Source organism: Pseudochaenichthys georgianus, chromosome 15 (genome assembly GCF_902827115.2).
Source record: "Pseudochaenichthys georgianus chromosome 15, fPseGeo1.2, whole genome shotgun sequence".
In the NCBI taxonomy this organism is placed as follows: Eukaryota; Metazoa; Chordata; class Actinopteri; order Perciformes; family Channichthyidae; genus Pseudochaenichthys; species Pseudochaenichthys georgianus.
Genome location: NC_047517.1, coordinates 30,322,796 through 30,377,047, shown reverse-complemented (window position 1 = coordinate 30,377,047; position 54,252 = coordinate 30,322,796). Strand labels below are relative to the sequence as shown.

Genomic DNA, 54,252 nt, shown 5'->3' with positions numbered 1-54,252 from the left:
TAATCGACTGACAGCCCTAATATATATATATCGCTGTTTTTGCGTTACAAACTGTACACATTGCATTCTTGCTAATTAGCCAAAATATGAACGGAATAAGGAGCAAGCATCGTAACAGAGTAAAATAAATAGGGACAACAGCTTGTCAGCTAACCATTCAGAAACGTCCTGCTGCAACCGAGATTTTTGCACCTCCACCAAAACCTCCGCTGCTTCAGGGTCAGTTTCTGGATCAAATTGATAGTATGCTTGAACACATGCATTGCTCTGAGATGACATGTTTATTCGACACTCGTAATCACAGCAAGCATGGTAACGTGACTCTCGCCGGCTCATGCCTGCTCTTCTGCAGGGGGGCGTGGTCAGCTGCTGCTCAGAATTTTCAAAGACGGGCTTGGAATAAAGCGAAAATGAGCGAAACGAGGCATGTCTAAAAAATGATCTGTTTGGTATTTTGAAAAATAAAATGTATAAATATACCTTATATAGGTATGGTCATACACTATATCATTTAAATATAGCATGATAGGTCTCCTTTAAGGTAAAGTTTGAAGATGGGTGTGGTCCAGAAAGAACCTCTTCTACACCGCACCCCGATACCGGGAGGAAAACGCGTCATCTGCAGGAAACAGCATCTTAATATTCAATAAACTATGAATGTTTTATATCCATGTAAACGGGAAGAAACTCAGCAAACTTTTTTTTAAACCCACAAAGCTAGCGCCGAGCCTCTGAATTAGCTACGAGCGAAACAATCTTAAGGCCGTTAGCACAGAACTCTAGCTACACTGATCAATATACTTATTGGATCTGCACAAACAAGCTTAGATAACATCCTGAGAGTCCACAGATTATAGAAATATAAGGATCATCACTGAGAGATCAGAACTCGTGACAGGGGAAGCAAATACAGACAACACACGAGTAGCTTTAGGTAGCAAAACACGGAGATATGCTCACCTTAGCTGTTATTCTGATCAAAAGTCGTGTTCAATGGCATAAAAACGAGAAAAAACGCGGCTGAAGGTTAATCCATAGGTTATAGCAATGTGTCTGTCACTTTGAAAATATTATTGATAGTCCATAATTCAATTTTGTATGCAAAAATCGGAGAAGAAAAATGTGCCTCTAATGGTAGCCACCAGAGGTTAGCGCAGCTTCCTGTTTTTCTACGCGTCTCTCTCACTCCTTATTTGGTAAGCTATGTGTGTATGGGTAACTTTCCCTCGATTCCGTTGGCTCTGACGGTTAGAAAGAGATGTCAATCATCAAAATCGACCAAGGGGGTCCAGAGATATGGAAAATCCACCCAAATGACCCCAGAAGTGTTTTTTTTTTGCTAAACCTCTCTTTGCACTAAACAAATTAAGTGATAAATATAAGAATTAAATACATTACTTTTTTAAAACATTTTTATATAAAACTTGAAAAAAATATTGAATATAAATAAATGTGCAACACATTTTTTATTAATACACATTTACAATTCTGTTCAGTAAATGCGGACAAAGATTTATGTTTGCTGCTTTAAGAAAGAAACATTCACAAAGGTACAGGACTTTTTTTATATAGCGTCCTTGCCAGCCTAAAGGGGACACTCCCACCGAGGGAGGAAGAAAAAAAAGTAATGTGAAGTGTCAAGTCATTTCAAATCAATCCTGCCAGCTCAAGCCGCTGTAGAGCTCAGTGGTTAATGCAGGCAGTCCATATCTGGATCTCTGTGGGACGTGGGTTGTCTGAATAAATATATGTATAATAAATACTTAATAAGGACCTGTGCTTTCTATCTGAAGGAGGAACAAATGGGCAGGTATATTTTTGTACACACTATAATTAAATGTGTTTGTTATATGAAGACAGCCACGTGGTGACAGCGAGGGCCGCTGTGACGGTGATCCACTCTGTGCTCGGCTGTCTCATCAGCTGTATCGAGCTGCAGAAGTATTCTGTAAACCTGCTGTATGCAGAGGATGGGTGCAGCAGGTTAATTTACCATTCAATGTTTCCAATGCTTTCTTTCATTCCAAATAACTGTAAAACTATTATTATTCTTGTCAGCTTTGCCCTAATGAGCTAATGTTACTATGATAACATCATTAATCGTACATGGGGATCATAATGAACATTGTTTCTGCTAAATGTTAGCATTGCCATTTGCAAGAGACTCTTCAAGCCTGGATAGGAGTATTTCCCATAGACTGTATTTCCCCCACAAGTTTAAAAATAATCTTGCTTCTCCATCAAACTCCCACGCTGTGCTATGCTTCGAATACAACAATAATAACATGTTTCATTTGATGACCTATGTATGACTCATTCTAATATATTTCCTGTTATGACATTTTGCTTTGATAGAATGTTCAATAAAATGTATTTTTAGCATTTAACATAAGAAAGGTTTCTTCAATTTTATTCCAGGTTTCCTTATTTAAATTGAAAAGTTCTGATATTCTGAGGAATGCAGTCTGTTCAACAGTATGCACGTGGAAAGGTTGCCAAAAATAAATGGACATCCTAATGGATACACAAAAAAAACATAATGTTGAGTCTGTTTGTCATTTTGTTGGTCTTTATTTCACAGTGCGGGGTAAATTCTAGGGAGGGAGAGCAGCAGTTTAGCAGGAGAATTGAGTGTATAATATACAGTTAAAGTTGTTATTTGTTCCATTTTAACATAACTGCTTGGTTTAAAAGCCCCTTTGCAATGTCATTGAGATTTAGCTTGCTGAGATGTTGTTCTCTCTCTCTCACTCTCTCTCCCTCCCACACACACACACACACACACACACACACACACACACACACACACACACACACACACACACACACACACACACACACACACACACACACACACACACACACACACAGCTCCTCCCTGTTGAACTGGTTCAACTCAGTTGCATAGGCCACAGCAGGAATTCTCTCCCTCCAGTCATACTTTTTTTTTTTTGGTCGGTCGGAAGACATATTCTGGAATGTGGAGAAAGAGGCAGAGACTGCAGGTGAAAATGCTGAAAAGGAGCTTTAGCCAAGTACAAAAATGCCAAATTAAATATAACATCAGTTTGAATGGGGTACTGAATATATATGTCAATCAAACTACAATTGCACATTCTTGATTGGAGACAATATAGCATGGACCACACAACAACATCACATATCATTGTTGCGGCACAATTTCAACATCTGGCAGAGGTATGATATTTGCGAGTACACATTCTCGCTTCTTTTTTTACATTTATACCCCAAATACTCATCCATGACTATCTCACCACGGGCTAAGACACCTCCCATAGCAACGCCAGCCCCCAAAGTCTGGTCGTAGGAGACTTTATGCATGTGAGAATCTGCACGTAGCATTCAGACTTCTATGAATCCCGTCCTTACACACCAGCAGATGTTCATTTTGTCCCCGTTACCTGCACGGTGACCGGTTGGAGTCGAGACTTCATACGACACAAGAGCCGGGATTACACATATTTCTGCTACAGGATGCTCTCGTTTAGGTAAATATTGACTTCTGAATCAGATAAGATAGCAAGAGCAATTCACATCCAGAGCGTTTTTAGGTAACGTTAGCTGTCATATCACCCTGCAGATTTGAACTGTCCGTTTTCTATTGTTTTTCACTTGGGACCGTTGAACATTCTAGAACGTTAAAGTTAGGTTAGCTTGCCGAGCTAGCTAAAAAACTAGCTAACCTGGACGAAACTTTAATATGTGTAATGGTTCTCGACAGCAGTGGATAATATACAAAAACTGCATTGGGTTGAAGGGAGTCATATTTGCAAAATTCAGTTGAAAAGGTTAATGTTAACAAATAGCCAGTTAAGTAAACGCTGCCTGCATTTTCCTATGAAACTCAGTCAATGTTATGGCATTCCAGTGAAATGCAGCGTGGGATGCTGCTTCCTAGGCTCTGCTCTATATTATCATATAATAATAAATACTTATTTCGATACATTAGCAGCATATTATACAATGATTTATTTGTTTATGCATTCTACATGGTCTGCCATATTGCACACTTCAGTGAGCCAATGGTATTAGGCTATTTGGGGACACGAACGAACGTTCACTGCAAACTGTTTTTACGTCACATTCGTGTGGGAACCGTTAACGTTAACTATCTTAATTAGTTTAGGAGTCAACAAATGGCATCTGCGGTCCTTAAGAAATGAAAAGACCCCCTGCTGTCAGCAACTTTATAGGGGTGACTGAGGGGTTATTCCTGGTGAAACCAGCCAGACTCCATTGAGAAGTGTTGGGTCCACTCATGAGTTTCCCTCGGCGGGGAGGGGCGAAGACGTGGCAGTCCTCTTGCATCCACATCCTGTGTTATCTGACTCCCCTGCCTCACTCCCTGCTAAACTTCGAAAATATACTTCAGCTAAAGGAAATGTAACTGTGAGAAAGATATTAAAATACAGTGCAGACCAAGAGAACAAGGTTAATTTAGTTAACAAATGTAGTGACTGCACTGAGGCACAATTATAACAATGTGGGGATTAACACTTTTTCTGTGATTTATTATTACTTTATTGTAAAATATTGTCTTGATACATTAAACATTTTATTGAAATGGGTATTTTTGGGGTATTTACTTTGTTAAAAGTGATTCTTAGCAAAGTTGGAAGTTACTAAAGAGACAGGAAAATTAGTCAATTGAAAACTCCACGAATGCAATAAAGCTAATCATTTATCTGTGTTTTCTGAGGGTAGATGCTTCCTTGCAAGTGAGAGCACTGGTAAACATCCACCTTCCCCAAAATTAGCACACGGTTGGTAAAGAAAAGCATCTTCTAACAAACATGTCTGAACAGAATGCAGCTCAATTTACAGGTCAGAAGTCAGAAAACTAAAACTTTAAAGCAAATGTCATGCAAAGTAGTTTTTTCAAACAGGTTTGAAGAAATGGCCTCACATGTGTCTGGCAGGTTAAATGTTAAATTGCCATCAGGAATGTTTTGGTTTTCTGGCATTTCACGTACAAGCATGTTTGCATACAACAACTCTCACTACCACTTACTCTGGTGTGTGGCATGCTGCGTGGATCTAAATGATAACTGTTATACTTGCAGCTTTAATCTTGACTTTTCACTTCTACAATATTATAACAGTGGAGACACAAGAGCTGTGAGCCTGTCATTACAATAATTATATTCTTTAGAGTTTGTATCCTGTCAGAGGCACACTAATGGTATCTTGGACTGAGTGGGGCCAAATATTCTTGAATTACAGTAGGAGCATTTAGAGATAAAGATAACTTTCATTTTACCTTGAAGTTTCTAAATATTCTTTGGTTTAAACAAATGTAACTCTGCTTGAATATATTGAATATGCAGAGCTCTGTCACTTATATGTCTGCCTCTCTGCTGCCTGCTGCTGACCTTAATTTAAATCTCATATGAAGTAATAATTTTATTTCCACTGAAGTCTTGTCCATGTGGCAAAGTCAGAACCTGCCTGAGCCTGTTGTCTGCCTCCAGCAAAGGGCTTTAGAAATCAGCATTGATGCACGACTGATTGCATGCATGACCTTTACTTTGCCACCAGGTGAACAGTTTTTTAATGTGTGGGCATGAAGATACATGTGAGGGTTTGTTTTTGAGCAAGTGTGTTTGTAAAGAATATTGACAGGTGGGTGCTATTATTTTACCTTTTTATATTTCAGCTTTTTTGTTTATCCTTTCTTTAAAACATCTATTTCATCATGCTATTATTAGTCAAGAAATATTGTGGAAATTAAACTAGTGTAAATGTCCTGTAATACTTTTTACCTATCAAAGTTTCATAGACTTATTTAACATGAGCAACTGACTAAACAATGTACCAACAACATTATGTTTTAGGATGAGTAAGTTAATTGGCTAAGAATCAAGGATATGTTCAAAGTGAAATTCTCATACATGTACATGTAAATCCAGATGGAAGTTTAAAGAAAGTAAATAATGTATTTTAGTACAGTAAATAAAGATGACATTGTCCAAGCAGCTCCTCTGCTGCTGCCAAGTTTTCACTTCATCATGTAAACAATTGCATACTGAGAATGCAGTGTGTACACATTGACACCTGCCTGCTAATTTATTCCTTTCAGTCAGCCTGTGTTCTCTTCTCATTTCTGTCTGTATGGATAGAGATATCCCAGTACCACTCTTCAAAGGCCAGCATCCCAGTTAGTTATGGCTATGTCATCACCACAGACAAACCGGACACAGTGACACCAACCACAGACTTATATTTGGCTTTGTGTGGTGGTTGCGAGGCTGCACTTCTAAACAGATTTCATTCTTTAATTCAGGAGATTCTTCAAGTTTTCATCACTCGTTTTCTCTCTTAACATATATACATTTTTTCTCTGTAAGCTAAATGGACAGTACACCCAATTCACAAGTAACATTTCAAATACTCTCCCAACTTACCCACTAATACTTGCACATAGTTTTTCCCAGGTTTTGAGATGGCTGCTGCTGCTGAGACTTCTACTCGCTCAACAGCTTGCCAGAAATAATACCCAGTTACTATGGACAATCCCCAGACCTTGATGTCATCAGTTTTCCTTTGGGAACATTTATGAAAAGTGTCTGTGTGGATTGTCCGCTCTTAAATGGTGCCAACAACAAGGTTTTCAATTCAGTAGGAGCAGCACTGGTGAGAGTGAAGGGAAGCATCAATATGATACATCGTGGAGGTTGAAAATAGTTTCTCTGGTATTGATAGTGACTAATTTATTTCTTGTATTGTGACATCCCTAGTATGTGGTACTTGGGGAATTTGGTATGGTATGTAAATAATGCAATCCATTCTGCCATTCTCCTTTTTGATATTATTGTTTTAATATGCATGATTCAATGTTCAAGTTAATCTATTTAACAATGTATCTCATTCTCTCATTGCTTCTCCAGGATGGAGCTGCCATGTTTGTGTCTATTGTTGCTAAACTGTCTGCAGTCGCTCTCAGCCGGCAATGACTTCTACACCTCAATAGGTAAAAACATCAAGCAATATATGTTCCTTGTTTAAGAAAAAATCTCCCTTTGCTGACTTTAGTTGCATCTCACTTATGGACGCAAGAGATGTTACGACATTGGGATGAGATGAGTGATGACCTTTGTTATGAATCATTGCAGTAATGATGGTGAAGTATCTCTCATTTGTTTTCTTCAGGCCAGATGACAGATCTGTTATACACAGAAAAAGACCTCGTCACCTCCCTAAAGGACTACATCAGAGCAGAGGAGACCAAGCTTGAGAAGATTAAAGTGTTAGTTTTTGGAAACTTGTCTCAGTGTTTCTGAATATTAAGATAGTATTGCTTCTGGATTCATATGTAAGGAATGCACCTAACTGTGTATTACCATCCTTGTGATAGGTGGGCTGAGAAGATGGAATCAATGTCAGCCACAGCCACACTGGACCCCGAGGGCTACCTGGGAAACCCGGTCAATGCCTTCAAACTGATGAAGAGGCTGAACACAGAGTGGGCGATGCTGGAGAGCCTGGTGCTCAGTGACACCACTGACGGTATGGATAAAGCAGACCTGTTTCAAATAGTGATAAGTGCCAAAAGTTTAGAAAACCAAGAAAAGGTAACCAACAGAAAAGACGATTTTCCAATACTTTTTGATGTTGATTTGATTCAGGGATTTCTATACATTTGTAGAGATTGGGTAATCTTGGAACTCCCTAATTAGTGCAGCAACATTTATAGAATGTGCAAAGGTTTTTTTTTATTCCAAAGCAACTATATGCTTGCTCAGATTCATACGTATATTCATACTTGTTATATTGAAGGAGAAATCGGATGCCTTGCTCAGTCACCCTAACATGAGTTATTGAGGTAGAATATAACTCATACATGTTGGTCACATGTCTTGATCGAACTTTAATCCTCCCACTCAAGATCAAAGTCACTCTGATTGAAGAGAGAGTATTAATGGTCCACTTGACTGATTGTAAGTTATCCTATAAATAATCCTACTATTAATTTCTCTGGGTTTCTCTCATATCTTTCTCTCTCAGGATTTGTTTCCAACCTGACCATCCAGAGACAGTACTTCCCCACAGATGAGGACCAGACTGGGGCAGCTAAAGCTCTCCTCAGGTTACAGGACACTTACAGACTTACTGCCAACACCATGGCTACAGGAGACCTACCTGGTAAGGGCTCTGAATCTGCATACCACACCTACCTGATAAAAGCTCCAAAGCAGGAAGCATACAATTAACTGACTAAGTGCGATGAAAATCACAGTAAACACCTTCTTGTTGTTTCCTTGTGTCCTCTGCATGCTAGGAGCGAAGCACAAGACTTTTATGACAGTGGAGGACTGTTATGAGCTGGGGAAGATCGCCTACTCCGATGTGGATTACTACCACACCGAGCTGTGGATGTCCCAGGCTCTGAAACAGCTTGAACAGGGAGAGGAGTCCAATATAGATAAGGTGACAGTGCTCGACTACCTCAGCTACTCCATCTACCAGCAGGGGGAGATAGATCGAGCCCTGGATTACACCAAGCAGCTCCTAAAACTGGGTGAGTCCCTCCACCACTCTATGAAGTATTTTTCCAACTTTCAAAAGTATTCTGGGAGGCATGTTTTGCAATGTGTTAGTGTATGGATTCTAAAATGTCTGCTCAAGATATGTTGTGTTTATAGGATCAAACAGGAAATAATGCACTTTTTTTCACAAACATGCACAGACACCAGACTTTATTTTGGTTTGGATAAGATTGTAAGGATGGGGAAATAGCCTTAATTTTACCGAGCACACAACATCATATTATGAACAAAGGAAAGCACGTATTGTTTGTATCCAAATAGCTAGAATGAAATCATTATGGTACATTTTGAAAATTACATTGAAAGCGACAGCATAAGAGTCTTGAACTTATTTACATACGAAGCAGAAGAACATTTCTAAACCACATGCATATCAGTCTAAGCCAGGGGTCTCAAACTCAAGGCCCGGGTGCCAAATCCGGCCCGCGTCTTCATTTTATGTGGCCCCGCAAAAAGGCGCCTATAAACTACATGTCCCACAATGCATCTCGTTTTGTGACATGTGCACTGAAGAGACTTGCAATTATTATTACTAAGTTATTATCCTATCCGATAATAATCCAATTCAGAGGCAATAATGTAATATAATACATTATTTTGTATATATATTATATATTTATATAGTTACAACCGGCCCTTTGAGTGCAACCTTTATGCTAATGTGGCCCGCGATGAAATTGAGTTTGACACCCCTGGTCTAAGCCATACTATCCATATTATCCATGTGACATTTCCCCCCCGATATAATATATATTTTATAATCACCTACAGTCAGATATTGGTCTCATTTTGGTTGCTTGTAGATTTGTCATGAAACAAAATGGTCTTCTGTCCAGGGAATTCAGAGATCTAGATAACAATTCTTCTTAGAAATGAACTGTTCCATTTGTTTAATTGTATGTATTTATAATAGGGCTGTGCGATTATGGCAAAAATCATAATCACGACTATATTTTTGGTCAATAATTGATATCACGATTATTAAAAACAGTTGATTACCCTGAACTTTAAGTATAATTCAACTGGAAAACCAAAAAAAATAAAAGATAATAATAATAAATAAAAAAATTACGTTGTTTTCGTAATAGTTGCAAGCCAAAATCTTAATCGAGATTAAAATACGAGCAATGCACAACCCTAATTTATAGTAATGACGCTGAATAATACTTTATTATAGAATTGTATATACTATTGAACTCTCTAACCATCTTGTTTCTGAGTGGATAAGGTCAGACTGAATAAATAATAAAAATGTAATTATGACGTGTTAGAAACTCAGTTATTTTGATTGCAGGGCTGTTATATTCTCAGGTGACAGGTGCTGCAGTCCTCACTATTTGTACACACCACCATTATTTCTGTTGGTCTGTCATTTTTAGACTCAGAGCATCAGCGCGCCAATGGCAACCTGAAGTACTTTGAGTTCCAGTTGGAGAAGCAGAGAAAGGCTGATGAGGCTGAAGGGAAGGAACCAGGTAAAAAGGAAACAACCGAAAAGAAAGAGAAGAGCAAGAAGGTCTCGAATCATCAGATCCCAGAGAGGAAGAAGTACGAGATGCTTTGTCGTGGGGAGGGCATCAAAATGGTGAGGGAAACAAAAAGATACACAAAAACATAATTTCTAAGTAAATAAATTCACATCACTTAAATGTCCTTTTCTTCTGTTAACCAGACCCCCCGCAGGCAGAGCCGGCTGTTCTGTCGTTACTATGACAACAATCACAACCCCAAATATGTGCTGGCTCCTGTCAAACAGCAAGATGAGTGGGACCGCCCCTACATTGTCCGCTACCTCGACATCCTCTCCGAAGCAGAAATCGAGAAGGTCAAGCAACTGGCGAAGCCAAGAGTAAGCATTTTTCTGTAGATCAAGTGCTCCAATCATGCCATATGATGTATGTATAAAAACGTAACTTAACAGTTCCACGTGACATAATAGGATCATTCATTTAGGGCTGGGTGGTGTGAAGAAAATCACATCATGATGTTTTTGACCAAATACCTTAATATCGATATTGTAGGGTTGACCATTGAAGCTTTCACAAAATATTTACACAATGTCAATTTTGATAGAAAAATCATCGGTTAAAGGCATACATTAGAAAGGCTTTTCAAACAGTCTGATAAGTTAAGAACATTCATCACTTTACTATATTGCTGCCTTTAAAACCAGGAAAAGACAACACTTACAATATCATGATATCTTAAATCTACGACAATATCTAGTCTTATATCACAATATCGATATTATGTCAATATATTGCCCAGCCCTACTTTCATTAGTGTGTTGTCATGATATTCGAGTTTCTAACTTTTTCACCATACCTTTAAAAATAATTGATATTCAATACATTCTTTTTGATATTACATGGAGAAATTGACATAATATTAAGGGAAATACATTGAGTTTTTTAATAAAAGATAAATATAACAAGTTTGAAAAAACGATAATTCTGACAATATTAGTTGAGCGTGTTTAGGAGTGGGATATCAAGGCTGTGAGGCTCGTTAGGCAAGCACACAGGCACACATCTTTGCATGTGTGTCTGTGTGTGGGTAAATCATGTCCCTGGCTTCACAGCTGCGCAGGGCCACCATCTCCAACCCCATCACAGGCGTGCTGGAGACAGCGCCATACCGGATCAGCAAAAGGTAAGGAGGAGCCGCCAACAGCAGAGGATATAGGAGAGAGCTGAGAGGGAGAAAGAGAGGTTTCCTCCTCCTTCTCCTTCAAAAACTCACCCCATTTCTCCTCTGTACCGTCCGTCTGCACCCCTCCATTTCTCCGCCCTTCCAAATCTTGAAGGCTCTTGAGCTGAATCAAACAATCCAGCTGATAATGATCAAAGCTTTACAACAAAAATAACCATTGGTGGACTTTTATTGGTCAATAAATATAAATATATTATTTGTTGCTGCTTTAACCAGTGAAACAGACATTAAAGAACTATTAAAAAGTGTTTTCTTTCGTAGCTAATGGATTTATATTTTTTGAGGGAGAATGAAAGTGTTTGAGTCTTCCACAGAAAGGGGAACATTATTTTTATTTTTCTGCTAGCTGATATTAACATAGTGGCTTTTTTTGAGCCAGGACGTGTATTGAGGCACTCATTGATAACCTACTGATACACTTTCTTACTTTGCAATTTAATTTGGTTTTGAACATTGCCTCATGGATCACTCTCTTGGCTCTTCTAAAGAATAACATTAACAAGTAGTGACCACATCTGCCTTTTATTTTCTCTCTCTCTCTATCTCTCTTTCCTCCTTTTACTTCTCTTGTGGGTATCACATTCCATCATCCTCTTTTCTTTCCTTTATTTATCTACCTTACCTCGACCTCCGTGTCCTTGTGCGGCTGTAACTACTGTATTGAGGCGAGCCACGGTGCATGACCCCCTTACCGGGACACTAACCACGGCCCAGTACAGAGTCTCCAAGAGGTAAGAGGTAACAGGTGACCAGGAGAGCTCGAGGACATACTTCGTCATCCTCCGTTCTTTTCTTTGTCTTAATCTCTGAAATGGAAGAAAATGTTAAGCTCCAAAAGCTTAAAAATACGCAAAAGCTTAAAAATACAGATAAATGTATGCTGCATAATGTACAAAGAGAGATTGTTATATATGTTAGAAAAGTGCCGCCCTGTGTATGAATGACTGTTCCACTTCAATAGATACATTGCCTGTTGGACCCACCCTTAAAAATACCAGGCCAGCAATAAACCCACATTTATTTGGTTTTACAGTTCTTGATAATTAAAGTATCGGTGCCGTGTCTACGTGGGTTTAAGGGTGTGTTGTCCCTTTGATGTTTTTGTATGTGTACATGTTAGTCAGCATGCATTTCCAAATTCAGTGAGGAATCATTCAACTGGTTTCCGAGTGTTCACCTCGCTTCATTATATGGATACATGCGTCTAGGATTGCTCTCCAGTTCAGTTTGTTAAAGTGATACAGAGAACAGAAAAACAGGCGAAAGAACTCGGAAGACTTTGACCGCTCAATGAACTTGTGCAACACATCAGGCAAAAATGTATTTGCTCACATTTGGCCCAGCATGCCTTCAAAAATACGAGTTATTATCAACACAAACTCTTGATTAAAAAAAGCTGACTCATCTCACTGCTTTTCTCATACACACATTTCCTAGGGTTGATGTGCTGTAATTCTCAGGAACACGTCCATAAAACAGGGTGGTAAGAATATAGGCTTTGTAATGTCTTCAGAAAAATCCCCTAAATTTGAGATGTTTCAATTCTGTCTTTGTTCCTCATGTCATCAGTAACTTCATATAAATTGTATCTTTCATTTTTTTATAATGTGAAAGGATTTGTATTAGAAACGGTGGCTTCTAATTTATCGTCAGAAGAAATGCCAGTGTGAATGTTATCATGTGCTCTGCAGAACTATATAGATGAGTAATTTTTTCATATTTCACAATAAAGTTCATTAGCTTTGTCAAAAGCGTATTATATCGGAGTCTACTCTTAGACTGGTGTGCATGAGTGAGTGTGAAAGGCCGGTTGTGTTAAGTTAAACCCATGATAATATTTAGCCACAGTCCTGTACCAGGCACATTCCCAAGTGCTCACACAGTTTAAAACACCCTGTACCCTGAGCTGATTGGAGATTCTGAAACTGGCCAGCTTTCTCTATTTCATGTTTTCTATTTCCCTTTTCTATCACGTGATGTATTGCCTAACTTTACTTTCTTTCCAAGCTTTTCATGGCAACTTTTCAGCATGACATATCTTGCAGCCGCCTATTTCAAAAGAAACCTTCACTACCATCTAGTGGACAGATATGTGCCTCACTGACATACCGTACAGCACGTCTGCCTGCTTTCTCAGTCATTCTGTTTCCCTTCTGTATTCCAGCGCTTGGCTCACTGGCTATGAAGATCCAATGATTGACGTGATCAACCAGAGAATTGAAGATCTCACCGGACTGGAAATGGACACTGCAGAAGAGCTGCAGGTAAAGAGTTAGCTGAAGGACATTGAGCACAGTTTTTTTTTTCTTGAATTTCTATCCTTTTTCTAAATGCAAGACCTTACTGAATCCACAAAGTTCTTATATAGAGGTAACATATCATTTTAATATCAACCTTCCCATACTGTTTGTGTTTTAGTTTAATAGAATCCTCATTTGTAGCTGTGTGACTTAATTCATATGTTTGATTGTTCTTTAGGTTGCAAACTATGGCGTTGGAGGTCAATACGAACCACACTTTGACTTTGGAAGGGTAAGGAAACCTTTGTATTTAACACAAGTACATTTTCTATAGATGTACAGTAAGGTTTAAATGGCAGGACATTAAATGTGACGTTTCTCCACAGAAAGATGAGCCCGATGCCTTTAAGGAGCTAGGAACTGGCAACCGCATAGCAACATGGCTCTTCTATGTGAGTACATTCAATGGTTTTAAACTTTAGATTGAACTTCCACTAAGCTGTTTTAAATGTTTGACAGAAATACTGGTGTTTGAATCTTCTCTACGGAGCGGTCTCATACTTGCCAATGAAATGTGAGAATGAAGCTCAACATAACTTTTCCTCTTTGGTTTGCTCAGTGTGCCTGGTATTATACATTTACGTCGATCCCTAGCCTCTGATTGTGGGCTTAATCTTTGCTGTCACCAAAGTTACATCTGAGTAAAACAGGACTTGCTATGATGATTCAATGAGAATGATGTTACATTTGCTGTAAAAATGATTAATGGGAGAAAACGGAATTGTATTGTATTTTCTTCAAACAGTTCCACAAACTATTTTCCACTACTATTTGTATTGTTTGATTTGAGAGACTGAACTATTCCTCTCTCGGTCTCTGTTGTAGATGAGTGATGTAGCATCAGGTGGAGCCACAGTATTCCCAGATGTTGGTGCAGCAGTTTGGCCCAAAAAGGTAACCGCTAATGTTCCACTACTACTTTACACAAATATATAACTGACTCAGTAGCTGTATCTGAGTTGGTCATATTATAAAGCCAACAAATCCCCAGGTGTTTTGTTTGTTTTGCATTATACTAATATATAGATTAATAACACAATAAAGATGTACAAAATAGTGTGAAAGTTGTTTTTGCCTCCAAGTAAGGACACGTACCAATTAGTTAGCATCTTTTATATTAATTTTTCTATTACACACAACACAGTCTTCTAAGGGCTACCTTTACATGCAAAACTAGATCATGTACTATATGAAATTGTTTATTTGTTCATTACTGTAATTGAATACAAATGTTTAGTCCACATACACATTTGTAATTACTCCCTGTTAATAATTTCCCCTGTCAAAAATCTGTGGGAATGATTTCAGGAACCTGAGGCTACATTTTGACTTCCAGGCTATCCCTGAAGGGTTTGAAGCCCTGCTAACCTGTGTTGCCTGTTGTTTGTGTGTAGGGCTCGGCAGTGTTCTGGTATAATCTGTTCCCCAGCGGGGAGGGAGACTACAGAACCCGACATGCAGCCTGTCCAGTGCTGGTGGGCAACAAGTGGGGTAAGCTCCTCTTTTTCCAAGTAAATATAGCTTAAATCTGAAAGGTTAACAGCTGTACTGTTTCCATCGACTGCACCCAGTGGGGTTAGAGTAACCCGCTAGAAAATGGTGTTATAGCTGAACTGGACCTGTTCAGGACTGAATAAGGAAAAATAGATATTTATCTTTATCTTTTTATTTTGTCTTTTAGTATCAAACAAATGGATCCATGAACGAGGCCAGGAATGGCGGCGACCTTGTTCCCTTAATGAAACTGACTGATGAAAAAGGAAAACCTCTTCACCTCCCTGGCCCTTTCTCTCCTTCCTTGTGAACAGCCCAGGAACAAAGAACACCGCTGCAGATCACAGATGATGCGAATGGATACACGGTGTTCAAATGTCTCACTCCCTCTCTACAAGCACTCCCTTTTTTCCCCAGCTGTTGTGCTCTGAGCCCAGAGATTGTTTGGGTTGATGTCTAGACCCTTGCAAAGTATTAGCAACGCTGTGACAGATAACTTCAGATGTTGGATGGTTTGGAGAAACACTTGCGCCATTTTTACTCCCATGTGTCTGTATTTGCACTCTGCATGAACTCTAGTTCTGTGGTGAGATTATCGTTCAGTAGTGGCTGCAGGGAGCAGCCTTTCCCTGGCAGTTTGAACCTTAAAAGCACAGATCACATTTTTAACAGGCCCGTCGGATTCATTTCATTACTTTATTCATTTACAGAGTTAATGAATAAAGTAATTTATTGTAAAACTACATGCACCATCTTTAAAACTGTTTTTTTTTTTTCTCAAACAGGCGTATTATTCAGAGGGATTGCAAAAGCATATCGTAGTTTAACTTAAATATTCTCTTTTCTAGTTTTAAATGCAGTCTCCTCCTCCAATAACTTTAATTTCTAAATGACAGGTAGTGTTCTGCGGAACAAATGATATGACACACAGTACATAACAAAATGGTCACTCCAAAAAATATATAAATACAATTCAGGGTAGTTTTGTAGGTTGAAAGAAACACTTTATTTCCTGTAAGTCATGTCACTTATCAGAACTGATTTAAATTGTATGGCTGCATCTATGTTGACATATCACATACCTTGTTGGTCTGCCTCAGAACCTAGTTTTAGATATTTTTTGTAAGTCATTTACATCGTCACACCAAGAGATATTTTTAGATTTGGTGAACTTAACACCTGGACACAGACAAAGTAATGTAAATCTCAATGCTGCATGAATTTTGTATTTGATCATCCTGATTGTCCCGGTGTTGTGTAAGCAACAACCAATCATTGAATAATAAGAGCAACAATATTATGGAGAAAGAAGAGTGGGCTGGATACACCGCATTGTGCCATGACGGGTTCACATATCCAGTTTTTTTATAGAGTGAATGATTCTGGTATATTTTTAACAGTGTCCATTGGTTTTCAGTGTGAGAATATGAGTTTTCCAAGGAAGAAACATTTTATTTATATGTCTCAGCCAATTGTGTGTTATTTTTTTTGTTTCATAGGAAAGTCTGACATTGTTTTTTTTTCTACAATAAAGACTTATATTGATCTTAAGTACATGAACTTTCCTGCTGCTGTTTGAATGGGTGGGTGGTCGGGATTTTGGGGGAAGGTATGAAAGGCATCACGTGACTGTCCAGTACTAAAGATACTGTCGCTTGTGCATCTGTGGCAACCAGGGCCAGACGTCTGTCAGGTCGGGAGGACAAGGGCAAGAGTGTGTGAGAGAGAAAGCAGCAGCTCAGAGAGAAGAAAGTCAGGGAATTATTCTGTCCTCAGAATTACAGTTAATCCAGCTCCGGAGGAACAGCAAGTATGATGACGATGACTCAGATGGAGACCACGGTGCACTATGATAACGGCTACGACGAGTATCAATACATGAACCAGGAGGATGAGTGGGACAGGGACAATCTACTGGACCCTGCATGGGAACAACAGCAGAGGAAAGTAAGTCAAAGAGAACAATCTGTTTCGAAAATAATACGTGAATCCTATCTGTTATGAATGGAAAAGAGATACAACTATTCAGGCTAATAAATAACTAAAAATTAACCACATTACAAGAGTGTATTGAATTTCCAGCAGTTGATTTTCACATACTTTTCCAGTTATTTGGGTATACATTGTCTGACAACATAGTTTCAAAACCGCTCTGAGACTAATTTGCAGCAAGCAGACCTTGGTAAAGAAATGTACATCCGGCTAAGAGTTTCAAAATAAAATACCCGATGTTGAACCTAACATTTTCAGAAGCGTTTTTTTGATTAAACGTAGCGCGAATAAAATAGATTATATGTTTGTCATACCATAGAGGCAAGTTATTGTAGCACTTATCTTCTATTTTGTCCTAGTTGTGTGTGTACGTGCAACGTTACTTGGCAAAAGTCGCTAACCGAAGACACTCTTAGTAGCTAATGTCAATGTAAGGTTAAAACCATTAAAAATAACAACCACTTTCAATTGTTTAAATGTTACCATCCTTGACACTACTTAACCCCGTATTAAAGTAGACATTTTAACAATGAAGCAACGGCATCAACTTTTGCAAGTCTTCCAACAAAGGTTAGTATTAGTTATCTCTGACAGACTTATAACGTTATTACTGCGTGTATTTTACATACTCGGTAATTGGCGCAGGCAATATTGCAAAAATAAATCGCGAAATGCAGTATTTTAAGGAATGAATTATGTTTTTTGTTAACTTTCACCCAATAACCGGAATTTTCACGTGACGTTTTAGTATGAAGGACAGCATTAGGTAACTTCCGGTGTGGTTCTAGTTACGTGCTGCTGATTAGACGCTGCCGGGTTTCATGCAAGGAGGGCGGCTTGACGGACGGATGCGGCGGGTACCAGGCTGCTAACAATAGCCTCCAGCGGCTCTCCAGACTGCTGCCTCTCCACTGATACGCGCGGAATGCGAGCTGTCAACAGATGCTTCAAACACATGATGACGCTCTTGGGATTAGAATGGACGCTGCATCTAATTTTAACCTCGGGACCAAAAGGTATTATAGTAGGGTTAATCCAGTGTCCTTGCTGCGGAATTCTTTTGTTTATAGAAACCACGCAGAAATAATGTACCAGCTCAACTCAATATAGCCTCGGCCTCCCACACTGTCAATTGGGCATAGGGCTTTAAAAGTTGGCCTTAAACTGCAGCTCTTCGCACAACTGGAGGCCATCAACTCCATGCCCATAACCTCCTGTGGCCCCCACCACAGGGATGACAAAACTGTATTTTTGGTAACACAAGGCAGCAACAGGTCCCTTGTATATACACAACAATCTTTCCAGTATTTATATTTTACTTATCATAATTTGGAGTTACTTAGTGGAGAGTGGTTGAGTTCTTGGAACAGCTGTTCACACTAATCAGAACTCATAAAGCACCAGTGATGGTCGCATACAGCAACATTGGTATACTGTTTTTTTATTATGATGGGAGGTGATAAAGGTGTTCTGTGTCTGACTAGTTTGTTATAAACCCCTGCTTGACACTATTGTTGCCACAAGGCTTATGTTTGCTTCATTAGGGGCCACTATTAGTCACCTTAAATATTTGTATCTAATCCAATCTCTGGTGCAGTGGCCTTATTTCAAATCCTACTTTCGGATTTTGGATATTAATGAGACCTTTTTGAATCTTTTAGTTGACTCCAACAGATATAACCTCAGTTAACATTAATGTTTCAGAGTCTTTGTCTTTTAAACATGTTAAACAGCCGCTTCTCATGTATTTTCCATCCTCCTGGACATGGCATGCCAGCCTATGACCTAGTGAGGCCCCAATGGCATTAGCCAGTTCAGTGACAGGGTTGGTCGTCGCTGAATGTGATTCATAAATATATTTAGCCTTAATCGTCATTGGTCTGTAGTGTTGAAGAGTGAGGTAGGGGGCTTGGAAAGTGAGCAGCAGGAGTCTGTGACTGAGTCAAATTTGGAGAACCGGCAGGCCACGTTTTTTAACAAGGAGGGCAGCAGTTCAATGTCACACTCACCCTGGGGACTCACTCAGTGTGGAATGTGATGGCCTTTACTCCAAAGCCTGTAATATTATGTTCTTGCACTGGCACCCAAAGAAAAAGCCTAAGCGTCTGGCAGGTTCCCCCATAAACTCATGTGTTCATGAGATCTTTAAAACTTGCAGTTGGAACATGTGCTAAACTATCTAAAAGTAATGTCAAATGACGCTATCAATTTATTATAAATAATTATTAACTGATAAAAGCATTTGACAAATTTGCTCTTGTATTCTCAAAGGCTATAAGAATACACATTTATTGTACTATTTGCTCAAAACAGCCCAAACAAAGTGCCAAAAGAATAATATATATGAATATTATATTATAAATGATATATATTCAAATATAATCATCATACTTCAACCACTGATAGTAAAGGTACTCAAAAAAGCTCCAGGACAAATATATATTTGTTTTGGTGACATAGGAGATTAAAAGAGCACAATATAAAGTTTGGCACTTGGCTCACATAACAGACAATTTACCAAATATTTAATATAATATACTAAATACGAAAATGTAATTACTGATAGTAGCTTAAGATTTTCTTTCTATTGTGGCAAAAGTTAAAACAATGAAAGACATCCATCCTTCTGTCATACCCCTTACATTTATTTTTCTTTAATAAATAATTGTTTATAATGCCGTCATCCTTAATCCACGCTTGCTTGTCTTCATGCTTTAGCGTTGTAATGCGTGAGACCTGGAATAACAGCATACTGTGATAAAGCTATCACCCTGCAGCTGTAACCAATCACATTCTAAGTGGCAAACTAATGACAGAAAGTGATGTGAGGTGAAAAAACTCTGTATCCATGTGACATTTTCACTTATGTTGACACGGCGAGACATTTTGACGTTTTTCCCTCCCAGTCTCTTATCGTGAGGCACAGCAGAGCGGTCTAAATTTAACACCTTGTATCGGTCGGAATGTGCTCTGTGGTCGGCTCGCAGCTTTCATCCGAGCAGTGTTGAGCGTCTGTGAACTCTGTGGCTCGCTATTGACAGACTTTTTAAAAATAGGAGAAGAAAGACAATGATCCTGTCTTAACTTGATTTACAGTATTTTAGTACCCCACCTGGAGTACATTTGGTTGTTAGCTTTGGAACTAGAAGAAGAAAAATTTGAAATTCGACACTAATGGGTCACTGAAGGTTAATCCATAAATTTAGCAGTGGACAAAGAGGTTAACATTGATTTTGTACATAGTCTAGTAGTGAAGACTTGTTAAGCTGTTAGCTGCCTCACTTTGTTTAGGTCTGTTGCAGACAGAAATATACAGTGGTGGACGAAGTACTCAGATATTCTACTGAAGTTAAAGCAGCAATACTGCACTGTAACAATACTCTGTTACAAGTAAAAGTCTGGAATTTAAAGTCATACTCAAGTAAAAGTGTTGGTTCAAAATATACTTAAAATACCACATGGCTTATCAAAATCATGTACATTATATTACTGGATAACGATTTTCAATGCATGAATATGTACATTAGATGTGTAAATCAGTTTATTGTTAAGTTGAACCGTTGATATACATCGTCATTTATTATTTGATTTTGTATTTAATACTCAAGTTAAGTACAAATACAGCAACCTTTTAGAGTACCAGTACAATACATGAGTTCATACACTTAGTGACATTGTACTGGGAATGTCATGTAATATACGTTTAAAGTAAAGTTATTGTTCAATAGCTTTTACTCTTTTTTAACATGTTATATGCTTTTTTTTATAAATATTCTTATTTCTCCTCTCCTCCTTGTTCTCCTGTAATGCAAGGAAGTGCAGAGATGTTATGCACATAATACTTTTTACGTTTGTATGATGACATTTCATAAAATCCTCTTTAATTGACTGCTCTCTCTTCCCTGTTAGACCTTCACAGCCTGGTGTAACTCTCACCTGAGGAAAGCTGGAACTCAAATTGAAAATATTGAGGAGGACTTCAGGAATGGACTAAAACTCATGCTGCTTCTGGAAGTTATCTCAGGTGAGATCACTAAAGGACAATGTTTATTTTATAACATCATATTTTCATTATCTCTACTTTAATTTGATAATATTGTTACATCGAAAGCTGGATCCATCATAAATGTTTTTATTTGTAGGAGAGAGGTTACCCAAGCCAGACAGAGGGAAGATGCGGTTTCATAAGATTGCTAACGTCAACAAAGCGTTGGAATACATCACGAGCAAAGGAGTGAAACTGGTGTCCATTGGTGCTGAAGGTAATCCTTCCTGTTTAATGAATATACTACAGCTGCCCAACATGGTCTCACAAACATAGATGTTAGAGTGATAATCAAAATGTAAATATTTACTCAAGTCAAATCTGATTTTCTTTCCCTTTCAGAGATTGTTGACGGTAATGTAAAGATGACTCTTGGAATGATCTGGACTATCATCCTCCGCTTCGCAATCCAGGACATTAATGTGGAAGGTGAAATGATAAAATCCTAAATAATCAGAGTCTAGTTATTGTTCTATAGACAATGTTTCACTGAGCGTAGACACAACAAACCTATACTTTGTTATATGTAACCATTTATTTTGAATTCACTCTCTCCTCAGAAACATCTGCCAAGGAAGGTCTTCTTCTGTGGTGTCAGAGAAAGACGGCCCCCTACAGGAATGTCAATGTTCAAAACTTCCATGTCAGGTGAGTGTTAAAGACATCAGCTACTGTTGAGTCTAATAGTCTAGTTTATGTGATTGATAGCTAAGGGTTGTCCTTTCATTCTATACCTAAGTAAAGGGATTATAACTGTCAACACATAGAGAGTTCATACAGTGAACATCTGCTAATACTCAATTCTTCCTTAGGCCTACTTTAAGCGATACAGATCTGTCTGCACCATAGTTATGCTACTGTAGTTCTGGACTCCAGCATCTATGAGTTATTTTAGCATGTTCCTTCTCTGAACTGACATGTTGGCTCTCTCTGCTCATTGGCCGGTGAAGCTGGAAGGATGGCCTGGCCTTCTGCGCCCTGATTCATAGACACAGACCCGACCTCCTCGACTACTCTAAGCTCAACAAGGTGTCGTGTGGTTTCACTTGTAACCAGGATGCTGTGTTTCAGCCCCCAAAAACTAACATGACTTATTCCCACAAAATTAGCACCCCTATCACAGTGTGAACTAATAAAAACAAATACACACTACAGAGTCAGAATAATGGCTCTATTTATAACGTGTTGACTTCTGCTGTGAAACACTGAGGAACATTTCTCTATATCTAGAACTGGAGGTGTATGCTATGTTTCTGTGTACAGAAAAGTGTTCTGATCCAGAGAAAATACAAAATATAGCAGCTTGAGGTTGTTTGTTGGGGCCGTTGGTATTATTCATGGCGGTTTTGTATACACTGATGGAAATAAGAACATGTCATATGAGTCTGTTGAGTATATGTAAGGTAAGCTGTTTAATGGAAGTCCAGTTGTTTGTCGCAGGCAGAATCAGGTAGCATTAATGTTTGCCGTAGATAAACAGTATGTTCTTTTGCTAATGGATTTAATCAACGGATGGGTTTCTTCTTCACAGGATACCATTTTATCATTAGTCTCACATCATGCTTCATTAATCCAAACTAAAGCAGTTCACAGTGTACACAATTTAAGCATAATTAGCATTCATTGATCGATTTTGAAAAAGCAGTGCCTATACCATTGGACCTAATGGGGAGGTGGTAAATATGTCTACCTTGTAGTTTTGAGAGTTTGCCCGGGTGTGTGTGTTGTTTTGAGCTTAAATGCTTTTCGTGGTTTCTGGGTTTAAAGGATGTTGAGGATTCCCAGTGTTTGAATATAAACAGGCGAGGGCCTCAGTGTGCTGCTTATTTGCAGAGCTACAAGACCAATTGACAGCCCTCCAGTCTTGTAACAAGTAAAACATCCTTTCCTTACTGGAAGAAGGTGCTGCAGTAGCAAGTTCGGAATATTTACGTTAGGCTTTTTCTTGCAGTGCTAGATCTGTTTTGATATAAAACCACAACTTGGAGGAAAAAAGACAAAATAAATGTTCCTGTCCATAAGCTTTTGTTATGTTATACTGCAAATAACTAATTCATGGGCTAAACAATCAGACAGTGTATTCATGAGAAAGTCGATAGCTGAGCTTAAATAGGAACATTTACTTTACCTTGGCTCAGTACTGTATATGTATAGCAGGGGAACACCAAGCTCGATTACAAAGAGTGACATTTTCATTTGTTTTGGAAACAGAAGGCGTTCACTTTTCAACACACAAGTCTCTGGCGTGACTTGGAGTTGACCCTGAGTATTCACAGAAACATGAGCCTCGTCCCCTTCAGTGCTCAGGCTTAACTTAACCTCTGCTATTGTCCACGATGTCACGTAGTGTTCCCCACTCAGAGGCTACCAGTCCTCATAAAAGTCAGGAAGATGTCTACTAGATTGGTACTGTCATGTTAATCCGTCAAATCTTAAGGATGGTGTTGAGTCTCATAGTTAGGAAAGGGCACTTGGGGTAAATATGAATGATGGGGCACACACACATAACGTACCATATCGATTTCTTTCTACTGCTTTTTCTCACACTTTAAATCGCTTTGACATACATATTTACACAGTGGACTTTCAGTTCTGCTCGTGCTGCCAGGAGACAGTTTTACGCCAGGCAGCTGTTGAGTCTGGCTCCAGGTGAGAGCGTTTAAGCTTCAGTGTTACTGCCTGCTGAGACAGCTCTGGTCAGGCGACACACACACACACACACACACACACACACACACACACACACACACACACACACACACACACACACACACACACACACACACACACACACACACACACACAGGCCTTGGGCTATCCTTCTATCCATTCATCCATCCCTACATCCCGTCATGAATTCACCACCCTGTCCCTCCGTCTCTGTGTGTCCTGCTCTGGATCTGTGAGCAGCTGGTCCTGTCATGTAGTGAGCCAGCCCCCTACGTTTATGGAACAGCGGGACAGAGATAGGGACAATAGCAGCAGCATGATAGCATGATCCCTTTACCTCATTGCACTCTCACTGGCTGTCCTATTAGTAGGGAGGGGTTCGCCGTCAGCTGTTGGCTAAATGCACCCTTCCCACCCTGGTTATGCACTTGGTTTCTCCTGTTGAAGATATATGTGATGTTTGTTGTAGGGCTGAAATGTTTTCTTGGGTAATCTCTTATTAACTTAATTTACGAATTCATTTAGTTTAATAGTGTTGTCATAAATAGTGTAAATTATTCAAATCAAGTACAAACATTATGCTGGTTATGATTTTATACACGGATTTTAAGATGAATAGCCATATTGAAGAATAATCAATTATTTTAAGTCTGCATCAGAGTATGGACATCCACTACAATACACTTTTTAATTTGTTTAATATTAATGTTAGTTTACAAATGGTCGTTCTCTTAAGCATAAGTTTCTCTTTAAGTTTAATTGTTTTTATATATCATGTCTTAACTTAATATAATAACACTGCAGACAGAATGTAGAACTTCTTAAGATTATTCAAAACAAATGCTATTAAATGAATGTGCATGTTCAGTAGGAGATCAGGGAGTACGATGTGCCCACCATAGCATGGGGGTCAGTGTAGTGGCATTTTAAGTCCAGCATTGCTGTTCAGTGATGTCGAGTTATGTTTCTTTATTTAGGATGATCCTCTGGGGAACCTGAACCTGGCTTTTGACATAGCCGAGAAACACCTGGACATTCCCAAAATGCTGGACGCAGAAGGTAATGCTTTATGAAATATATATATAAAATCTGATTTTTCCAAATAGAAATGTCAACTTATATTTCAACAATATGCTGTACTGTTGTGTTGGACTGTCATATTTTGTCTGTTGAAGGTCTATTTTGTTTTTCAATGTTAGTCCTAAAATCACATTTAATGTAGACAATAAATGAATACGTTGCTTCTGTCTCTCTTCATTCTTCCAAAGTAATTTCAACTATTTAAATTTGTCCCTCGTTTTTGCCTTTCTGCCCCCTTTTCCTCTATCTAAGACATCATCAACACCCCGAAGCCCGATGAAAGAGCCATCATGACCTATGTGTCCTGTTTTTACCATGCCTTTGCTGGAGCTGAACAGGTATAGTTGGTGAACCATCACCTTACCAACTTTTATTTTAGCCAACCCTATCTATATGTTCATTTTGAGAGCGGGTGCAACATTATTGTCAGTTTGATTCTAACTTGGCATTTGACCAACAAAAGTATTGCTGGGATAATGTTATAACATCATTTGAAAGGATCAATGGGAGCGTGGCCCGCTGTGTAACTATACTGATGTAATTACAATTTATTGTGCCCTGTGCTCTCAGGCAGAGACGGCTGCCAACAGGATCTGTAAGGTGCTCGGTGTGAACCAGGAGAACGAGAAAATGATGGAAGAGTATGAGAGACTGGCCAGCGAGGTAAAGCAAAATGAATCTTCTGATGAAAAGATATCCTCTTTTATGACGACACATGTGCAATTTAATTAGATTTTTCCAAAGTAGATTAAACTTTGGAACCTTTGTAGATAAGAGTATACACAGTACACGTAACACTACAGTTTGTCTCCTTAGATGACTATATACCAATAAAGTACAGATTGAAATGTGCTTTCCCCTACTTATGCATCCATCTGCTGAATAAAATCAATAACTCATCACAGTCTTCCTGACACACTGATATCTTAGCATGCTGCTTTCTTGACTCTCCACTTATTCCCATGTTGTCCTTCTGTTTCCAAGCTGCTGGAGTGGATCCGCCGCACCACTCCCTGGCTGGAGAACCGGACCCCAGAGAAGACCATGGCGGAGATGCAGCAAAAGCTGGAGGATTTCAGGGACTACAGGCGCCAGCACAAGCCCCCTAAAGTGCAGGAGAAGTGCCAGCTGGAAATTAACTTCAACACCCTGCAGACCAAGTTGCGCATCAGCAATCGCCCTGCCTTCATGCCCTCCGAGGGGAAGATGGTATCTGTAAGTCACTCCAAACTCTTCCACTGCCTGTGTGTGTGTTCACCATCACTGTTTATGTCAAGTATTTTAGAGGTAAAACAGTCAACAGCCAACCAATAGAAGCTGATGTTTTACACTAATGTACATAATTATTTATTTCTCATTTAGAGTGAGTTTAAACTTGTATTTTTAATGTTGTGTACAGGATATTGCCAGTGCATGGCAGGGCCTGGACCAGGCAGAGAAAGGGTATGAGGAGTGGCTCCTCACAGAGATCCGTAGGTTGGAGAGGCTGGACCATCTGGCTGAAAAGTTTCGCCAAAAAGCCACCAACCATGAGAACTGGGCCAGCGGTCAGTTGAAGTTTTATATTTCAGCATTTTAACTGTCTGCATGCTTGCTTTTCGATTAATGTCTTACTGCAGCACACAACTACAGTGTAACTATGTTCAAACTATGATTCTGATATGGGCCATTTTGATATCGGGTGCTTAATCAGTTTCAGGTCTGACTTTTTGTCTGAACAGTCATAGTGGATTTTTCTGGGACTTTTACATCACTTTAAATCAACATTGACACTCTCAATCTTCTGACTTGCGTGTCATATCAACCTGTAATGAAACCATCAATACTGACTTCAGCAGCCTCTATGTTTAAGACAGCTTGCTGCGTGGGCCTTCGTGTGATTACATTATTTTTTACCAAGCGGGTCATTCCGGGAGTGTGACCAGTTCACTATGATCAGAATTGAGCCTTGAGGCTTACAGTGGTAACTTAACCTAGATCTATGGTCCATGATTATCTGTTTATTTGTTAGCCTTGGCCTCTGTATTCCTGCTTCTCTGACTGCTTTTCAGTTTTCAAGTGTTTCCACTAACCCTAGGGTTTGTTTAGACTTGTTCCTTATTAGAATTGAGTGAAGGTTTTATGGTCTGTCCAATGCAATCAGCCTGTAGTGGACTGCAACAGGTCACGTTCTCCATCAGCAATGACCAAATAAGGCCTGTGTTTAGACCTCACCTACCAATCATCTTGTTGTTCCCCTCTTACCTCATTTCTTTCTCTGTCTCTTTGCATATGTGTGATATTCAGGTAAAGAACTGATCCTCTCCCAGAACGACTATGAAACAGCCACCCTGATTGAAATCAAAGCATTGCTTCGAAAACACGAGGCCTTTGAGAGCGACTTGGCAGCTCACCAGGACAGAGTGGAGCAGATTGCAGCCATTGCACAGGAACTAAAGTACGCACTCCCTAAAGCAGACGTTTGTTTCACGTCTACCAAACACAGTGCCACCAAGGGGAGGCAGGGGGCAAATAGCAAAATCAACTAATGCCATCCCAATTTGTGTTTCTTTAATAACTTGTATTGTATAACCTAGAGGGCTGAATATTCATGACAAGCAACAAAGGACGTGCAGAACCAAAACACTTCTTCCCTTCAACCATTTGAGATATTACATTACAGTGGGAGAAAAGCAGAACAAACTCATTTGAACAAAATTAACTCACTGTGGAAATGTGACTTTCTCAAAAGTATTTGTTTAAACGACTTAAATCCTCTTCTTCTAGGTTAAGAATATGTTACCTTATCTTAATAGAAGGGGAATGGTGTAGTCCTGAGGCATGTTGACATTTTTAATCAGCAGTCGATCAGCAACACCTGTCCATAGTTATCTTCTCTGTCCGGAATTGGCCACAGTACTTCCTGTTTCAAAGTTATCCGCTTTTCTAAAAGCAGATGAACGTTAATGAATTGTGTCTTTATAATATAAGACACAATTCATTAACGTTCATTTTAAGACAAGACCATCCAACTCATGTTATGAGTTGGATGGTCTTGTCTTAAATTGAAGGTGCTTACTTAAAGGAATTGTCAGATCACTTTTCAGTGATGCTACAGAAAGGAACATTACTCTGGTGTTTTGAAACTACGCTAGTTTACCAAACGAGACAATAGTGATACTGTGTTGTGTCTCCATTTGGGATCAAGGTTAAATAAGTAGCATTAGTCAAACGTAAAGACATTTTCTTCGCTTTAAAAAAAACCTTATTCGTCTTTACTTGGAGCCTATTTTAAAACTTAACATCCACTTGATGTACATTTATACTAAATGTAATATTATATTTTGGCAGTTTTCTATGAACAGACCTTCATCATTGAACACTTGAGTCTGACTTTGTCCTTTTATATCCCTTTTTAATCAATTTTTGTTATTTTTGTTTTGTATCTAAATCGCTGGGGAACTATAACTCCATAAAGCTATTTTCCATAATTGAAATGAACAGCTGTTGATGCTTTGTTTTTCTAGTGAGCTGGACTACCATGATGTGGCTGCTGTAAACCAGCGCTGCCAGAGCATTTGTGACTTGTGGGACAAGCTGGGAACCCTGACTCAGAAGAGAAGAGAGGCACTGGAGGTGAGATGACCCACTCTACCTTTTTTTTTAAATTATATTTCGTGAGGTTAATGTTTTCACATGTCTTAGGATAAGTTAATAAGTCTCCACAAGAGTGCGCTAATGTTCCACACAGTCCCCAATAGATGCAGAATCCAAAACCAACTTAATCAAAATGTCATTGTAATCATATTTAGATGTCTGTCAATGACATCTGAACAGTGAAGACATGACTGATTGATGAGGAGAGTATCCCCTCTCAAACCCCTGACCTAGATAGAATGGTAAAACTGAAGGGTGTAAGGGATAGAGGAGAAATAGATGCAAGAGTCCTGTCCAGGAAGTGATTGGCCGAGAGCCCGCGAGCCACTTCCTATGATCCGTGCTGGCCATCCAGACCTGTGAATGTGTGAGGCCCCTAGAATAGGGCCAGGGATTAAGTCTGAATGACAGGGGCAGAGGTCTGTTTTCTGTCATGTCCCACTCCCCAACACCCACTGTATGCGGGGAAGGGAGGGGAGGGATTTTGTCAGGAACAACAAAGCCAGAGTTAGGGGTCAATGAGGCCATAACAATGTTATGCCCCCTCGGATTAGTCATTAAAACAGGTGAGGGGATGTTTTTCTGGGATTTGTAAGTGAGATGTGATGAGGATGACTTCTCCTTAGATCAAGGCAGACTCAATGCTGAGCTATAGATTGGATGTTTTCAGGGTTTATAAATAAACAATCCAGACATGTGATATCTTGTAATTCCCTCAGCGTACAGAGAAGCTGCTGGAGACGATTGATCAGTTGTTCATAGAGTTTGCCAAGAGGTTGGCTCCGTTCAACAACTGGATGGAGGGAGCCATGGAGGATCTGCAGGATATGTTCATAGTGCATACTATTGAAGAGGTTCAGGTAGGTTCTTTCATTTCACAACAGGTATGCTGTTATCAAATGTAATTTAAAGTGAACCTGCCCACAATTTTCCTATGATCATCCTTGGAGGTGCAATGTTATATAATGTGTAATGTTGGTATACCTATCACACCAAAATATAACCACATAATATTATCACTCTTGACAAAATTGACATTTTAATAAAAATGAAGGACTTCCCTTTTTCCATTCCAGAGTTTAATCGCAGCTCATGAGCAGTTCAAAGCGACTCTCCCCGAGGCAGATGCAGAGAGACAGGCTCTCTTGGGAATCCACAATGAAGTGCAGAAAATCTCCCAGAGCTATGGGATAAAGGCTAACATTGTCAACCCATATAGCACCCTCACAACTGAGGACCTTATCGAAAAGTGGGACAAGGTACTTGCGGCTTCAACACTTACTGACCGACTCATATCAAGGAATAAAGTCATTATTGAGATAGTGGCCGTCTAGCCATATAAGAAACATAAATTATGAAATATCTACGCTTCAAAGTCAAGAATTGCTACATTAAAGTTGTATTACTGAGTTAAAAGACTATATAACACATAGTAGTAGCATGTTGCTGCTCAATGTCTCTTTTTAGGGGAAGCCAGCTTCTTGCAATTACAACTAAGCCCTGTGTGTGTACATGCATGTGTTTTGTAGGTGAAGAAACTGGTTCCTCAGAGAGATGGTGCCCTCCACGAGGAGATGGCCCGTCAGCATGCCAATGAAAGGCTGAGACGACAGTTTGCTGCCCAGGCTAATCTCATTGGACCGTGGATACAAACCAGGATGGAGGTCAGACATACAGGCTTCATTTGAAATTCGACAGTCACCTCCACCTAATCAAATAAAGGCCTACAATGGAAGATGATTATTCATGATACATTCAAAAGCATTGTACCGTGGTTGTGGCTGCCCAGATAATGATAATAGAATAATGCAAATTATTATTTCTATACACATAAAATGTTCAGATGCTATATGTCCTGAGAGACTGTACTTTAGACACAGGTTAATGATTACCTGCCTTATTAGTGAGGATTGTATGATCTAAATTGGTCCAAATATTAGATTGTCCTTGTTGGGTTTGCTACAGGAAATTGGCCGCTGCTCTCTGGAGATAGGAGGCACCCTGGAGGACCAGATGACCCAGTTGAAGCAGTGTGAGCACATCATTGTTGCCTACAAGCCCAACGTCGACAAGTTGGAGGGAGACCACCAGCTAATCCAAGAGTCCCTGGTGTTTGATAACAAACACACCAACTACACTATGGAGGTACAGGGCAAACATGTTATAAGACTATGCATGGACATGAACACTGCACGGATACTAGGGTTGTGTAATTTCAATAATCTTGCGAGAAGATACGTATCATTATACCGGGGTTATGAATAAGCTAAGCAATATCTTGCCTTGTCTTTTTTTTATGCAGAACACTCGGATCACAATAGCATTTATTGAAGTCCCTGTGAAACTCAACATCATAGCACTACTTTCTGAGCAAATAGATTAACATTTGGCTATAACAGTTATACCAAAGTGCTTTGAGGTTTCTTTGGGTAAATACATTTGTGGAAATACAAAAATGTAAAATGGATTCATACAGACTATTAATACAGTATGACAAAAACACAATATCGATGATAATATAAACGGAAACTGACACATTAAGCATTAGTAAACCTACATTTAGATATCCAGTTTTAAAACCTATTCTGACTGCTCAAGGTGTGTCTGTGTTAACACATCTGCCCTGTCACCACATCAACAGCATATCCGTGTCGGGTGGGAGCTGCTCCTCACGACTGTCGCCCGTACCATCAACGAGATCGAGACCCAGATCCTCACCCGGGATGCCAAAGGAATCAGCCAGCAGCAGATGAAAGAGTTCAGATCCTCTTTCAACCACTTTGACAGGGTACAGCTTTCTACTATTTCGCATAACTGCAGTCTGTTTTTGGGGCGATTTTGAGTTACTAATTTGAAGCAATCAGAGCGATTCAGAAGCCGAGCAGGAGGTTGTGGCGGTAGCCCTATATTTAGAGTTGCCCTGTGGCTTTTATTCAAGCTACATCAGAACTGTAGGAATTTCACAGACTGTCTCACCATGACGGAGCAACAGCATGGATAATACAAGTGACAAACACAAAGTTGAAAAAACTTGCCGTGTACTAGATAAGAACATTTTGTGTCAGTCTATACAACTTACACATGCAGTGTGTGTGTGCATCAAAATATATGATTTACTATATTTGCTCAGTTTAGAAGCTCTCAGACATCATTACATTTTCATCATCTTTAATGTCGAAACAGCAAGATTATGTGCTAAAAGTTGAGAGAATTCAAATGTATTTTACAACAAAAATGTAAAAGAATTATTTTGGTCGTTTCAAATTTGGAAAAGTTGTCTTGGACTGATTCTTACAATATTTCTGTCATATTTGTTGCTATATTAAAAATCATGTTGTATTGTATGTGATTACATTTCCCCCTATTATGATGTATTATTTTCTCTAATCTCTCCTAAATCTTAAATGTGGCTTTGAATTGCAGAAGAAGAATGGAGCAATGGAGACTGATGACTTTAGAGCCTGCCTCATCTCTATGGGTTATGACTTGGTATGAAGTTTTAAACATGCTATCTCATCAGTACTTTACACAAATACTGCTTGATATTTTCTCATTCTCCATCATTGTGTTTCTCAGGGGGAGGTGGAGTTTGCCCGTATAATGATCCTGGTGGACCCCAACGGTACTGGAAACGTCTCTTTCCAGTCTTTCATAGACTTTATGACCAGAGAGACTGCTGACACGGACACTGCTGAGCAGGTTGTGGCATCCTTCCGCATCCTGGCAACTGACAAGGTATGTGTGTGTATGTGTTAGCGTGGCTTACCAGCAGATATTCTTAGGTAACACTAATCTATTCTATTCCAGTTATTACTTCCAAGTATTTGCCATGCCATTATGATTGATGATATACCATTTTATTCATGAGCTCAAAATGGAAAAGGGTGGAGATTGTAGCAATTTTAGGCTGAACAGAAACAGATGCAGGACACAATGTGAAGTTAAAAAAGGCGGCCTTCACTGAAGAGCCAGGTAATTAATTATACACAGTAAATCAGTCCAAACTGAGAAGACAAATCCAGGCTGGGATCAGGCAAAGTCCCAACATTTTGGAAACTGACAGGATGCTGGAAAGTGACACACCAGGAAGAACATAGATAATAGGCTTTGAGCGAGAATGAAACTGTGACATATTTAAGAAGCATGACACACCGCTAGAATATACAAACCAAGTTGTTAATTGATTTCATCCTTGCATCATCTGCTCAAATCTCTAATGGAGACAGGAGGGAAAGAATTGAGGATGTATAAACAAAAGAAGGGAACAAATGACTGTATAACAGGTTGGGTAGATGGGGAAATCATAGGCAGGTAAGAAGGGCAGGTATAAGATAAGATAAGATGTCATTTATTGATCCCAAATTGGATAAGTAGAAATAAACTATTTTAAAATGTAAACATCTCAAAATGTGTGGAAAATCAAGAAGTCGGGAGCACACAAGGTCAAGAACTAAAACGGCAGGAGATGTTAGTCTTTCATTAAAAAAAGGATAGATTAGCAATATGTTCTCTGTATTGGCATGAATGTTTCCGGAAACAGGCCTGATGTACATTTTGTCTCCACAGCCCTACATACTAATGGAGGAGCTGAGGAGAGAACTTCCCCCTGAGCAAGCAGAGTATTGCATCATGAGGATGCCGCCATACGCTGGCTCTGGAGCTCCACCAGAGGCGCTGGACTACACCGCCTTCTCCACTGCCCTCTATGGAGAGAGCGACCTTTAACTGACTAAAAAACACCTTTCACCTACTGACCATGAACCTAACCACCCCTCCCTACCTATCATCCATCCTGATGAATTTAAAGAATCTATAAGAAAGTTGGTTCAAATATGTTGAATTAAATATGTTTGTGACCATCCCTGGTTTTTGTTGATTAGTTTTTTGACATTTGGCTGTCTACAATCATGCTGAGCATTGTCAAATGTCTTGGTAATTGTGTTCTGTCCTCTTGGATAAAATTGCCCCCTAAACAAATAAGAATTTCCATGTTTAAATTATATTTTGAGAAAAAAATGATTGTATATTTTATCTTGTGTGTTATGGAGGTTGTGATTAAGAGAAAATGTAATCAATCATAAATACAGATCACTAGAACATAGACGTATCTATGTCCTGATTCGACTCAGTGTCTTGTAGTGTTTAATGTTTCCTCCCAGTGCCTTTTGTTTTGGGAATACAATTTTCTGATAGGGCGTTTTGAGATGCTTTAAAGTGAATTACAGTTTACTAAAGCAATTTCAGACCTCTTGCCATCCAACAATAAACAGTGTTCAAAATGGGTTCCCAAAAGTCTAAGAATACACAGTATCCACAAAGGAAAAGTGGGAAACCACAAGAATGCAAAAGTAAATGTTTACAATTGCTCAGTGGTTTAAAGGCAGAGAATGCAGGTGATTAAATGTGCATTATTCATGAAACTTGTGTTTTAGGATTGAAACATTTTCTGAGGGAGCAACAAATATGTAAATGCTTACATGTGCCAACAAATGTAAAAGAAACTGCAAAAATCAACACACAAACAAGAAAATAAAGATTGAATGACGCACAACAGGTCCTTATTTGGTAGTATTCCTTTAAAGCCTTCAGAGGTTCACTGTCATGTTTATTTGTTTTCTATGAGCTGGAAAAAAGGAGCATATTTGCTTAATCCGGCAAATGGGGCATGGCTAATGTATAGCACTCATGACAACATTTCTTAAATGTGTGTGAAACACACTTTTTATGAACTATTGGATCTCTTTGTTGACATTTTTCTATGCAGCCAAAGGCATTTTGCTGACATTCTTCAGTATTTCCCCAGCTTTCTCTAGTCTAGAGTAATGTAAGCATTTTTGAAAACAAGTTGAGGCTTAAAAATCAAATTTAGCAAGCTGTGCTGTGTTTTATGCCTTTAATTTGTGTGCACGTTTTTTTCACAATGATCCTTTGTGGACAAATTCAAGAACTATTGCTGGTAGAAATACACCAGCTGATTCGTCCATATTATACAGCTATTTTGCGGCATGTTACCTGTCCATATCACATTCTATACCTTTTGAGATTAAAATAAAGAAATGCTACTTAAATCATTTTCATACAGTAATGCATAAATGCCGTATTTAAATATACAGCAATGGCAATTATTTAAAAATATTCTGGTAATTGAATTGCTCATAACGTATGATACTAAGCAAATATCTTAGTTATAAGTCTCTCGTCATCTCACGCCTAGACTACTGCAACTCCCTCCTGGCTGGTCTACCTGCATGTGCCATCCGACCTCTGCAGCTCATCCAGAATGCAGCGGCTCGTCTGGTCTTCAACCTTCCTAAATTCTCCCACACCACGCCGCTCCTCCGCTCCCTCCACTGGCTTCCGGTAACTGCTAGAATCCACTTCAAGACAATACTTGCCTACCATGCTGCGAATGGATCTGGCCCTTCCTACATCCAGGACATGGTTAAACCGTACACCCCAGCACGTGCACTCCGCTCTGCATCAACCAAACGGCTCGCTGCACCATCGCTGCGAAGGGGACCCAAGTTCCCATCAGCAAAAACACGTGGTATTACGGCAGTAATCTTAAACAAAGTGCCGCGAGGGACTAAACAAGAGAAAAAACACTGTGGACGCGCAAAAACTCAGTCTTTCCAACACAGTATGCGTTTGACCTTTTATTTCCCTTCCAAAAATGCAATATTCCATATCCATGTACGTATCTCCTTGTATGCGTGCCTGAGTGCCTGCGTGAGTGCATGCGGTCAACAAAAATTGTCCTTCTCTAGCTCACTCCCCCATCTATTGCCCGGTGCACAGGTAAAAGCAACCGGATATAAGCACAAACGTCACCACCCAAATGCAATGACACGCCCACCACCTACAGTGACTCAAAAAACATCTTAACAAACACAGAAATGGCTTCATATGTGGCTCCTGCACGTGGGTTTACTATCCTGGCTCCAAAATGGTGGAATGAGCTCCCCATTGACATCAGGACAGCAGATAGCTTACACACCTTCCGGCGCAGACTGAAAACTCATCTCTTTCGACTCCACTTCGAGCGATATAACTATTAACAAAGCACTTATATACTAATAAAGGACTGGCTTACCTAAAGCCAGTTGAGTAGCACTTGAAATGTTTTTGCTCTATGAAGCCTGATGTACTTATATGTTTCTGTTTTCTTCTAGTTTGTATTTTGTTGGTCGAACGCACTTATTGTAAGTCGCTTTGGATAAAAGCGTCAGCTAAATGCAATGTAATGTAATATAAATATCATGTTATGCTTTGATTAAGTCAAATATTTTGTGTGTTTTATTTCACACCCATTGGCAATTTGTGAAGGGTTCTAAAATCAACCTGATCTCACCAGAATGCGTGACTCCACCACGACTCCTTAACACCGCATTGCGTGGTGGAGTCCCGAACTTTGTTACATTTACGTGTCGGCATCACTCAAACAACCACAATGTAAAGTGAATGAGTCTCCTTTGTCGTGGTGCACACACGCATTTCTACCACATCATGCAGTGAGCTTTTATTCTATAAAACGTTTTTAAAATCTACTTTATAGCTTGTAGTAACTCACGGGAGGAGGCTTCTTTTATTTTATTTGTATTCATAATAATTTTAATTTTTCGTCAGAATGTATTATGGTGCATTAGTTACGCATTTATTCTCAAAAAACAGTGCATTGTGTGTAATACAACTGTGATTATTATTACATTAGTTTGTTTTTAAGGAAGGCCAGAGCTTCAGCTGTGTCAAATAGATTGTTCCCTTTAGTTAACGTTTTTTAAAAGAACATTATATTCCGATTTGATCATGTCCCCTTTATTGTATTACGGAGAGCAATATGAGCGTCCATTCCCATTGGATAACGGAGGATTTTACACCCGGAAGTAAGTATTCTCTTTACTGTCGATTGATTTCACAGTGATATCTGCGCTACTCATCAACTCAAAAACACCAGATTATCCTTGTTGATTACACAACATTGGTTGGTTTAAATTGTGTACAATGCTTTTGTAATTTTCCCCTTTGATTCGGAGAAACAAATATTTGTTCAGTTTAGGATGGCCGAAGACACTACACTACCCAGAATCCTCAGCTATCGTTTGGGACTACACCATGTGCTTTGCTTGACAACATTACTTTAATTTAGCTCAATGCACTTCCTGGTCAGTTCGGCTGCTATGGCAACACAGAAACCACAACAATGGAGCTGTTCATCGATTTTACTTTGAGATGGCCTTAAATATAAAGATATAACATCAGTCAACCATCTTATATTCCTTAACACTAAAATAGCCTTTTTACAAGAGACCCACCTTAAGCCGTTAGATCACGTTAAACTTAAGAGAGGTTGGGTAGGCCAACTTTAACACTCCTCATTTTCAAGCAAGGCACGCGGGGCTGCAATTGTAATTCATAAATCAATTCCCTTGTCAATGTCCACTGTCATTACAGACCCTAATGGACGCTTTATAATTGTTACAGGTAGAATTGGGGCTAATAACCTGGTGTTGGCAAATGTGTATGGCCCAAATTGGGATAATGAGAACTTTTTTAAGAACTTTTTTTTCTCTCTCATCAGCTTATCCTTGGTGGTGACTTCAACTGCTGTCTTGATTCCTCGCTTGATCGCTCATCCAACAGGCCTTATGCTTCATCTTCTAAATCATCTAAAGTAATCCAGCTGTTTATGGAACAATATGCCGTCTCAGACACCTGGCGCTTTTTTAATCCTAGCACCAAGCAGTTCTCATTCTTCTCTCCTGTTCATGGAACGTCCTCACGAATAGATTTATTTCTCATTGATAGTAAACTCCTCTCCTCTGTCATGTCATGTTCCTACAGTCCCATTGTAATTTCAGATCATGCAACCGTCGTCATGGATGTCTCCTTCCCAGGCAGATCCCGCTCTCCCTGGTGCTTTAATTCATTGCTACTTTCTGACACCAACTTTATTAACACAATTAACAGTCGTATTGATCTTTTCATATCTACCAATTCTTTCACACACAGTGACGTCACGAGCTACCCACAATGCAACACGCGCTATATATATATATAAATACGCCATTTTCATGGAGGTGCAAATTTCCTGGAAGTGCAAATATAAACAGCTAGCTAACGTAGCAAGGCAGAGCGCACTAGGTTTTTTTTCTGAATTAACGACCGAAGAAATCGCTGCATGTCTTCGGATTACATCTCTGCACTTGAGGGGTGTGCTCTAGGTCGTTACCAGCGTAAACTAGAGCTGTGTGGGTTGTCGGATTGCCTTTACAGACTGCGTCGATTTTGGCTGCATCTACGTCTAATTTCTGGAAACACCAGGTGGATACCCCACTTGTCACAATAATATTATCATGAAATTGCATATATGTGGTATTTTAGAGTTGACCAGATATTGATTAAGGCAATAGACTATGATATTCAGTACAGGAAGCTTATCAACACCTAGACGGTGTACGGCTAAACCCTCGGCCTGCTTGCACCTCGCGTAAAACGGCGGATACCGGAAGTACGGTGTCGCCCTCGGCCCAATACCCGTATGTGTGTGTGAAAGACATGTAAAGCTTACTTAAGAGGAGAAATAATATCTTACTCTGCTTATCAGAGAAAGATTGCTATGGAAAACAAGGCCACTCTCTCCAAGTATATAGCAGAGCTGCAGTCAAAGTGTGTAGACACACCTGATGCTGATCTTTTCAAAGACTTACTCACAAAAAAGGCGGAATATGACATTCTGACCTCCAACGAAACAGCACAGTCCCTGTTAAAAACACGCCATAATTATTATGAATTTGGAGATAAACCAAGTAGGTTGCTGGCTCACCAGATTAGGCAATCCTCCTCATCATTGCACATCGCCCAAATTAACACAGATATTGGACCAACCATTAACCCTCAATCCATTAACGGTCAGTTCAGGGATTTGTATGCGTCATTATACTCCTCTGAGTGCCCAGACAACGAAACACAGTACGAACACTTTTTTAGTTCCTTAGATATCCCTTCTATCAACTCTGAAGTGGCATCTAATCTGGATGCACCATTTACAATAGACGAATTTAGGAGTGCTTTAATGTTTATGCAGAATGGGAAAAGCCCTGGCCCTGACGGTTTCCCTGATGAATTTTTTAAAAACATTTACAGATACACTTTCACCGCTTCTACTTAACATGTTCAACGAATCACTGCAAAATGGCTCACTTCATTTCATTTCAAACCTTTATTTATACAGATAAATCCCATTGAGACCATTGATCTCTTTTTCAAGGGAGACCTGCTCAAGTAGTTCCACATGAAACATAAAACATAAATAGAACAACAAAAGGACATCATACGGCATCATTTACATAATTATCCACATAAACAGGTACCAATAGCTTCCGATTGAGTAGCATCCAACCGAGCTTTAAAAACATTTAGTGGCACCAGATTGTTCAATTTCCATTTAATTTGCAGACTATTCCAAGACAGAGGAGCTGCGCATCTAAAAGCTGTCTTCCCTAAGACAGTCCTAGTAGTTGGCACATTTAATAAAACCACAGCATTCGATCTCAGGCAGTAGCCACTTACAATGTCCCGTGAGATCAGGGAGCAGATATAAGATGGAAGTTTCCCTAACATGGCTTTGTATATAAAAATGTACCAGTGACTGAGCCTCCGTACAGTTAGTGAAAGCAAACCAGCCCTTGCATACAGGGTACAGTGATGGGTTAATACTTTACAGTTTGTCACAAATCCTAGTGCACTGTGATACGCAGCATCTAACTTGACCAGGAAATTGGCAGGTGCATTCATATACATCAAATCACCATATTCCAGCACAGGTAAAAAGGTGACAGTGACTAGCCTTTTCCTGGCCTCAAGCGAGAAACAGGACTTGTTCCTGTAGAAGAAACCTAGCATAACCCTCAGCTTTTTAAGCAGTTTAAAAGTGAGACAATCATCAAGCCAGATACCAAGGTATTTGTAACAGGTAACCACTTCAAGTTTTATTCCTTGCGTAGTTACAATATCTAAAACAGGCTCTGGTGTCTTTTTAGCTTTAGAAAAGAGCATTACCTTGGTTTTCTCAACATTTAAAAGAAGCTTTAGTTCAGAGAGCTGAGTCTGAATAATGTTAAAAACAGCCTGTAATTTAACACCAGCCTGTGTCTTTGTTGATACCTTGTTCCCTAGTATTCATATCAATCTCACTCCATGTAGGAGGTGTATTGTATGTCTGTTGTGCTCAAAATCTCATAAATAAATCATACAAAAAAAAAAAAGAAGAAGATATAACATCAGTGCTTGGCAATAGGCACGGGTTTCACATAAGTGAAAGACACATCAAGAGAACACTCAGAGCGAGGGGACATGCACGTCCCTCTGAGCTGAGTTATTGACAGATTCGAATTTTGCGGATCAATAACTCATGAACATAACGTTGTAAAAATACAAACAACATGACTTTACAATCATAGCAAGGTAGACAACGAGCTACAGAGTCGTTTTTATCAGAACAGTTCGATACGCGCCGTCATCCGTGCTAAACATCAATCATTGGTCACAATCTGCAGCTTGAGGAGGGAGAGGAGTGCTTTGGGACCGTCTACAAACTGCAACGGGGTTTTGCGAGATCTCGCAAAGGTTTTGCGATATTTCGCAAAACATTTTTATTTGTATTTTTTCAAATACATTTTTTTCCCTTCTCCATGTCCCCTAGGGGGCTCCGTAGGAACCAGCCCAAGCAGAGATTTATAAATAAAACCCAACGGGAAAGTCTGCAAAGTATCCAAACTCTTTAGGCACTGGTCAGAGGCATTCAAATAAAGCAGATCACCATAATCCAATACAGGGAAAACGTTGCAGAGATCAAATGTTTCCTTGAAAGGAGAAACAGGATTTGTTTATATGAAAGAAACCTAATTTTATTTTTAGCTTTGAAACAACATTTTCCGTGTGTAACTTGAAAGACAAGTTCTGGTCAATAATAAAACCCAGATATTTGTAAGTAGTGACCCTTTCAATATCAGTCCCTTGAACAGTACAAATCTTGAATAGAAGGTAACTTTTTGCCATTTGAAAATATCAGTTTGGATTTGTCTGCATTTAATACTAACTTGAGTTGATAATGGGTCGTTTGAACAACATCAAAGGCAGACTGGAGGAAATCAAGACTTTGCTCTAGAAGCGGAGTAACTTTGTCTAAAACCTCCAAGATGTTTCCTTTGTACTGTTTTTAAAAATGTTTTAAAGCTTAGACAATTAACATATCCCACAACTCAACACAGGCCAATACAAAAGTTCAAATTAATACTTGAGTATTTCCATTTTATGGTGCTAGGCCAAATGCTACTCATTAAATAATGAGTATTATATTTTGGTAGTTTTTTCTAAACCAGTATTTTAAGCCGTTTACTACTCAAACTGAAAACAACACTTTTTGGATATTGAATCGGGTGTTGAGTATTAGGCCTATTCCAAATCCCAAATGAGTGGATGTACATTCCCCAGAAGTTATATTAACCATACATAATTAGCAGGTCAGAGGTGTAAAGTAACTAAGTACATTGATTCAAGTACTGTACTTAAGTAAAATGTTGAGATACTTGTAGGCTACTTTACTTTAGTATTTCAATGTGTTGCTACGTAGTAATTCTACTCCACTACAATTCAGTTTCAAATCGTGTACGTTTACTCCACTACATTTATTTTGCACCTTTAGTTACTTTACAGACTTGGATTAATAAAGTGAAATAAAAACACTTAAATAAGACTTTAGTTAAACCTGGAGTAGCATTCACAAACTACCTTACAGTATACAAAGTAAATAAAAGAGCTAGCTGCACCTTTACCAGCTTTGATAAACACATTATTCCATCCATAATTATAATCAAATGATCTGAAATGGGCAGATCTGCATAATAAGTAGGTAGTATTTTGATGCCAATACTTTTGTACTTTTACTTGAGTAACATTTTGATTGTAGGTCTTTTAATTGTTATAGAGTATTCCTACACTCTGACCCTGGTACTTGTACTTTTACACAAGTAGCCTACAGTACAAGATCTGAGTACTTCTCTCAACTCTGCAGGTAATATAATTGTAGAAGACGTAGACAGGCCTGGAACTGCATCCTTCTTCACTTGACATAAAGCCCTCCCGCCAAAATAGCGTCACGGGAGTGGCGTGGGGCAGACTCGGGCAGACTCGGGCAGACTCCGCCCTCTGAACACCTTCTCACTACTTATTTTGGCAGTCCTCCTCCTCCATTCAGTGACAGTAATGATACTCAAGTCTGTCTTGTGTGGCTTGTTTTGTTCCAATAATGACTGACACTGGAGAGGGCAACGAAGAGTTCCATTTTCTACGAACGGTGAGAGTGACATTTTTTGGCAAAAGTTTTACCCAGAGGAATGATGTGTGGGTTAGCAAACTAGCTAACAGGCTAATTAGCTAGCTCAAGCTATGTCAACAATTATTAATTTTCTAAGCTCTTTGAAAGGAAACCATTGACATAAAGTGTTACATTTTTTATGTAAAACCACTTAACTCACAACTATATAACTATGAATTGTGTATGTTGCTAGTCCTCAGGATGTAGTATTGTCTTAGGATACAAACATAATAAAGTTAACTTCTAATTAAAGTGTCCAAATATTTGAAAATGTTTGCTAGTTAAGTTACCTTACATTTCTGTGAAGGCGAAACGTTAACTCTTACAAACCTTAATAAAAAAAAAACCCCAACCTAAATGGCTCCAGAATAATTTATTGCAATATTGTATCACTGGCATTTTCTTTATAAATGGTACCCTGTGTCCTTTTGTGTCCTTCTATAGTCCATTTCCTGTTGTTTGTCTTGTCTTACCCCGGCTGATACTTCACTAAACCCACTGTTTTAATTGTTCCCTATATTGCCCCTATGCCATGTAAGGTGTCTTTGGGTGTTATGAAAGGCGCCCCCCAAAATAAATGTATTATTATCACCCCAATTGTAATATTGTCTACTCGTTAGTTACTTATTTAATACAGATTAACAATTCAAAAATCTCCTCTAAAGGCAACGTTTTTAACAGTGTTGTTGTATTGAAATAATGTTTGATTTATATTTAAATAACATGAATGTAACATTAACAACATTTAATTAAAAAATGTTTTTTTGCACAGCTCCCAGCAGCATTATTACTATCTTCATCAGTTTAGTTTAAAAGAATACCACAAATGGTTTGCAAGATGCTATCATGCTCTCTGGTTGTAAGTTGTCCTTTCACTGCTTGTTATCTTACCCTGTGATAAGGGCATGTCACAGGGAAGGAGAGTGTCTGTTGTGGATATGAAACACCACGCAGGCAGTGATTCAGATGGTTACTGACCCAGTATCCACAAAATGAAATTACATTGTGGATATCTGTGTCATACATAATTAAATTAGCCACCCAGATCCTGACAAATCATGCCCCACGCTTAATGTCTCTATTAGACATACTAGTTAAATATATGACATGTGTGAGATAGCACCTTTGCATTTTCCTTTGAAAGTCACCGTTTTATGTTGTAAGCGTATTACTGTCCTTATGCTTCATATGAAGCAAGGTGTTTCTGCTTTATGAACTTGGTTTTTCAATTGTCAGGCCTTTTGACTTTTGGAATAAGTCTTGTGGCGCAGTGAATTTTCACTTGCGAAATGTACCTTGAAGAAGAGCCGAGTGCTTTAGCCATCTGAATGCCCCACAGCTTCTCAGCACTGGACAGTGTGTGTGACTGATTGCAGAGTACTGCTGATATGAAGAGTGGAAAGCAGGGTGAATCATGGGTCAAACTGTGCAGTGTCTTCCCAATATGGAGGTATGCAGCCCTGGGTATGGAGAGGTGTTGCTCGTCATGGCTGCATTTTGGATAGCAGTCGTCTGTTGTCCCTTTCTTCAGTACCTTAAATAGATGTGAAAAGCCTGATTCCTCTGATATGGTCAATTTGGCATTTACATGAAGATAAGATCCATTTAGCTGAGAGATACTGTAAAAGCATTTAGAGTAAGGCTGGACTTACTCTTTGGTGCATTTGTAAACAAGCTATGACAACTCAGGTTTTGTGATATTTGTTAGCTATTTTTGGGTTAGGATTCCTAATAGCCATATTCATGCTTGCCTTGATGAGCATGTTGGTTCACAAATAAATATTTCTATTAATATTAAACAATAGTAAGCTGTATGGTCTCATACTGTATATCAAAGGCTGCTTTAAAGCTTACATTTTTGAGGGCTTGAATTATCTTTTTGTTCCTGGGTTTATAATTGATCTGTTTCAGCTTTGGCCTTCACAAACAAATCATTTGAATCTTAATTTGCATTTGTTCTATTGATCTACTTTTTTCTTTTATACTTTTGAGATTGTGCTTACTGCTGGCTTCTTTCTGTGTGTTTTTCTCAGGGAGATGAGGTGGTTTTGCAGAGTACCTTCAGCTCCCAGGAGGAACATGTGAAACTCTGTCTTGCTGCAGAGGGCTTTGGCAGCCAACTTTGCAGGCTTGAGCCCACCTCTAATTGCAAGGTAAAGAGCTCCATCTCAAAGTCTTTTCACATTCCCAGAGAGGTCTAATTGTCAATTACTGTCACTTAAATATGTAATGATAGAAGAGAGATGCATAACATGATGCAAATAATTCTCTAATGTTTTATAATATATATTTTTTTTAGTAAGATTAATTGAATAAAGTCAATCAAACATTCAAAAAATAGAATTGGGAACACAATCTGTTAACCTACAACTGTCTTTCAACATCTCTAAATGAATACCTAATCACATTCAATATTTTATAATATGTTAAAGTCCTCTTGTGTGCCAGATTTTCCTCTTTATACCCGATTTAGACTGCCTAATTCCCAAATGTCTGAGGTCCTTGTCACTGCTTACAGGAGTTTTGCCCTGTGGAGGGTTGGATATAAAGCTGCCGCAATGACACATGCTCTGCTGTCTTTTTATTTCTTGCAGAATGTTCCACCCGACCTGTCTGTGTGTGGCTTCGTTCTGGCCCAGTGCCTCTCTGTGCGAGCCCTGCAGGAGATGCTGGCCCACAGTGTGCATCTGGCTGCAGAGGTGGGTGTTTAAATTGATCGGTTTCTGTATTTTTATTAAGTCTTTGTTTCTATATTTTTTTATCCACTTTTCAAGCTACACAAACTCTGAGTTCAATAATGTGATTCACAGGTGGGAGCTGGAGGAAGCCATCGCACCCTTCTATATGGCCAGGCAGTGTTGTTCCTACACTCATATAGTAGCATGGTGAGTCATCCTCATATAATGCAGCGATAAATCAGAAGGGGTCCATCTTACTTTGCCAACAGTTTTATTAGCTTTTTCAAACCATTTGTTCATATGTTCGCTGTAAATATATCTGTTTATTTCACTAACAGTATCTCAGCTGCTTGTCTTCATCTCACACTTCAACGGACAAGCTGGCTTTTGATGTTGGTCTGCAAGAGGATAAAGCAGGTATTTATTGTTGGGACTTTTTGAGTCTGATAAGAATCAAAATCCAGTTTATTGCCAAGTAGGTTTTCACATATAAGGGATTTGCTTTGCTTGATGGGTGGATAGACAAGAAACAAAAATAAAGAAATATAGTCAATGTATTTGTTTAGAATGAAAGTGCTAGACTATGATGACAATTTTATTTAATATTTATTTAAACTAAACTGCATATGTGTGGCTCAGGTGAGGCATGTTGGTGGACCGTCCACCCTGCGTCCAGACAGAGGTCAGAGGGTGAGAAAGTGCGAGTTGGAGATGACCTCATCCTTGTCAATGTTTCTTCAGAGAGATATCTGGTGAGTCAGTAGGGGTTTTGATGCTTAGATGACCAAGAATCTGCTTCATTGTCTAACACACAAACCTGTTTGATGAGTTTTCAAACTACTAATTAAATGTGGACATTGAATGTGTGTTCAATCGACTTTATTCCTCCTCTTTGCAGAAGGAGAAACCAACCATTTACATGTCAATTTCCATTGAATTTCTTTGGTAGTTTGCAATCTAAGTTCTCTCTGCCTCCTGTGTGTTGATTAGCATAATTGTTCATGATAACAGCTTTTGTAATAGCAAAATCCAAAAGTGGCATTCATTGTGATGAGCATATTTTTGTTTCTTCCCAGCACCTGTCCTTTGGCACTGCAGTTGACAACAAAAGCTTGAGTGACAGCCTGATTGTTAATGCAGCCTTCCAGCAAACTCTCTGGAGTGTCGCCCTCCCATTTGCTCTGGAGGTGGGGTTGCTCAAGGCAAGTTTCATTTTATATTTTCCTCTCTAAGTTAATTGAAAAAACAAACGTTTAGTCTCTAAAAGGACAAGACCCACCTTTTGTTGTGTCCAGCAACTCGTAAGGTCCCCTGATGTTTCGATGGCGATGGCTTAAAATTAAGAATTGTATGATGTTCAGTCATTACTCAGTTCAACAACTTTGCCTTCAATTATTATTAGACATACCTGCAATTAGTTTGGAGTAATGACCCATGTTTAGATACCAGTTATAGCCAAAGAAATGCCTGTTCAAAAATTACGTCTGTTTTCTGTTGTGCTAATTCTAGGTTACCTCAAGGGGGATGACACACTGAGGCTTCTCCACAGCCATAGTGACGCATGTTTGACTATTCCATCCACTGAGCAGGGAGAGGAGCTGCCAAAGGTCAGATGAAACGACCAGTGGTCTGTAATGTCAGCTAAACAAAGCATCCTTTACCTCTGTGGTCATGTCTTTTTCTTTTCCTTCTTAATTTAGGATAATGCATTATGAGATTGGATCAGTCTCCAGCCATGCCCCGCTCTCCTGGAGGCTGGAGATACTGCGTGTTGTGTGAGTATACGCAGGAAGTAATATTCAGCCACACACATTTTTTTGTTTTGTTTTTGATCTACGGTTTTAAACATGTTGAAATCACCATCCCGTTTGAAAACGTTTTTACAGTCTCATTTACAGATCAAAAATGTACAGAAGTTGTTGTTGTGTTAAGACCATATGGGAGTATAAGTTGCACACACTGCTGCGGTCACTGCCAGAGCTGGGCCCAGAATCTCTTTCTGCTGTTTGTCGCCGCCCACAAAGGCTGGAAGCATATTTTATATCACTTGCCCAGAATGGAATTAAGGTCTGTGTGTCCGCTGCGTGCTCCCAAAGAGGGAAAACTAACTGGATTTGGACTGCAAATGTTCCTTCAAAGCAAAACACACCCAACTTAAAACTAGGGATGTACTGAATTGTTTGACGATTTAAACTTCATTCATCATGTTTACAATCCAATTCCAAATCCATCTTTTCTTCCTGCGCAGTTTTTATTTACATGTCTATTTGTTCTGTTTAAACATGGTATTTCTGCACAGTTCTACGGAGGCTACACTAATATAATTATATAGTGTGGAATTAGATTTTAATTTAGATTTGTTTGTTCACAGATTGACCCACGGTAATGGCCAGGCAAATGACAGACTCATTACATTTCACAAAACAATCTGTGTAATAGTCAGCCTTCCACCTTCTATTCCCCTCTCACTGTCTCACTGTCTCTCTCTCTCACACACACACACACACACACACACACACACACACAACACACACACACACACACACACACACACACACACACACACACACACAACACACACACACACACACACACACACACACACACACACACACACACACACACACACACACACACACACACACACACACACACACACACACACACACACACACACACACACACACACACACACACACACACACACACATAGAGCGACTGCTCAGTCCTCAGTCAGTACCTACATGTATTTATGTTGAGGAAACTGATATTAGATTACCTAAAAACTCAGAAATCCAATGTATTCAATCATTAGGATTTAGTTTGATGATGTCTTAAAAGCAAGTCTTCAAATGTTTAAAATTGACATTTGGCACAGCCCTACTAAAACCACAATGCTCTTGATTTTTCTAAGTTGGAGTGGTAGGCACACATGCTGGGGGCAGCCTTTCCGGCTCCGTCATGTGACCACTGGTCGTTACCTGGGTCTAACAGAGGAGAAGGGACTGCATCTGGTTGATCGAGACAAAGCTGACATCATCACGACCTCTTTCTGCTTTCGATCATCAAAGGTCAGGAGTCACACAAAAAAGAGCCTACACTCTTTTAACGCTCCTTCGATTAAGGCATAATTCTCCAGGTTAAAGCAGTGGTTCTCCGCTATTGAAGGGGGGACACGTGAAGCTTGTGAAGAAGTTGTAAACAAACAATGTTTGCTCGTAAAATCAATGAAATTGACACATTTTTATCACAACCGGCAGTTCTCCTTGACATCTAACGTGTTCGTTAGAACATAGCGTTCAAAAGTGACCAATCTAATCTAAAGAGCTCGCAACAACAGATTGTTTTGTCAATGCTTGTTTGCCATAAGTATTTTCGCGGAACACGAGCAATCTGTCCATCAGCTGGCCACAAGCATCATATTCATACGGAGAAATGCACCGTTTTCAACATCCTTAACTCAGAGTTCTGTTGCCCCAATTACGTGTAAGGTGGGAGAAGTACTCAGATCAAGTACTTAAGTAAAAGTAGTATACTGCAGGGTAGCTTGTGAATTTACTCCAGGTGTAACTAAAGTCTGATTTAAGAGTTGATTATATTTCACATCAAGTAACTAAGGTGTTAAATACATGTAGTGGGAGTAAAAGTACACTATTTACCTCTGGACTGTCGAAGGAGCAGAATACAAAGAAGCAAAAGTGATAAAGTACCTCAAAATAAGTACAGTTCTTGTAAGTAAATCTACTTACTACCACCATGCAGGTATTTTAATGTGTGCTAGCTGCCCATAATCCACAATAAACATACAATGAATCAATGTGAATTCTGTTTCTAATTTGGTTAGTTTTTCCCCTAAATAAATAACAAAGATAACCTATAAAAATACCGTTAAAGAACCGGATCGATAAGCAGTATTTGTAATTGTTTCAATTAGGCCTCATTATTTCACAGTGGCACAGGATCATCTGCCATTACAAGCACTTTTGTTCATGTTCAATCCATAATAAAATTATAATTGGATCTTTTTGTCTAATTATTATTACTAGCAGAGAAAATGTAATTTTTGTACAACTACACTGAACAAAATATAAACGCAACACTTTTGTTTTTGCTCCCATTTTTCATGAGATGAACTCAAAGATCTAAAACATTTTCTGCACACCTGTGCAATAATCATGCTGTCTAATCAGTGATCACACAAAATAACCATTTCTCTCAAATATTGTTCACAAATCTGAAAAAATCTGTGATCGTGAGCACTTCTCCTTTGCCGAGATAATCCATCCCACCTCACAGGTGTGGCATATCAAGATGCTGATTAGACAGCATGATTATTGCACAGGTGTGCCTTAGGCTGGCCACAATAAAAGGCCACTCTGAAACGTGCAGTTTTGCTTTATTGGGGGGGTCTGGGGGGGGTCCGAAAACCAGTCAGTATCTGGTGTGAGGGGTAGGGTTAGGGTAATGTTGTGAATCGAGTGGCCCATGGTGGTGGTGGGTTATTTTGTGTATGTAGAAAATGTTTTAGATCTTTGAGTTCATCTCATGAAAAATGGGAGCAAAAACAAAAGTGTTGCGTTTATATTTTGTTCAGTGTAGTTGTACAAAAATTACATTTTCTCTGCTAGTAATAATAATTAGACAAAAAGATCCAATTATAATTTTATTATGGATTGAACATGAACAAAAGTGCTTGTAATGGCAGATGATCCTGTGCCACTGTGAAATAATGAGGCCTAATTGAAACAATTACAAATACTGTTTATATTTTGTTCAGTGTATATACAATTAATTCTACCAATCTCAGTGGGAACCGGATTAGGGGGGGCTCGAAAATATTTCCAATTACACAAGGGGGGCCTGACTGAAAAAGGTTAAAGAAAGGTCATTTGTGTATTAGATCTGTTTATTATCAGATAAACACACCTGTTTGTGAAACATGAAACACTGTCCCATACAGGAGAAGCTTGACGCTGGCACAAAGACTAACGTCGATGGCATGGGGATCCCAGAGATCAAGTATGGAGACTCCATTTGTTACGTTCAGCATGTAGACTCTGGACTCTGGCTCACCTACCAAGCTGTGGACGCATCTACACGCATGGGAGGGGCTCAGAGAAAGGTATACCTTCTTAAATTCAAAACGTTTATATCAAGACAATCATTATTGATTAACCAAAGGGGTAGGACTCATTTTATATATTGACTATATATTGATTTAAGATAAATGCACTGATTTGCACTTTTAGAAAGACTTAGGAATGTTTGCAAATTATGTTTTTCCAGGCCATTCTGCACAGCGAGGGTCATATGGACGATGGGCTGACGCTGTCTCGTTCTCAAAGGGAAGAATCTCACACCGCCAGACTCATCCGCAGTGCTACTCTACTCTTCACTTGCTTATCAGGTACTGAATACCTTGTCTAGACTCCGAGTCATTGTAACAATGTCTCTATCAGTGTGGTATTCAGAAATGACCGAGTGAAGGTCGATGTTTCCTGCCGTCCTTGTGAGAGCGAAAAAACCTCACAAGGCCTGGTTCATATATCAGCCATTACAGATGTATTGATTTAAGCGATTTCTTATAATAACTGTATACAAAAAAAAAGTAAGCTGTTGGAATAATGGCATGCTGATTAAAAGCTGGAAACTCAATTTAATTAACTTTAATAGAGTGCCACAGTGACGCGTCCTAAAAACCGGAAGTAAGTTAGCATTTTGACCACTTCCGGTTCCTTCGACAAAAAGCAATGGGATTTCGCCTTAGGATTTTTGAAAATAGCTCGAAATAAGGTCTGTGGTTGAGACACATTGAAGAGACGGATCACGTTTTGTTCTACAACATTAAATACATCAGCAGTGACCCCACTGGTGATTTTTGAAGAGTTGACGTGTCTGAAAAGCGATGGTTGTTAACATGTGGCTGAATAGGACTACAGAAGTTGTGGAGAACGTTGTACGTCATTACACCGAACACGTAAACACTCGTCTAAGTTTGTTTGCCCCTGTTGCTCGAAGCAGTACCGGCCTCCTGTTAAAACAAACGCTTCAACTTGTACCATTTAGAATCTGTAGTTTTGAAAATGGATCTTAAGTGGCTTGACGTTGAAGCAGCAACCCTGCTGCTGTTCCTTTTTAGCATAACGTTTGCTTCTGGTTCTGGCGACTAGATTTATGATTAGAAATATAAAAGTAGGATAGACATGTGGATATCGGCTGAACAAAACGTGATCCGTCTCTTAAATGTGTTTCAACCACAGACCTTATTTCCAGCTATTTTCCAAAATCCTATGGAGAAATTGCATTGGTTTTTGTCGAAGGAACCGGAAGGAGTTTACCTCCGGGTTTTAGGACGCGTCACTGTGGCGCTCTATTAGCACTGAGAAAAGAGATGGAGAAGATGGAATCTCTTTTGGCTCAACCAATTTTTAAAGGGCCTGACAACTAACGTTCTGTAAGTAACAGATTAGTCTCATAGAAAATTCTCTCATGAAGTATTCTATCCATCTCTAGGAAACTGGACGGTTCAAGCCAACAAGAAAACCTCAAGTCTGTCAGCCTGCCAATGGAGATAGTGACATGTAGTCTGCAAGATCTAATCAAATATTTCCAGCTTCCATCGGAGGGGCAGAGCCATGAAGCTAAGCAGAACAACATGAGAGCGCTGAAGAGTCGGCAGAACATGTTTCAAGAAGAGGTACATCTATGTGTGAACCTTTAAACCGGCCCTACGTGTGAATTGTTTGTCACTGTTCCTTGAGTTTGTTCTCTTTTCTTCTCAGGGTGTAATAGATTTTGTTCTGGATTGTATTGATCGTCTACACCATTACAGCGGTGGCTCTCATTTTGCTGAGGTTGCACAGAGTGACAAAGGAGAAGAGTGGGAGACCATCCTCAACCGTTTCTACGAGCTGCTGGGTGAGGAGTACACACGTCTTCTCGGTGTCGATTGCCCATTGTTTTTTTAATACTGACACTACAACATCTATCATCTATTGCAAACACATTTTCTTCTGATGTTAACCCATTTAGATTCAAACTGGAATACCTATCTACGAGTTGCCCTAAACATGCTTTTGATTCTTCTGTTTTGCTTGGAAAACATGGATTATGTTGTGTCTAAGTGCGATGTCTTGAAATCCCTTTAAATGAAATCCTGAATTTGCTCCTGCAGCTGCTCTGATCCGGGGAAACCGTGTAAACTGTGCACATTTCTCCAGTTCTCTCGACTGGCTGATCAGCAGGCTGGACCGTCTGGAGGCCTCTTGTGGTTGGTTGGATTTGTGGGCAATTAATTAATATTCCTGTTTTTAATTTGTAAAACGTTCTAACAAAAAAGAAAACGTTGATCTTAGTTTTAGTACACCTGTGGCCTATACTACGAAGCCGGATTTTTGCTTAGCGAGTTGACTTCAGGGTTAACTCTGGGTTTCCGGTCCTACGACGCTGGTTCTCTTCTTACCGGGTTAGATCTCCATGGTAACTTATGCTGAACGGCTAACCTGCTCTGGAGCTGGTTAGGTTCCAGATAAGAGATCAAAGCAGTGAAAGCACCGCCTGCTGACCAATCAGAGCTCAGTGTGCGGAGTTCAAAGCTATCAAGTCATATTACAGGAGAAAGGAAATACAGAAAAACTGCCGTCGCAGGAAAGACGGCCGGCAAAAATCACCGACTAAATATAAAGATATAACATCAGTCAACCATCTTATATTCCTTAACACTAAAATAGCCTTTTTACAAGAGACCCACCTTAAGCCGTTAGATCACGTTAAACTTAAGAGAGGTTGGGTAGGCCAACTTTAACACTCCTCATTTTCAAGCAAGGCACGCGGGGCTGCAATTGTAATTCATAAATCAATTCCCTTGTCAATGTCCACTGTCATTACAGACCCTAATGGACGCTTTATAATTGTTACAGGTAGAATTGGGGCTAATAACCTGGTGTTGGCAAATGTGTATGGCCCAAATTGGGATAATGAGAACTTTTTAAGAACTTTTTTTTCTCTCTCATCAGCTTATCCTTGGTGGTGACTTCAACTGCTGTCTTGATTCCTCGCTTGATCGCTCATCCAACAGGCCTTATGCTTCATCTTCTAAATCATCTAAAGTAATCCAGCTGTTTATGGAAACAATATGCCGTCTCAGACACCTGGCGCTTTTTTAATCCTAGCACCAAGCAGTTCTCATTCTTCTCTCCTGTTCATGGAACGTCCTCACGAATAGATTTATTTCTCATTGATAGTAAACTCCTCTCCTCTGTCATGTCATGTTCCTACAGTCCCATTGTAATTTCAGATCATGCAACCGTCGTCATGGATGTCTCCTTCCCAGGCAGATCCCGCTCTCCCTGGTGCTTTAATTCATTGCTACTTTCTGACACCAACTTTATTAACACAATTAACAGTCGTATTGATCTTTCATATCTACCAATTCTTTCACACACAGTGACGTCACGAGCTACCCACAATGCAACACGCGCTATATATATATATAAATACGCCATTTTCATGGAGGTGCAAATTTCCTGGAAGTGCAAATATAAACAGCTAGCTAACGTAGCAAGGCAGAGCGCACTAGGTTTTTTTTTCTGAATTAACGACCGAAGAAATCGCTGCATGTCTTCGGATTACATCTCTGCACTTGAGGGTGTGCTCTAGGTCGTTACCAGCGTAAACTAGAGCTGTGTGGGTTGTCGGATTGCCTTTACAGACTGCGTCGATTTTGGCTGCATCTACGTCTAATTTCTGGAAACACCAGGTGGATACCCCACTTGTCACAATAATATTATCATGAAATTGCATATATGTGGTATTTTAGAGTTGACCAGATATTGATTAAGGCAATAGACTATGATATTCAGTACAGGAAGCTTAGCAACACCTAGACGGTGTACGGCTAAACCCTCGGCCTGCTTGCACCTCGCGTAAAACGGCGGATACCGGAAGTACGGTGTCGCCCTCGGCCCAATACCCGTATGTGTGTGTGAAGACATGTAAAGCTTACTTAAGAGGAGAAATAATATCTTACTCTGCTTATCAGAGAAAGATTGCTATGGAAAACAAGGCCACTCTCTCCAAGTATATAGCAGAGCTGCAGTCAAAGTGTGTAGACACACCTGATGCTGATCTTTTCAAAGACTTACTCACAAAAAAGGCGGAATATGACATTCTGACCTCCAACGAAACAGCACAGTCCCTGTTAAAAACACGCCATAATTATTATGAATTTGGAGATAAACCAAGTAGGTTGCTGGCTCACCAGATTAGGCAATCCTCCTCATCATTGCACATCGCCCAAATTAACACAGATATTGGACCAACCATTAACCCTCAATCCATTAACGGTCAGTTCAGGGATTTGTATGCGTCATTAACTCCTCTGAGTGCCCAGACAACGAAACACAGTACGAACACTTTTTTAGTTCCTAGATATCCCTTCTATCAACTCTGAAGTGGCATCTAATCTGGATGCACCATTTACAATAGACGAATTTAGGAGTGCTTTAATGTTTATGCAGAATGGGAAAAGCCCTGGCCCTGACGGTTTCCCTGATGAATTTTTTAAAACATTTACAGATACACTTTCACCGCATTCTACTTAACATGTTCAACGAATCACTGCAAAATGGCTCACTTCAATTTCATTTCAAACCTTTATTTATACAGATAAATCCCATTGAGACCATTGATCTCTTTTCAAGGG

At 39.3% G+C, this 54,252-nt stretch overlaps 2 protein-coding genes and 1 pseudogene across 2 annotated transcripts; all 3 read left to right on the top strand.

Moving 5' to 3' along the window:
* Nucleotides 1–3,309: 3,309 nt before the first annotated feature.
* On the top strand, nucleotides 3,310–16,624 carry p4ha1b (prolyl 4-hydroxylase, alpha polypeptide I b). The gene is made up of 15 exons (XM_034100751.2): nucleotides 3,310–3,509; nucleotides 6,909–6,991; nucleotides 7,171–7,267; nucleotides 7,376–7,527; nucleotides 8,026–8,163; nucleotides 8,300–8,539; nucleotides 9,947–10,152; nucleotides 10,240–10,416; nucleotides 11,149–11,219; nucleotides 13,444–13,543; nucleotides 13,758–13,811; nucleotides 13,906–13,971; nucleotides 14,405–14,473; nucleotides 14,974–15,070; nucleotides 15,261–16,624. Exons 1-15 carry the CDS (start codon nucleotides 3,496–3,498, stop codon nucleotides 15,329–15,331), a joined length of 1,635 nt encoding a protein of 544 aa, XP_033956642.1. The 5' UTR covers nucleotides 3,310–3,495; the 3' UTR covers nucleotides 15,332–16,624.
* Nucleotides 16,625–16,727: 103 nt separating this feature from the next.
* Nucleotides 16,728–34,049, top strand: actn2b (actinin, alpha 2b). Its single transcript, XM_034100750.2, has 21 exons — nucleotides 16,728–17,020; nucleotides 20,975–21,089; nucleotides 21,208–21,327; nucleotides 21,453–21,539; nucleotides 21,671–21,758; nucleotides 22,061–22,139; nucleotides 24,758–24,839; nucleotides 25,113–25,198; nucleotides 25,431–25,523; nucleotides 25,845–26,075; nucleotides 26,260–26,407; nucleotides 27,147–27,297; nucleotides 28,367–28,475; nucleotides 29,216–29,356; nucleotides 29,573–29,755; nucleotides 30,026–30,160; nucleotides 30,462–30,641; nucleotides 31,138–31,284; nucleotides 31,920–31,985; nucleotides 32,073–32,231; nucleotides 33,063–34,049. The coding sequence occupies exons 1-21, from the start codon at nucleotides 16,886–16,888 to the stop codon at nucleotides 33,219–33,221; spliced, it is 2,694 nt and encodes an 897-aa protein (XP_033956641.1). The 5' UTR covers nucleotides 16,728–16,885; the 3' UTR covers nucleotides 33,222–34,049.
* A 7,716-nt stretch (nucleotides 34,050–41,765) lies between these two features.
* Nucleotides 41,766–52,581, top strand: LOC117459425 (ryanodine receptor 2-like; annotated as a pseudogene).
* Nucleotides 52,582–54,252: the final 1,671 nt, after the last annotated feature.

Bases quoted from the DNA above. Each gene is read 5' to 3' on its own strand.
- p4ha1b (XM_034100751.2), top strand. The intron at 7,528-8,025 runs GTATGGATAAAG...TTTCTCTCTCAG, and splicing joins GCTCAGTGACACCACTGACG to GATTTGTTTCCAACCTGACC. The intron at 10,153-10,239 runs GTGAGGGAAACA...TCTGTTAACCAG, and splicing joins GTGGGGAGGGCATCAAAATG to ACCCCCCGCAGGCAGAGCCG.
- actn2b (XM_034100750.2), top strand. From the start codon at position 16,886: ATGATGACGATGACTCAGATGGAGACCACGGTGCACTATGATAACGGC. The intron at 26,076-26,259 runs GTAAGTCACTCC...TGTTGTGTACAG, and splicing joins CCGAGGGGAAGATGGTATCT to GATATTGCCAGTGCATGGCA. The intron at 29,756-30,025 runs GTACTTGCGGCT...TGTGTTTTGTAG, and splicing joins TTATCGAAAAGTGGGACAAG to GTGAAGAAACTGGTTCCTCA.